We start from the raw sequence: 72,089 nt of genomic DNA on the forward strand, positions 1-72,089 counted from the left end.
TAATATATCACCTTTTCAGAATTTGCTTTTCTCGGTAAACTTTACTAACTAAAGTTTAAAGTTTATGAAAGATACTGTAAATCTTAATTTGATGTATATAGCAATTTCAGGTTTTATGAACTTTTACTATTTAATAAAAATTGCTTTTGGATCATAAAGGATACTTGTAGAGGTAGTGATTAAATACACCTGCCCCTCCTCCCAGTACATCTACCTTTTATGTATGTCCTCAGATACAAATCAAATGAAAATCAATCACAGGTTCAAAGTGATGTTAACTAAATTCAGGAATTTTATGATGTCCTTTACTTCCTTTGAAGCATCATTTGACGACACAAGTACAATTCCAGCATAGCTGTTGATTTTTAGGTGTAGTTTTTATTTTTTAATTCTTGTGAGAGAGAGATTTAATCTCTCAAACTTCATTGGTAAATTACATTGATGAATGCTTTCTGACAGGAAGCTTTACTGAAATGAAAAGGACTCATGTGTAAGGGTGGGAATAACTATTCTAAGAGCTTTTTCATGGTGCTCGTTGCTAGGGAAACCACTGCTTTGTCTGTACGTGTTTGGAATGGCTGCCTCATTAGAACTCAGTCTCCCAGACACTTTGTGATATTGATGAAATGAAAGGGATGAACCTATTTTAGTTGATTAACTCCACATTAAGAAAAATAGCATATGTATATATATATATAAAAGACAGATTTCTAAAAGCTAAACATATAGAATTATGGGGAAACTGTACATAATATTGATAAGGTCTTTTTGTGACTAGAAAACTATTTTTTCTTTCCCTTTGCCTATTTACATATTTATGGAAGGTTAAGCAACTGGAATATTATATATGAGAACCACCAAATAAATACTGGATATGATAGATCCTGATATCTGCACAAATACGCACATATTTCTCTTACCAACAATTCATTTTTTTTCCTTTAGTGACTGGACTTTGCCACTGCTACAATATTATCAAAGCAAGCTGAATTCATTGATTCAGGGCATAAAAGGTATTGAAAACCCATGTTGGGGTGGTTTTCATTTTTCTTGAAAGAACAAAGCAGTGGCATACTCAAATTATATGAGTCAATATTAACAACAAAGAAGGCAATATAACTTTTATTATTGCTCTAAACGTAACAAAAAATAGCAAGCAGGTATTAAAAACATCTAAAGTTCAAGGAAGCTCAGACCAACTCACTAGTAATACTACCGTGTTTCCCCCAAAATAAGACAGGGTTTTATATTAATTTTTGCTCCAAAAGACACATTAGGGCTTAGGTGCAGGGGATGTAATCCTGAAAAAAATCACACTAGGGCTTATTTTCCAGTTAGGTCTTATTTTCAGGGAAACACGGTACTTCTCCCTGCTTTTTCAAATGAGTGAAATTGCCTTTGGCAATTCATTGGCATTTAAAATTTCTGTTCTTGACTCATGACAAAGATGCGAAACAGCAAATTTATAAGATCTTTTCTTTCAAAAAAAGTTGCTATAAATTTCTTGTTCTGTCATTCTACATAAGTAAACTCAAAGTACTAGAATCTTAAAATATTATTATCTGATGATTTATCCTGAGGGGAGAAAGATACAAAATCCAAAGAAAACTTTTACCCCAGCAGATTTAAAAAAAAAAAAATCAATATTATTCAAATAAGTTATATTTAATTAAGTGGACAATATTAATTTTTTTAAATTATTATCTTTTTTACCTATAGTATTACTTCAGGAAAAGAAATGTCAAATGATCTTCTGGACTTTGCAAGCCTAGTTTTGGTTAGGAACATCAAAACTTTGATTTTATATATGTTAAGCTTAAAATGACTATTAGACATTTAAGCAGGAACTGTTAAGGAATCTTTTACAAAGGTAGAAGGCACAAGAATTGTTTTTTAATTGAGTGTGAAACAGAGGAAAGTGGGGATAAATTTAGGGTTTATCATGACTCCCAGGCCTGGATAAGTAAAAGTTATTAACTTTATATCATTCATTGAGATTGGAATTTCTAGAGTAATGGCTCCCAATTTTTGCTACATGTGAGCATCATCTGGGACCTTTAAAAAGCACGAATGCCTGAAATACAATCTCAGATATTTTACATTCCCTTGATAAGGGGTTGGGTTTAGAATAGTATTTTAAAAATGCTTATCTGGTAATTCTAATGTTAAGCCAGATTTGAGAACCTTGAACCTGGAACACATGTTGCTTCTTAACCCTGCTTGAACATTAGAGGCACATGAAACAGTTTTAAAATCCCAGCACCCAAGCAGTACACCAGATTAATTGAATCAACATCTGTGAAAGTGGGTTCCAGAATTTTAAATTTCCACAGGTGATTACCATGGGAGGCAGGGGTAAAAATCATGATATTAGAAGAAGAGTAGTTTAGGTGAAGGAGCTGCTGTTAGAAACATTAGATTTGAATTGGATCTACCCCACTCAGCTGGAAGCACTCTATAGACACTTGAAAAATAATCTGAAACTATAGAGCACAAGTCTAGATAAAAAAAAAGTGAATTATGGAAACATATTTATAATAATAGAATACATTTGGAGAGGAGGGAATCATTTGGGCCCTTATAAAGAAAGAAGAAAAACAGGGGCCAAGAGCAGAAGTTTCGGAAAAATGGCCTTTGAAAGAGGGAAAAGGGAAAAGAAACAGAACTGAAAACTGAGAAAAACAAAGGAAGGATTTGAAAGCTGAGACATCATGAATCCAGGTTATTCATATTCTCTCATTTTCCCTCCTCCCCCTTTCTCCCACATCGCCTCTCTTCATTCCTCTTCCTCTCTCACTCCCATCCTCTCCTCTCTTATTGGGCATTTACTCCTTTTTGTTTTCCACTCTAAATTTTGCTTTTACTGTGGATAATATCTAGTTTGATAAAAATAAATGATATAATTTCAAATCTTTGACTTAAATTTTTAATTTTCTTCCATATTTCACATGATAGGACCATACCATTATAGTGTTCATGACCATTCTTGGATATTACTTCATCCAAAACTGTTTCAAATTTGAAACTTCAACCTTTCCTCTAGTCAAATGATGGTCTATTTCAAGCAAGTTCATGTCAGTATTCTCAATGTTTAAATTTTGTGTCTAATATTTTGATAATGACAAGTTTCGGAACTCTCTAACCATTCTTTTTCTTCTCCTATATCTTGATACCAGAATACTATTAGATAAAAATCACATGTTTTTGCAGATTCCAATACTCTAAATAGCACCTGGTCAATATTTGACAGACCAATTGACTCAGAAAATTATCATGATCATTTACCTTTTCCCACATAATATTTCAAATTTTTATCAATATCTTCAAATCCCTCACATTACTATCACTACTATTACAGAAGGTGAATAAAACCTTAGGTAAATATATGGCTATCAAATTCCCTCAACTTTGTCTTAATCTCCCCATATAACAAATAAAAAAGAAAAACAAAGAATTACAATTTTACTCACTTTCACATCTTTTTTTTCCTCCTGTCAGAGAGAATAAGCTGCTCACCACTCTCTTTTTAGGGATGATTTCTCCACCAATGACTTTAATCTCTTTACTTTTATTTCTTCTGTAACCTGGTCCTAATCTCAAGTATTTTCAACTTCATTCAGACACAGTTGGCTGTGTCATAATTCCTATGATCAAGCCTTATTTTTCTCTCTTGGCTTCCTCTCTTTCTATTTACAATCAAGCTCCTGAAAAGAGTATTCTATGCAGAGGTGGCCAAACTTTTTTCAACGTTTTTTACCAAGGGCCATATGCGGTAAAATACACAAACAGCCAGGCCACTCACTGGAGGTGAAGTACTATTGCTTCACCTGGTTTATTTAAGTAAACTAAATATATTTTTGGAATATGCTGCAGGCCAATTAAAAATGGATTGTGGGCTGAAGTTGGCCCGCAGGCCGCAGTTTGGAGACCCCTGATCTAGGCCATGGTTTTCAAACCTGACTATATATTAGAAACACCTGGGGAATTTTGAGACCACATTGATACCCAACGCCACACCCCAGAAATTCTGATTCTATTGGTCTAGAGTAGAACACAGGTACTGGTACTTTTTTCTGTAACTCCCCATATGATTCCAATATATAGCCAGGTTTGAAAACCACTGTTCTACTAACTCAAACAACAGTTGCTTATTCCCCACTCTTTCATTCCAATTAGTTTCTACTTAAACATCTCCCATGAAGCTATTCTCTTAAAGGGCACCACTATCTCCTAGATTTCCAAGTCCAGTTTACCATTTTCAGTTTTCATATTAACTTTTCATACTGAGCCTCTGTCAAAACTGACCACTCTACTTTTCTTGAAAGCCTTTGCTTTCTATTCTTACTACTACTGAAGTGAAAACTGTGCCTATTACTTTAGCATTTCACTGCTTTCAGTATGGGTAATGTAACAACAAAACCAAAATGGTTACGCAGACTTGTGTTTTGCAAATATAAAAAATTACTGTTCTATATGTGTGTTTTATGCGGTAATGTAGTATTTCCTTAAAGTGAAGTTTCACTTAAGCAGATGGAGTAATTATTTAGAGTGATGATAAAATGGTAAGAAATAATATACATGTTGAAGAAAGCAACATAGCAGAACAGTAGGAGTCCAAATTTAATAAACTGTCTAAAAAAAGTGTCTCGAATATACCATATTTTATTATTTAAAATGACTGTCTTAAGTTTTTTGTTCAAAAAAAAATAAAAATTTGAATACAGTAAAAATATTGACAGAAATATTGGCGGTTTTATAAGATATGGATTTGAAGTCAAAATTTAGAAATAGGAAGACTAACTGGAAGACATTTCATTAATCAAAATGTAGGGGTAAGTTTTTGGATAAAGATCTTGTCTTGCGGGGAGGCCTGCAGGGCCTCTGGTCCCGCTCCCCACATAAGAACACAGGATATGGTGAGGCCAAAAAGGAACACCCACGGAGCCATAGATAGGGGAGTCATACCACTATAGTCTCACTGGAGGCTGGATTCACACGACGTGTGACCTGCTGTCCGCTTTCTGCCAACCGAACGACTCTCTCCTCGACTCCCTCGACTCCCTCGACTCCCTCGACTCCCTCGACTCCCTCGACTCCCTCGACTCCCTCGACTCCCTCGACCTCCTCGACTCCCCCTCAACTCCCCAACCAGCACAGCAGCCGCGGCAGCTATATCAGGGGCCAATTGTCTAACTGGCTACAGCTGACGGCCAACTAGCCACAATCCATGGCCGTCTACTACCTGAGTCAGCAATCCTCCCCCCCCCCCCACGTGAGGCCGAGAGCCTGGAAATTGCTCTCTGGGGCTCTGTCCCCACAGATCTTGTCCAAATAAAAGTGGACAAATGTGAACGAGATTAAACTGATAAATGGAAGAAGTCAATAATAGAATACATTTTATACATTTTATAATGCAGAATGATGTGGAAAAGATGATTTAAAAATATTTAGTCTGGCAATGGGAACAGTTATATAACAAGTGACATTATAGGATAGGTAAAACAACAAAACAAAACAAAACAAAACAAAAAAAGCACAATAATTTGGGATGGGAGAAATAATTTCCAGTTAAGACATATTTTTAACATAATGGCTGACCATTAGGTGACTATTAAAAGTCAGTGCTCTTTAAAACCTGGGATTGCAATGCATATGGGAAATGCGAGGACTGGAGATATAGCTTTAAGTGTCATTCACACAGAAGTGGACATTTGAATCACAAGAGCAGATGAGACTTTTCTAAAAGGGCAATTATAAACGATGACAGTAAGAAAACCAAAGACTGTTGAGAAACGCTAGCCTTAAAGGAAGATGCAGTATGGTATCATGAGAGAACATAGTCTCTAAAATCAGATTGAATTATTTGTGTTACAGCTTCAGTACACACTGATTTTGTGATCTCAGATTTCGCTCTTAACTAGTTAGGGTCATTTTATTCATCTATAAATTGATGATATTATCTTCCTCACAGGATTGTGGGAGTCTGTACATGCATGTAGGTGTGTGTGTGTGTGTGTGTGTGTGTGTGTGTGTGTGTGTGTTTGGATCGAGAGAAGCAGAGAATATAAATTATTACTCAATGAATGTTTCTATTCTATGGTAGATTACAAATATAAGGTAAATAAAAAGTTAAGTCAAAGTAGTGTGAAGCGTTAGAGGTATAAGAAAAATGCAGTGTTTTAGAAACTAAGGTAAGGTAGTTTTAATGAAAGTAGATAGTTTGACAAATCAACAAGAAAAATTATTTCTAGAAGAGAAGTGAATAAATGTATTCATTATAATGATAACAACTGCCTAATAACATATCTGCTAATTTGCTACTTCTCAAAATTGAAACATAAAGTACCCATATGCATATTATCATATTCACATCATTAATATGTAAAAAAAGGGAAACAATTCCCAGATTTTAAAAACATATTTTTTTAAATTAAAAATCCAAATTTTTATTAAAAAAGTGATGTATGAATGAGATAAAAAATAAAATAGTGCCAAATAATTTGCCAGTAAATGGATGGCTTTCTCTGACTACATGTACCAGATTTCTTTTCAGCACCAATTACTTTTGGTTTCTTGTATTAACTTCTCACATTTCCTTGTGCATGTACAAGCATATCTGAATACAGTCATTATTGTTTTTTTTAAAAAAATGGAGAGTATATATGTATGTGCATGTATGTGAGTGCATATATCTCTCCCCCCTCCTATGTATTTCTCCAAAAATTTGGGTATCATTCCCAGAGACACGTAAAGATTTTTTCCCCCCTCATCCTCTTCCTTCTTCAAATTGTCTATTATTTCATTCCATAGTATGACAAATTTTATTTGGCTAGTTCTTTATTGATGGACACTTATGATCCATCTGTTAAGCTTCTGTAAAATGTATTGAGTCTTATTACTTACAGAAATTTTTCATATTCTAACTGAAACTGTAAGAAAAATTACATTATATATGTTTTATATATATATATATATGTATATATATATGTATATATATATATATACACACACACACACACACACATGTTTAATTTTCTTTTTCCTGGCTGTGCTCACATGCTTAAAGCTAAACAGATTCTAGAACTATGAGGGCATTTCTGGGTATTGACTCTATGGAATTATAAAATGTAGAGGATTTTTAAAAATTAGGACATAATGAAACTTCCAAATTCAGTATAATAACACAGAAGTTGTATTGGGAGAGTTATTAAAATCTTTCTGGAGGGGATTGGTAGTGAAAAATCGTGGCGTATGGAACCTCTATGGCTGACCAAATTACACTTGTGTCGTTGGCATAGCAAATATTTTGATTGACCAATGCCCTGCGTACAGTGGATTGGCTTATCTAGCAATACAGGAAGGCACATGTACAGTAAAGTGTATTAAAGCAGATGAAGAAGACCCCTTAAGGTAGGTGGTCTGGCTTGTTTTTCAAGTTATAGTCCCTGTACCAAAAAATATATATAACTTCTTTATTTCTGGCCTGTACCTTTATGGATTTCAAATATGAAAAAAATAATTGCACATTCTTTGTCGTTTGTGACTTGAGACATAGAGGATCATAGGATTGGCAAACAATGATTTGATTTATATAATTTGTTGATGTGGTCTCCAAAATATTGGTAATTATTTGATTGTAGTCTTATCTTTCTATTGTCAGACAAAAGGGTTGTTATTATTTTTATGGGAAGTGGTAATTGCAAATGAGAATTAATTAAGCCGAATGAAGTTATAGAGAAAGCACAGCATCAAATTTCCTGCCAGAGAAGAATTATATTTGCACAAGTAGAAAGTTCTTTGCGATTCTCACTAATCTAAAAAGTATTTCTTGTTGTTTTTGTAGGTTTGCATCATTCTGAAAATAGCCACTTCCTATGTCCTCCTCATTTTCCATATAAAAATAGTGTTTACTGGGAGTAAATTTCTTTCTGAGATTCAATTTCTGAATATTTACAAGGTGAAAATTGTGTTCACCTCTATTCAAATGGAGATTCTTAGAACTGCATTTGGGTGGCTATTTCATAGAGTGAACCTCAGACAGAACATATCACTTTAAACGATATATTGTAAAAGGACCTGAAGTGTATGTGCATGTGTGTATTGTATATGTCAGTGTTGCATGGAAGCTATGAGAATAAATAGATACAAAATATGAAACAATATGCAGATACAACATGATTTTCAAATAATTAAAAATGAGATTGTGCCTTCAGTGGAAATAATACAAAGCAAATTTTATATCTTTATATCATAATTTTCATATTTGGTCATTTCTACTATTATCTGTGTGGTTTTTTTTTTAGGAGAGTTTCTAAAAACTGCAAGTAACTGACAATGTTAGAATTTTTATTTGCATTGATAATATTTGAATGTTGGCTATTTATATATTTCTCACTAAGGCTTATATTAATGTTTTTGTTTTTCACCGAGGAATATATTCTTAAAGATAACAAGGTTTAAATTATCATCATTATTTGTAATATAAACCCATTTTAAATAGCCTAACTGTGTTAAATTGAGAATAGTCAAATGGTGACATATCCATATTATGGACCACTCTGAAATCATTAAAAATATATATACTGAGGGTCCCAAAGAAAAAAATGTACACATTTTAAGAGATGTTATCTATGTATTACTTTTCGGAGTTGAATTGAATTCCGGTAGCAATGTGTAGTATGACGTTTGCTTAAAAGATGGCATTAATCAAATGAACGTCACTCATTGTATTACAATTTTAATACAGTTTTTTTTCTTTCTTAAAATGTGTGTACATTTTTTGGCACCATATATATATATGTATATATACATACGTACATATATGTATGTATATACACACACTCACACACATACATACATTGAAAGAGTTCCTGTTAAATTGAGAAATTATTTCTTTGAGTGAAAGTTATTCTATTTGTATAAATAAAATTATGTATCTGCAGGGCTGCAGGATTATGCAAATCTAACAGGTACATAACTCAACAGTGCTATTATTTATGCATTATAGATATTTTTGTATACAAATACACAGTGAAGAAAAATGATTAGCATTTTTAAAATGTACGTATGTTTATATTTATGTAGAAAAAGTGGTAGGAGTAAACACTGCAAAATATCAACAGGGGAAACACTTAACTTGTAAGATGGTTAAAAGGGCAGAGGTGAGGTTAATTTTGCTTTTCATTTTGCTTTGTACAACTTTGTATTACTTGAGTTTTTCAATTTAATTTGCATTACCTCCACAATATTTTTCTTTAAATATAACTATAATTACAATTCTAGTTTTTGAATTTCATGTCATTCTATTTTCTTTAAAGATTATTATTAAAATATAGCCAACATACAATATTACATTTGTTTCAGGTATACACCATAGTTATTCAACATTTATATACCCAAAGAAGTGATCACCATGATAAGTCTAGCAACCATCTGAAACCATGCCACACTATCACAATATTATTGACTATATTTCCTATGTTATATATTTGTATTCATCCCCAAGACTTATATTTGTTTCATACCTGGAAATCTGAGCCTCTTATATCCCTTAACCTCCCCAACCTTTTCATTTTTCAGTTACAATTGACATTCAATATTATTTTATATTAATTTTAGGTGTACAGCATAGTGGTTAAACAACTATATAATTTAAGAAGTGATCCCCCTGACTAATCTAGTACCCATATTGCACTACAGTTATTGACTATATTCCCTATGCTTTACTTTATATCCTCATGACCATTTTGTAACTGCAATTTTTTTAATCTCTTCATCTTTTTCAAATGCCCCCAACCCCTCTTCCATCTGTAAATGGAATACAATAAATATAGTACCCATCTGACACCATACATAGCTATTACAATAGTATTAATATTTACTATATTCCTTATGCTATACTCTACGTTCCCCATGACTAACTTTGTAATAACAAATTTGTACGTAATCCCTTCCCCTTTTTCACTCACCCACAAACCACCTCCCATCTGACAACCATTACAATGTTCCCTGTATCTATGATTTTGTTTCTGTTTCACTTGTTAATTTTGTTCTTTAGATTCTACATATAAGTGAAATCACATGACATTTGTCTTTTTCTGTCTGACTCCACTGAGCACAATACCCTCTAAGTCCATCCATGTTTTTGCAGGTGGTTACGATTTCATTCTTTTTTTATGGCTGAGTGGAGTTTATATATATATATATATATATATATACACACACACATATATATTTATATACATATATGTAAATATATATATAAATATACACACACATATATACATATATAGAAATATATATGTATATATATGTGTATATATATAATGGACTATTGCAAATATATATATATATATATGAAATATTGTATGCAAACATGCAAATATATATGGAATATATACATATATATATTTATATATATATATGCAAATATACATATGGAATATATAAATATATATTTGCAATAGCCAAGATATGAAGGCAACCCCTGTGTCCTTGAATGGATGAATAGAAAAAGAAGAGGTATATATATCACCTCTTCTTTATTCATCCATTCAGGGACACAGGGGTTGCCTTCATATCCTGTCTATTGTAAATAATAATGTAATGAACATATGAATACACTTGTCTCTTGGAAGTAGCATTTTGGATTTCTTCAAATACCAGGAAGTGGGATTACTGGGTCCTTCTTTGTTTCTTGTTATGACTTTTGTTTTAAAGTTTATTGTGTCTCATATAAGTATTGCTACCCCAGCTTTTTTGTTTTGTTTCTATTTTCATGAAAAATCTTTTTCCATCCCTTTTAGTCTGTGTGTGTTTTTCCATCTAAAGTGAGTCTCTTGTAGGCATTGTATGTAAGAGACTTGTTTTCTTATCCATTCAGCTACCCTATGTCTTTTGATAGGAGCGTTTAATCCATTTACATTTAAATTAATTGTTGATAGATATGTAGTTATTGCCATTTTATTATTCATATTTTTATCCTTTTTTCTCTTCCATCTTAAAAAAGTCCCTCTAACATTCCTTGTAGTACTGGTTTGGTAATGATTGATTAACTCCTTTAGCTTTTTCTTATCTAGGAAGCTCTTTATCTGTACTCTAAATGATAGCTTTGCTGGGTAGAGTAATCTTGGTTGTATGTCCTTTCTTTGCATCACTGAATATTTTGTGCCAGTCCCTTCTGGCCTTTAGTTTCTGTTGAGAAATCAGCTGACAGCCTTATTAGAGCTCCCTTGTAGATAACTAATTGCTTTTCTCTTGCTGCTTTTAAGATTCTTTCTTTGTCTTTATCTTCTGGCATTTTAAGTATGATGTGTCTTGGTTTGGATATCTTTGGGATCATCTTTTTCGGGACTCTGAGCTTTCTGGGCTTGAATATCTATTATGTTCACCAGGTTAGGGAAGTTTTCTGTTATTATTTCTTTAAATAGGTTTTCATTTCGTTGCTCTCTTTCTTCTCCTTCAGGTACCCCATTGATGTAAATGTTGGTACACATGATGTAGCCTCAGAGGACCCTTAAACTGTCCTCATTTACTTTTTTTGGATTCTTTTTTTCCTTTTGCTGTTCTGATTCAGTGTTTTCTGCTACCTCATCTTCTAAATTGCTGATTCTATCCTCTGCTTCATCTAAGCTACAATGATTCCCTCCAATGTATTCTTCATTTCAGTTATTGTATTCTTTATTTCTGACTGGTTCTTATTCATGTTTTCTATCTCCATTTTTAAGTTTCCTATTTCTTTGTTGAAGTTTTCCCTGAGATCACTGAGCATCCTCATAACCAGTGTTTTGAACTCTGCATTTGGCAGATTACTTGTCTCCATTTTATTTAGTTCTTTTTCTGGAGCTTTGTTCTTTTCTTTTATTTGGGACATGTTTCTTTGTCTCCCAAGTTTGGCTACCTCCCTGTGTTTGTTTCTACATCTTAACTAGGGCTGCTCTGGCTCCCAGTCTTAGTAGAGTGGCCTTATTAGTAGATGTTCTGTGGGGCCCAGTGATATAGTCTCCTTGGTCACCAGTGCCAGGTGCTCCAGGTATGAGTGGGTTGTATGTGTCCTCCTTTTGTAGCTGAGCCTTTATTGCTATGTGCATGTCTATGGGCAGGATGGACACTTGGGCTCATTGGTTGTGAGGAGGAACTTTTGTACAGAGGCTGACCCTACAGAGCAGGAGTCACTTTTGCAGGATTCTGGTGGCTTCCCGGTCTGCCCTTTGGCTCTGTTGTCCTTGGAGGTGGCTGAGTGATTCTCTGGCTCAGTCCAAAAATAATCACTGGGCATGCCAGCCTTGGAACCTCCTGAAAGAGGACCTGCTACAGGTCAAATTTAGCCTGTCCCCTGCTTAAGGACACCTGACATGAACCACAGAGCAGTCTTCAGATATCCTATGCCTAAATTGTGATTGAAGTTGCCTGAAGAGGCCAAATTGTGAACCAAGGACAATGTTGCTAGTGCCAGGCTTAGGGCTGCTCAGCCAGAGTTACAAGATCTGCCAAAACCAGATGCTGCTTGTTTGGGTTTTATAAACCTTTGTAAGATTTTAGGAAAGTCTTCAGCATGAGCCAAGGTAGGCCGTTTGTACGAAAAATTCACTGGAAGTGGCTTGGAGGTGCCTAAAATTTGGGTGGGGTGGGGGTCTTAGAATCATCATGGTGGGGTTAGTAAATGATGTTAGCCAGATTGATGGAGACTCAGATATGGCATCTGCCTGTGTCATTCTGGGAAGAGGGAGGGCTCAACAAAGAAATAATGGCTTCCACCAGCTCCTCTGTCTGGGAGAAAGCTGCCCCTCCAGCCCTCGCCCTGTTGCCAGACAATTCAGTTTTGTGTATGTCCCTGGGGCCTTTTGAGCTGCTGCGCCAGGGCTGGAGCTTAGAGCAAGTGAGTCCATCAGCAAGTAATTCCATGTGCAGGCCCTTTAAGAGGAATGCCTGGGACTACAGCCCCCATCCATCTCACTCAGCCACAATCTCCAGTAATTTTCACAACCAGAAGTTATGGGGACTTTTCTCTATGGCACTGAAACTCGGGTCAGGGGTTTGTTGGCAGGCTGCAACACCTTGCTTCTCTTTGGGGAAGAGGGGACTTCATAGCTGTGATATCCCTCCCAATTTTTAATGGTTACAGGCCTTTAAAAAATATTGGGGAACAGTGTGTTTTTCCAGGACCCATCAGTCATTGTCCTTCAATCTACTTGTGGAGGCTGCAGCTCATCTCTGAATCCAGTTTTAGTCTTAGTTGCAGGGGGTGCAGCCCACCATCCTATGTAGGAATTGAAGCAGCAACCTTGTTATTAAGAGCTTGCACTCTAACCAACTGAGCCATCTTGCCACCCCACTGGCAGCTCATTGTCTTCAATCTAGTTGTGGAGGGCACAGCCCACTGGCCTACATGGGAACTGAACCAGCAACCTTGTTGTTCAGAGCTCGCACTCTAGCTAACTGAGCCATCCAGCTGCCCCCACAGGCCCATTTTTAATGGACACGCCCATTCCACTTCTCTGCCCTTCCTAACAATCTCATGATGGTTTCTTCTGTATGTCCTTAGTTGTAGGATTGTGGTTCAACTAGATTTCAGGTGATTCTCAATGGTGGTTGTTCTGTAGTTTAGTTGTAATTTTGATGTAGTCATGAGAGGAGGTAACACAGCATTTACTGACTATGCCATCTTTACCAGAAATCACATGCATTTCTGTTTAATTATCAGTTTCTACACTGACTTCAAAAAAATAACAAAACCCAAATTTTAAAGAATCCCAAAATAAAAAGAAGTACAATAAAAAAGTAAGCTAAGTTAAGCTACACATTTCTCTTAGGGGCATCACTTTTTATATCAGGCCTTGAAATGAGATGGTATAATATTATACTAGCCTCTCTCCTGAAGATGTTTGACTTAAATATGGTCATGCACTGCCTAATGACATTTTGGTCAATGAAAAACCACATATATGATAATGGTCCCATAGAATTTTATTGGAGATGAAAATTTCCTATGGCTCAGTAACATCCTCGCTGTTATAATGTTATAGTGAAATTCATTACTCATGTGTTTGTGGTGATGCTGGTGTAAACAAATTTATGTCATTGCCAGTAGTGTAAAAGTATAGTATATACAACTATGTACAGTAAGCACATAATACTTGATAATCATAATAAATGACTATGTTATTGATTTATGTATTTACTATACTATACTTTTTAACATTTTAGTATGTACTGTTTCTACTTATAAAAAAAAGAAAGTTTCTATAAAAAAGTATGTCCTGTTATGCTGGCAGCAGCCTCATACATCTTGTGTGTACCACATCCCTTGATTGCAATATTTTCTCTTGTATTTGATTTAATCTTGTGTTGTTTTGTTTATCATGGCTCCTAAGAATACAATACCCACCATTAATGTTGCCAATAAGCAGTCAGGTCAAGTGATTGACCTGAAAACAAAATTAAAATTGATTAAGGACTATAAAGGTGGAAACCAATGATGGTTATTGGTCACCAATCAGGCTCCTACCATTCCACCACAGCCACAATATTGAAGAACAAAGACAAAGTGACAGAAGCTGTTAAAGAATCTGCTTCACTGAAGTCAACAAGACTAACAAAAATTTAAGAGCCTATTTCAGAGATGGAGAAACTTCTAATGACCAGGATTGAAGACAAGACACAGTAGTATGTAACTCTCATCACCAAGACGATCATGGCCAAAGTAAAAAATGTATTTGTTGTTGAAAGACAAGCCTGGACCTGACTATGATGTTGAATTTACTGCTAACTTTGGGTGGCTTAAATTATTTAAGAATTATTATTCATTACATAATGTAAAAGTGAGTGATGAATCTACAAGTGCTGATGTGAAAGCAGCTGAAGAAATTTTAAAATATTTAGATTAGCTAATAAGGAAAATTACTTGCCAGAGCAAATATTCAACAAGGATGAAAACTCCCTATTCTGGAAACAGATGCCCAAAAGGATTTTCATCCCTAAGGATGCCAAGTCAACACTAGGTGTCAAGGCTTTTAAGGACAGAATACAATCTTTCTTGGGGGGCAATGTAGCAGGCTACAAACTGGAACCCTTTGTGAACTGGTAGAGTGAGAACCCTACCCTTCAAGTATATCAGTGAACTGGCAGTACACACTGCCAGTGTAATGCAGAAGCAATAAGAAGACATCAATGACCCATCTCCTCTTCAAGATGCCCTCCTGAATTGCTATGCCAGTGAAATGAAGAAGTACTGTATGGAGAAAAACATACCTTTCAAGAGTTTGCTTATTGTTGATAATGATACCAGACATCTTCCTTTTATTGGGGATCTCGTTCCAATATCAAAGTGGTGTGTCTCCCTCCAAATACCACCTCTTTGATCCAACCAATGGATCAAGCAGTTACAGCAGCTTTTAAGGCTTACTACCTGGCCCTCACCATTACTACAACTGAGAAAGATACTGAGAAGACACTGGTGCAATTCTGGAGGGATTACAACATCTATGACTCCTCAAGAACCTTGCTTGGGATTGGAACAGTGTCACCAAGAAGTGTATAAGTGGAATCTGGAAGAAGACATTCATGAAGTTCATCCATGGCTTCAAAAGATTTGCCAAGATGAGGAGGTTGCAAAAATCAAGAAGGCTGCAGGTGAAAGGGGAGACACCTTTACCTGGAAGTAGATGAGAATGCCATTGGGGAGCTTCAAGAAGTGGTTCCCGAGGAAATGACTGATGAGAAGTTGTTGAAACTGGAATAGGAATTCACAGCTGAAGAAGAAACAAAAGGGAATGCAGGAGTAGAAAAAGAAGAAGAATCCCCAAGAAAATTAATAATGAAGTGTTTAGCAGACCTCAATGAAGTTTTTGCAGACCTCAACATGCTCCTTTAAAAATTTGAAAACATGGACCCCCTTAGACCAAAGGTTTTCAGTAATTGAAAGGAATGTTCATGATGTATTATCGCCTTACAAGCAAATCTGTGATAAACAGGAAACCAACCAAACAATCTACCATAAACATATTTCTGAAAAGAATGACACCCCCTCAAAAACAGCCTCAGGATACCTCCAGGAGGTATTCCAGAAGAAGGCATTGTTATCATAGATGAGAGCTCTATGTGCATTATTTCCCCTGAAGACCTTACAGTAGGACAAAATGTGGAAATGAAAGATAGTAATATTGATGATCCTGACCCTGTGTAAGGCTAGGATAAAGTGTGTGTTTATGTCTTAGTTTTTAACAAAAAGTTTAAAAATTAAAAAACAGAAAAATTTAAAACTAAAAAAACATATAGAATAGGACATAAAGGAAGAAAATATTTTTGTAAAGCTGTACAATGTATTTGTATTTTAAGCTAAGTTTTATTATTAAGAGTCAAAAAGTTTTTAAAATATTAAAGTTTATAAAGTAAAAAAATACAGTACACTAAGGTTAATTATTGAAATAAAAAATTTAAATAAATGTAGTGGAGCCTAAGTGTACAGTGTTTATGTAGTCTACAGTGCATAGTAATATCCTAGGCCTTTACATTCACTCTCCACTCACTCACTGACTCACCCAGAGCAACTTCCAGTTCTGCCAGCTCCCTTCATGGTAAGTGCCCTTCACAGGTGTACTATTTTTATTTTTTATACCATATGTTTACACTACATTTTCTATGTTTAAATATGATTAGATAGACAAATACCATTGTGTTACAACTGCCTACAGTATTCAGTACAGTAATATGCTGTACTGGTTTATAGCCTAGGAGTAATAGGTTATGGCACATGGCCTACGTGTGTAGTAGGAGATACCATCTAGGTTTGTGTAGGTGCACTCTGTGATGTTCACACAATGACACAATCACCTATTGACCCATTTCTCAGAATGTAATCTTGTCATTCAGGGAGGCATGATTGTAATCAATTCCAAACTCTGCAATGTCCCACAAAGATATCCTTCACATTCTTTCTAAAATACTAACCTGGTTTAGCCTAGTGTCATCTTTCTTGGATTATAGTTAGTAGCTTTTTCACTGGTTTTACTACCTCTAATTTCTTACCTTGGCACTCACCCCTATATGTTGCCATAAGGCTAACTTCCTAAAGCATAGATTAAATCATATTGCTATACTTATCAAAATATTTGTGGGCTCCACCATCCGCATAATAAGTTACAAATTTCCAGGCATAACATCTAGGACCCTTCATGTCCTGGTGCCAGATCACCTATTAGCGTCACATTAAACTGCATCCTTCCAATCATCCCTAAACCTTCATAAATATAATATACCGTTTCATGCCTGTACGTGCTTATAATATATTGTTTATTTCTCTTATGCTGTTATTCTCCTCATCCTCGAGGTTCACCACAGAAGTTCTAGGAAACTTTATTTTATCTGGCAATGGAAATAAATATTCCTGTTCTAGAACTCTATGCTTGACAAATATTAGAAATCTTATCTCATCTGCATTTAATTTATTTGGGTCTTAATTTGTTTCACTCCACTAAATAATGTATTTCTTGAAATCAAAACCTTCAATTGATCTATGAATGCTCAGGATTCCTAATAAGATTGTGTTCAATGAATTTGTTTGCCTTGCTTTTAGCCAAATATATTTAGAACTCCTTTAGCCATACACTTATTAAGAAACACTGTTGATCAAGTTGTTATATATGGACATAGCTAGCATGTCACCATAGCAAATATGTCACCTTAGTTTTATTCCAAAATAAGTATAGGTCTCACCCATTTGTTTCTTTAGAATTAGTATACTATATTTTCACCTATTTGTGGATTTGAATCTGTGTCTTACTGACGTTCTAAAGATGTGCTGTCCAGTATGGTAGCCAATAGACACACACATCTATTTACATTTATATTTAAGTTAATAAAAATTAAATAAAATAAAGATGTACTTTTACAGCTAAGCTAGCCATATGTAAAAGGTTGTTTTTATATTATAGAAATTTCCATCATCACAGAATTTTCTATTGGTTGCACTGCTCTAAAGTTTAAACTCAAAATTCAAGTTATATCTATGCTTAATTGGTGACATCCTGATACAGAAACACAATGCTTTATAGTTGAATCTTAGCATTGCTTTTACCTCAGTTGTATATATCTGTACTATTCTTTATTTGCAACTGATAAAGGGACTGATATCAATTCTTCAAAACTACAAAATCTATTCTCAATAATACAGTTGATTGCATATACATATGCTTTTCTACATCTGGCTCATATTGATCATACACATTAGCTACTTTGGGAAGACAGCGTGAGGGTTTGACTGTGCTGACTTGTGGAATGCATATTATTAAATGAAAGTTCCAACTCCCTGTGATAGATCTGACCATCCTGAATTTCCTGTTGGCCAATTCAGTGAAAGAATATCAGAGCAAGGACCAAGAGAGAATGGATGTTTAGGGCTCAGAATATAAAAGTCCACTCATTCTTACCTTTAGCGTGGAAATGTCCCTCCTTACACCAAGGTCACACACAATGTCATGCTTTTAAGCCTTTATAATGGCATTTACTTCACTCTCCTTATCCTTCAAGGTTTACCTTGAACTTTTGTCCCACTTTTCTCCATGCTGGTTAGGAAGTCTGCAATTGTAGAATGAAATGAAAAAAGGAAATTCCTCTACTGGGATAAGGACTGGGCTCCTTTGATACAGTATGTTGGATCCTGTCATAAAGGCATTTTTTAAATTCAGACTTGATATATATTTTATCATCTAACACAGAAGTTGAAACTTTGGAATCTACTTAGGAACCACTACTTTGCTGCCTCCATTTTACATTTATATGGGAACTTGCTGCCCTTTTTATTAACCGGATGAACTATATTTTCCACTTTGAAAAGACATACCCCTTATGCTTTGTTGGTGAGAAACTGACTCATGACATTCTTTCTCTGTTATTATGGTACTATACTTGTGGTTTCAGAATATTCAGCAGGGATTCACTTGACAATGGAGTGAACAAAAATCTAACAAAGGATCAAACTGTTATTACTGAGGACTTAATAACCTCTGCTAAGTGACCTTCAGTAATGGAGAGACTCCTCGGTGGGAAGAGGCTTTCATGTTGACACTTTCCTGATAGAGAACTCTTTGCACACACAATCAGTGAAGTATGTGTATAGCTTTATATTAGATATGAAGAGTAAAAAAAAATTGAGAAAGCTATAGAACTCAGTAGTACTATTAGCTTTTTAAAAAGCAGAAATGAAAATCATATAAGGGGAGATAATCCCCTCAAAATTTTAGTCTAATCAGTTTCCTCAAGAATATTTGAAAAATATTCATCCAAAAAAATTAACATTCACTAATTACATTTACCAATTTCCCCTCTGCAATTGTCTTCTTTACGGGAACAACGTTTCCTTTAGCACATTATATAAAACATCAGGTATATGTAAATTACTGTTGAATAGCTTTGAGAATAAGGTACTAATTCAATATACATGTATGAACAATAACCACAGCAAAAATCGAAAAAAACAGTCTTTTCTCTACCTAGACATACTAATTTCTTATGCCTTATATTTTCTTTTATCATAAATATATTCAAATATATTTATATTCTGCATAATTGTAAACCTTAATTTTAATCTGGAAATTAAATGAACAAATACCCCCATCATTTTAAACCTCTTTGTTTTCCTATCATTTTCTCCCCCCTGCATTCATGATTTTGTATGTTACCATAATGTGAAACCTCAGAAGGTTTCTCTGGGCAGTCTAAAGATCACTAGGAGAGGATTGCTAAACAAACGTATTCAAACGCATTTTCATGACTAAATCTTTATTAAGCAAGTCTGCTGTTTACCTCTTCCTTGATTGGATGAAAACTGTTATAGAATTTTTCTGAAAATAAAATCATCCAGATAAAAATGTTGAAAATATCCCAAAACATATAGGACTCATAAAGAGTGAGGGAAGAAAGCATGCCAGCTAATCTAGTTCACTCTTCTCATAAAGGGCAATGGTGGCACTTTAGAGCCAGTACATCTATTCATTTTCATGATAATAAAACCATTCCTGAAAGTGACTTTGTCCTGAGTAAATGGCTCTGTGTTATAACAAGATGTACTTCAGAGGTGAGTTGTTATAGATCACCAAATAATGTGACCATCTTATATATTCATAAAAAGTCTTCTGTTCCTTCAAGTATCTTTTCACAAACTGAGTCTGTATTACCACCTTTCCAAAAGTTATCCCACTGTTCCAGTGGAAAGAGGTTTAAAATAAATGCTATCATAGCCAACAGATGGAAAGGGATGCAGATGAAATAAGTAGGTGTGTCCCTGTCTCATAAAGAACATAAAATTTTGCATTTAAACAGAAACAAAAAGATGGCTATATTATAAAAGATAAAATTCTAATGTAAAGATTGGTTAACAGTGGAAATTATGAAAGCAATAGTTATGTGTATTCAGTGTATAAGACTTGCTCTTTTTAGAAGTGTTTCTTAAAAAGCATATTGAATTATAATAACTTTAAAAATGTATTTATTTTGTTAACTACATAATCCTTATTAAGCTGAGTCTCTGAAGTATAAAAAATTGGATTTCCTATTTAATATGTTTATAAAAGAATTCTTGATATGGATAAGAATGTTATACAGACTGATGTTTAACATAAATATATTAAAGAATTGCATTTTCTGATTATAATTATATAGGACACTTATATATTTGCATTCTCAATATTTTATTATAAATCATAATGAACTATTCCATCAAAAATGAATGAGAAATTGTAAATAGCTATAAAGAGAAAAGACCAGAGAAGAGAGACAGAAAAGGAAAGGCAGTAGAAATACTTCTAGTTTTTGAATTAAAATCTTAATTCTGCTCTTACTGCTCATTTAAAACACTATGAGTCTATACATCTGCAGTCTGAGTTCAGTGTTATCCTATCTTAGGATCAAAAAAGAGACAAAGAAAGAAAAAAAAAATCATTCACTGGCAAGAGAATGCTTCTGAGGGGGGTCATAGTTTATTATGATGTTTTCAATAAATAATTCTCACTGCTAATTGAAACACAGTGTTAACTGTGCTTAGTATTGATGGATGATGGTTCAGAGACTAGACTAGTATGGTTCTTGGAGAACTGACTCTGGGTGGTAAACACACAATGTGATATATAGATGACGTATTACAGATTGTACACTTGAAACCCATGTAATTTTACTAACCATTGTCACCCCAATACATTAAAAAGAAAAAGAAAAAGAATAGCCACTCCTCTTCCACTTTCCACCAGGATGCATGGAGGAGCCCAGCAGAAGGCACTTACCCTATTCCTCAATCACATTTCTCCTGGTGCGTAAATTATCTGGGGCAGAGGCTAGTGGCCTCTATAGACTCACACTGAAAGTCTTTCTCTGTCTAAAAGTGATGTATATTAAAGAGTTAGAAATGAAGTTTGTGTTGATTTGGTTGAAATGCTCATACATTTCAAAACTTCTTTAATATAAAGAATTCTTCACAAACTGACACAATAATATTCTCCAATTCTATTCAGTGCTGTAAAGGTGCCTAAAGTTTTACTGTTGGAGAGTTCAAATGATTGTATAAGTCTAATATATTCATTGCAAATCTTAAACATTGTTTCAGGTTTGCCTTCTAAAGTAATATTGAGGAATTTGCTTCTATTTTTGACAAGTTAAATAATCTTGCAGACATTTGAAGACTATTAAGTTCTGTGTTTGATCATAGTAGCTATAGTTTTGCTACCCCTCTTGCTTCTTCCTCTTATATTTCTTTTAATATTTCCCTTAGAAATCATATCCAAATGCCACTTGATTTCTTAGGATAGGAAAAACAAAAGTATATGGGACTGCTAGTCTTTAGTTACAATCATATCTAAATTAGACCAGGTTTTCTCAACCTCAGCCTACTGACATTTCAGACCAAAAATTACTTGTTGGAGGATGTTCTGTGTATTATAGAAGGTTTAGCACCATCCCTGGCCTCTGTCCACTAGATTCTAGTGGCACCTCCCCCCGCCGCCCCACACACATACACATTGGTGACAACCAAACATTTTTTTAGATAATGCCAAATGTTCCCTGACACATTAATCAAAAGAGATTCTTCCCCACATTTATGTAAAAAGAATTTCCTGTCATCAAGGAAATTCATGAAGAAACCTATTTGGGTTGATAATGACTTTGAAAGATATCATTGGTTGCCTCCCCAATCAACTTTAATTTTCTATCTATTAAGAAAAGCCTGATTGTGTTTGAGGTGATATGTAAATGTTGAAAAGACACTTCCCAATCTCCTAGGTAGTTAGAAGAAGCTACTTGCTACAGCCATGACAAATGAAAAACAAATGCTTTTATGAAAACTTTTTGAAAGGAAATGACCAAAGTGCTCTTCAATAGATGATTGGATAAAGATGATGTAGTATCTATATACAATGGACTACTACACTGCCATAAGAAAAGATGAAATACTGCCATTTGCAATAACATGGATGGATCTTAAGATTTATGCTAACAAAATAAGTCAGACAGAAAATTACAAGAACCATATGACTTTACTCATTTGTGGGATATACAACTGAAAACAACAAAGGAATAATAAAAACAAATAAAGAAACAAAAACTCATAGACACAGACAACAGTTTAGTGGTTATGAGAGAGTAAGGGGGGAAGGGGTAGTAGATGAGGGTAAAAAGGATCAAATGTATGGTGATGGAAGGAGAACTAAATCTGGGTGGTAAACACATCATGTAATATACGGATGATGTATTACAGAATTGTATACGTGAAACCTTCCAGTATGTAATTTTATTAATCAATGCCACCCTAATACGTTTAACTTTTTTAAAAAAAAGGAAATACAATTATCCAGCATCGTTTGTCCTGTGTCCCTCTATCTTCTTATTGCCTAGGCTATAGATGAAATGTTGAGTAATATTAGCCATGAGAAGTAAGCAAGACTTTAAGAATACTGGAGAGAGAAGATTTCAAGAATTTAGGTCCTCTATCATCCTTGTGCATCCTTATACCAGTCCTGGACTAGATATTACAGACATCTTACTGGGGGGGAAAATGGTGACAAGAGCAGGGGGGCTATTTTTTTTTAAATCTACTAGTTTTATTTTACCTTCTATAAAATAATTTAACACAACCTCTAACTAATAGTAATAGCTTTGCTTTATGAAAAAAATAAAGCAGATGTCTATATTATAAATATTCCTAGCCTCTTCTCCTGTTCAAACTATTTTCATATATCTTTTTTAGTGTTTTCACATTTATCATGTTTCAACTACAATGAGCAAGGTATTCCACTCTGTCCCAGGTACAAAAATATAAAAGAAACAATATATTCCCTCAGTGAGTTTCTTTGGATAGGGAAAAAAAAATATATGGGGCTGCTAGTGTTTTGTTATACTCATATCTAAATTATCAGGAGAAGAAAAGGAAAATATTAGACAAGATAGATGAACTTCAATAAGAAAGAGGAAAAATAGTCATAATACAATGTCATTGTTGACTCATTCAAAATGTATGATAAAAGGAGAATGACTATTTCTGAAAAATTCATTTTTTAATCCATTATCTCACCATTATATATAATAGAACATAAAACAAAATCTGAGTTTTAAATTTCCCAAACTGTCTGTTGGCTATCCATTTGATTTGTCTTTAACTGTATGTCAAGACCAGCACATGTTCAATTGCCATTAGGCTCATTGTTTTGTTTTGTTTAGTTGTACGATGTATATTATCTTTTCACTCCAAAGATCTTTGCTGAGAACCAAATTGTTTCCCACAGATGCACCATTAGGAAAAGGCTCTCTGCTAAAGAATCCCCAGCACACATGTGGATGTGCTCCTGTATTCCTCGAGCATATGTATCTCTGGGCTTACTGATTGCATTGTTCTCACTCCCATCAGAAAATCTGCTTCACTAGCACTAGACTGTGTCATTAGTTATGACTCATCAGTTGTGGCATAATCATATCAATTCCTGCCCAATGTCTCTGTCCTCATTTAAATACAAATTTTTCTTCTATTGCCAAGCTATCAAATATGTTTTATTCACTGAGTCTTGTAATAAAATGTGAAACAGCACAGTCTGCACTCAGCAGCAAGATGAAAAAAAATTGTAACATTTAAATTACTGCATGCATTTTTAAATGTACTTCATTTTTGAAAAACCTAATAACTATGAAATCATATATGTGTGCATATATGCTAATTACTGTTAGTAATCTGAATGCTTATTAAAAACTAGGATATTTTCAATTATATCAAGTTGTTTTTTTAACCATTGCCCAGCCATCTCAGAATTGACAGAGAAGGTAAAGGTCCTGATAATTCTCTTAATCAGTAATGCATGAATACCAACCTTCTAAAATAACAAAAAAAAAAAAAAAAAAAAAATCCCCTGAAAATCCAATACACTCAGTATTGTAAATGGAATTTCATTTTTTTGTAATGAAATATAATGAAAGGTAAACACACATTTAATAGTGATGATAACAATCCTTTTTCAGTTTTACCCATTTAAGCACCACCATTTGGGTTATTGTCTTTTCTGTTCACTTTTTAAAAGAGTTTGTTTGTACCATATCCCTGTTGTTATTTTAGTGAGTAACTCCAATTGCTCAGGTTATGTGATATATACATAAAGAATACTTCTGTATTACATGACCTCAGTTACTATTCAAACCTGCAGTAGTGATAGAAAATAAGAAAAAATGAATATCACACTTTCCCAAATTATTTTAACACATATAATTTTAAAATTCCCATTTATTTAGTTTCTGCTTAGTGACAGATTGGAGTTCTACTATAATCAATTTTAAAAGTCAGAAATACAGGTGAGTTATAATATTGTTTAGTTACAATACCATATTAAAATTATATTTTGATATTTCTCAATGCCATTATTAAAAATTATCTGATATCTTAGCTATGTATCAGAAACTTATTTCAATATAACAGAAATGGAAAGAATTCAGGAAATTAAAACTTAATAAAAATTACAGAGCAATGATCCAGTTTTTTGGATGACAAACCAGTGATTGTAATGTCATTCAATACAACTTCATTTTTGTCTTTCATGGTTCTATAGAATTTTTTCAGGAAAAGTTCTGTAATCTACAAGATGAAAATACTAGCAGTTCTATAATTTCAATTCTGTTTTTTTTTTAAATTTATATCCTCTTTATTTTTGTTGTTCTTGTTTTTTTCTCTCTTATCAATCAAAAGCTAACAGAATTCAACTCTCCCCTAGAGATAAATTATTAAAAATATGTAAGGAGGTGTCAAAAATATATCAAGCCATTAAAGATAGCAGTACTAAAATAATAAAGAAAAGAACATTTCAGAGAGGAGAGAGCACTATTTATAATTCTTACCCCTAGAAGGATTTTTACATCTATAAATATCTATTGATAGATTGAGAAGCTAAGCAGAAATGCTAATAATCTTATAGTGCTTAGGGAGATAAAAAAAATATGGTTCAGGACTCACAAGTACAAAGGCCCCTTTTAAACACCCAAAGCTTTCATCTGAAACCCCAAATGCCTAAGACCAGATAGAAATGAAATAGATTATCATTCACAAGACTTGCAGCCCAACCGTAAACCAGCTTACTTGCTGCTCGAAAGTGATCTCCACCGACCTTTAGATCACCCCCCCAAAAAAAAATTAGTCTTCTGTGGATAAAGATAACATAAACCAGCTTTTTTTACATTACCAAATTTTTTTTTGCATAAGCAATGAATATCATTTAAATATGTGTGTATATGTGTATTTACATATATGTATATTTTATACAATAAAAATAATAAAAGATAAGTTTGACTAAAAAACTACAAGAAAAAAATATTGACAATGGAAACAAGCCCAGATCCAAATACTGGAATCATCAGATGTATATAGACTTTAAATACTTGTTATTCAATAAAGAGATATATGGAAATTCCAAGCATAAAATAATCGAAATTAACATTTTCACTGCAATGTTCGCCTATAGTTGAATGATATTTCCATATTGCTGACTGCGGTGTTCAACTTTACCCCATGAGCTCAGTGTTCCAGAAAATAGATTTACATTTTTCTATATTTCTTGTGTTTTTTTCAAAAATGAATCATAATAGGAATTTTTTGTACTTTATAGTAAACGTTTATTTTAATAATATGTAGCACCTTAACTCTATTTACTTAAAAATATAAATACTTTAATTATTTCCTGTGGAAATGTGTGGATTTTTGACACATTTTGGAGAACAAACTTGAAATCAATTAGCGCCGTGAAAAGGTTAAGAAATGTACAGATAGGCCTAATAACACTGATATGCAGTAACATATGTTTAGAATTAACCAGAATTAACTAGTAAGTCATATTCCAGAAAGAGATAAGAGATATAATGAACAAAAGCCACATTTAAATAGGCTGAGAGTTTCCCAAAATGATGAAAAAATTTAAGTCACAGATTCAAGAAGTGCTATAATGAAGCAGGATAACCAGATAGCTCTTATTGTAAAATTAAGGAAAAATAGTAACAAGAAAAGTACGTTAAAAGTAATTACAAAAAAGGCATATTGCTTTCAATAGAGTGACAAAGTGACTTAGACATGACTTCAGAAATGGAAGCCAACTGTCAACTGGAATTCTACACACAATGAATATATCCTTTACTATAAAGAAAAAAAAAGACATTTCAGAAAAGCAAAGAATGAGGTATTTTTCTATATCAGATATATACTAAAGGAAATAATGATATTCTTCAGGCAAAAGAAAACTTATTCTATACGTACAGACACAGAAATTCAGAAACAAACATCATTTTAGGGAAGGATAAAAATATGTGAATAAACCTAAATGAATATTGACTATATAAACAAACAAACAAAAAATGCTGTAATGTAAAACTTAAAATAAAAATCAACAAAAACTACCTAATAATATATATATCAAAAGTATTCTAAGATCTTCATAGTTTAAGAAAAGTGATTAAAATATTACTTTATATGAGACATTAATAAGTCAAGAAATCATGTAATAATTTTAGGGGTAAAATGAAAATATGCCAAAACCAATAGGACAACAATGGGGCAAATGAAAGAACAAAATGCTTAATTGAAAAGAAGGCAAGTAAAAAGAACACAAAGTACATATATAACACATGGAAAAAATAGCAAGATGGTATATTAAAATGTAAATATCTTTAGCGAAGTGTAAATGATTTTAATATTGCAATTAAGGAAAATGTGCAAAATGAATTTTAAAAATATTTAAGTACTCTTAACAAAAAAATATGTAAGGATACAGAAAGTCTAAAAAAAAAAGAAAAATCTCTATTATGCAACACAACCCAAAGAAAGCTAGTGTAGCTATACCAATATGAGATAAACACATTTTATGCAAGAATGAGTACTAGGGATAAAGAAATACTTTCCATAATGAAAAGGGAGCACCATACAAGGCATATATGGCATTTTTAAATTTGTATGATATAATAGGAAGAAATATTAAAGAAATACATGAATCCATAATCATTTAGGAATTTTACCCACTTCTCATATTAATTATTGAGAGAAATAGAAAAAATAAGTAAAAATTTAGAAGATTTAAATTCCTCTATTAGAATTTTTGACCTAATATATACAGAGCATTGCATTTAATAACTTCTTTTGATGTGTAAATTTAATATTTATTCAAATGAGCCATATGTTGTCCCATAAAGCAAGTCTTGACAAATTTTAAAGGATTGAAATAATACATTTTCTGACACAAGTTGAATTAAGCTATAAATCAATTAGAAATGACAACTTAAAAATCCCTTGATGTTTTAAAGTCAGGCAATCTATTTCTAAATAATTCATAAGTCACAAAATAAATTTCAATGAAAATTAGAACACATTTTTAAATGAATAAGAATAAAAATATGACATATTGAAAATCAAGAAAATTTATAACCTTAATGGTACATATTAAAAAGGAAAAAGAAAGGCTAAATTTAATAATCTAAATACCTGAATCAACAATTCAAAACAGAATAAGGTGAAGAAACTTAACAAAAAGAAGTTGGAAACCAAACAGTAAACCAAATACAATAAAAATAGAAGCCATGTGAAAAATTAAGATATTAACAGGAAGGGTACATTATGAAAGAATCAGACAATCAAGGAGATTTTTAAAAAGTTGTCTCCTGTTAAGGAAAATAAAATCACTAATTTGAAAACCTTAGGGGTGGGGAGGGGATAGAGGGGGAGAGGACAGAGAAATATGAATGGGGGGAAAATCCGTAATTTATTTAAGGCTATCTCCAAGTAGCTGTAGAAAACATCGTTGTAATAGTAACATATTGGACATTTCCCTTTAGATACTGGGAAAATATTATATCTTCTGTTATCAATTTTGTTCAACATTATATATGAAAATATAGCTAGTGAAAAGGCAAAGAAGGAAAAGAAAGTAACAACTTGAAGTGAATTCCAGTAAAGATGGTGAGTAGGCAAATGCTGGGCTTGCCTCCTCTCATCACTACCTCAAAATTATAAACTACAGAACAACCATCATTAAGAATCACCTAGAGTCTAGCTGAACAGAAGTCCTATAACTAAGGAGATACTTAAGAAGAAACCACCTCAAGACTGGTAGAAGAGGCAGAGACATGGAATAGGAATAATCCTTACCCATGTGTGGAAAATCAGGAGGCATATCTCAGATGTGGAGGTCCCCTTTGATGAGTGAGATGTTCCAGCCCCACACAAGGCTCACTGGCCCAGGTTCCAGTGCTGGAAAAAGAAGTCCCTATAGTTTCTGGCTATGAAAACCAGCAGAGATTGAAGCCGAGTGAGACAGAAGGTGGCTGGAGTCCCAGATGTTTTTCTTAAAAAGAATTGTGCACAGACTTAGTTAATGATGGAGTCACTCTAAGCTCCAGTGCTGGGGCAGCAGCTTGAAAAATGCCAGGGACACATGAGGAGGAACTGAATTGTCTGGCTACAGGGCTTGGGCTAGCAGGGCAGCTTTTCTCCGAGAGAGAAGTGCAGGCAGAAGCCATTGTTCCTTTGTTGTGCCCTCTCTCCACCCAGCCTGCACACTCAGGCGAGTGCCATATCTGAGTCTCCATCAACCCGGCAACATTCTTCACCACACCCCAGTGATTCCATGAGATCCAGCCCCTCCCCATTTGTGGCCACCCAAGCTGCTTCCAGTGGCTTCTTCATGCTAATGGCCTGTGTTGACTCATGCTATGGACTTTTCAAAAATCTCTCAAAGGTTCACAAACCACAAACAAGCAACTGATGAACTCTGTGTGCCCCATACCTCTTGCTAAGCAGCCCCAAGATCAGCAGTAGCAGTAGTTGGTGTTGGTTTGCAGTTCATTCTTTCCCAGGCACCTCCAAGCACAGCCAAGTGGCAACCATCTGCAGATCACTTTGTATGTAATCCCAAGTGGTCCTGGGAAGGGCACAGACAATGGCTGAACTTAGCTTGCAACAGAGGCTCCCCAACAGGCCCCAGAAACGACATGCCTGGTGGTCAACTTCATACCATACCAGACTACCACGGAACCACCTCCACAAATGACATACCCAAAGGGCAGACTGGGCAGACACCACAGCACCACTAAAGAGAACCCTACACTGTAGGGTCAGCCCCTGAACAACAGCTCCTCCAATGTAGACACAGCAAGTCCTCACAATCAATCTGCCTGAGGGTCAATCCCGCCCATTGATGTTCAAACAGTAATCAAAGCTCATCTACAACAGAAGGGCACACACAACCCACAAAAGGGATACACCCGGAGCTCCTGACTCAAGTGACGTGGGAAACTGTGCCACTAGGCTCCACAGGGCACTAACTACATAAGGACACTCTACTAAGCTGGAGAAACACAGCAGCCCTACCTACTACAAATGAAAGAAGAAAACCAAGCTCCAGGAAAAGAACTAACAAAATGGAGACAAGCAATCTACTGGACACAGAAGTCAAAAGACTGATTATAAGGATACTCACTGATCTCAGGGAGAACTTCAAAAAAGAGATAGGAAACATAAGGTAGAGAGAGAATATATAAAAAAGAACCCAGTCAGAAACAAAGAATGCAATAACTAAAATAAATAATATATTAGAAGGAATCAACAATAGATTAGAGAAAGCAGAGGATCGAATCAGAAATTTGGAAGACAAGGTAGCAGAAAACCTCAATCAGAAAAGAAAAAAAAAAGAATATTTTAGAGGCCTCAAGTGTACTGCTATTCACATCACAGGGGTACCAGAGGGAGAAGAGAGTAAGCGAGGGACTAAAAACTTAGTTTAAGAAATAATGATGAAAAACTCTCCTGAACTGGTGAAGGGAATAGACATACAAGCTCAGAATAGACAGTCCCAAACAAGATGAACCCAAAGAGGCCCACACCAAGACACATCATAATTTAAATGCCAAAGTTAAAGACAAAGAGAGAATATTAAAAGCAAGAGAAGAGCCGTTAGTAGCCTGCAAGGGAGCCCCCATAAAACTGTCAGCTTTTTGCTCAAGAGAAACTCTGCAGGCCAGAAGGGATTGGCATGAAATAGTCAGTGATGAAAATCAAGGACCAAGATTACCCAGAAAAGCTATCATTTAGAATCGAAGTACAGTTAAAGAGATTCCCAGAGAAGAAAAAGCTAAAGGAGTTCATCACCACCAAAACTGTATTACAAGAAATGTTAAAGAGACTTCATTAAGATAAAGAAGGAAAAAAAAAATTAAAAAAATATGAATAATGAAATGGCAATAACTATATATCTACCAACAATTTATTTATTTTCTTTTAATAAAAATGTTTTCTTTGTCACAGCAAAAAAGTATGTATTTATAAGATTGTCAGAAGGGATAAGCTATTTCCAACATTATACACTTTATGGAGCCCCCAAAAGACAAATTATCACTCAAGATAATAAAATCCACTGAAAAGTTCACAAGCAAAATGTTTCACCTACATAGTTAGTTTCTGGCAGACTTTTCTAGAAGTGCTTGCTGGCTGACCCAAGGTGTTTGAATAAAGACAATGCCATCTTACTGTAACTTTCATACAGGTACTCTTGGAAACAGCTTACCCCCTACCCCTCGCCTTGGGGTAAAAGTGGCTTCTTAGATATGCAAGAATTCAAGCTGTATTCAGGCCACTTTCCAGAATTCTTTAGTGTGGACCTTAGGGCACTGCATCTCACACAAGCTGATGGGAACCATTTGGACACTTGATTTGTTGTGGGTCACCACCACTCCTAGCTCATTTTCAGCAGTGGTCAGGAGGTAGTTGGACTGTGCATCACCTAGGGAGATCACTTTGGCCAAGACAATGTCACCTGGGTGGAAACTCTTATAAATTTCAACCTTGTCTTTGTCAGTAGCTCGGGCATCTTCCTTGTGAATAGTTCCTTGGAAAAAGTTATTAAGTGGTGTGGACCCCAAATACAGGATGTGTACTTTGGCAAAGCATAAATTGATGCTAGACACCTTACAGGTTACAATAGCCTCCATATCTGGCAGTAACTGGGACTGCTTCTTTCATCACAGACAGGGCAGGAAGTGCACCATTCTCGCTGCTCTTCATCATGCAGCCAGTATAGCCATGCTGGGTGTAGGAGCTGCTGCCCCAGCTGGCCTCCTCCAAATTACACAGATGTTTGTTGGGGATGCAGTACCTCATGGGTGGTGCCACGACTGCCTCTATCAACAATTATTTTAAACATAAATGGATTAAATGGAATAGATAAGAACACAAGTCCCTTACATAAGCTGCCTACAAGATATTCACTTCAGATTGAAAGACACATACAGACTGAAAGTAAAGAGACAGAAAAAATATATTTTATGAAAATGAAGACAACAACAACAACAACAATACTGGGGTAGCAATACTCATACCAGACAAAATAGACTTTAAAACAAAGGTTATAACAAGAGACTAAGAAGGACCCAGTAATCCCACTTCTGGGTATTTATCCAAGGAAACCTAAAGCACTACTTCCAAGAGACATGTGTATCTATACGTTCATTGCAGCATTATTTATAATTGCCAAGATATGGAGGTGACCTGGATGTCCATCAATGGATGAATCAATAAAGAAGAGCTGGTACATATACACAACAGAATATTACTCAGCAATGAAAAAGAATGAAGTGTTGTCATCTCTAACAACGTGGATTAACCTAGAGGGTATTGTGGTGACTGGAATAAGTCAGAGAAAGACAAATGTCATATTTTACTTATATGTGGAATCTAAAGAACAAAATAAATGAACAAACAAAACAGAAACAAACTCATAGATACAGAGAACATGTTGATGGTTGACAGAGGGAGGGGGTTTGGTGTGAGGGTGAAAAAGGGAAGGGTTTAAGAAGCACCGATTGCATAAGGAATATAGTCAATAATATAACTAAGCCTGATATCAGACGGGTATGAGATTTACTGGGATAGTCGCTTCATATTATAAGTTATATAACTGTCTAATCACTATATTGTACATATGAAACTAATATATTATTGTATGTCAACAGTAATTGAAAAATAAAAGTATTATTAAAAATATTTTTAATGAAACTCATTTTAAGAGAAAATATTAAAAATTTACAGATAAATTATTTTATATATAAATAGATTTACAAGGTAGCTATCTATAAGATAATAGAAATTGATTGTATTTCCATTTACCAGGAAAAGGTAGCTTAAAAAATAAAATTTGAGAAAAGATGCCACTAACAATAAAATCAGAAATAACAATTATACAGGAATTAATGTACTAGATAGAGTACAAAACCTCAAAACATAAACCTATCAAGCGTTATGTAGTAATTTTTGAAAATTAGGATATTAATTACTTGGAAAGGTAGAAGAAAATTCTCCTGAGAAGGAGTTGAGAGGGATTCTTGGTTGATAGTAACTTTTAATTTTCTGACCTGGGTGGTTGTTACTTATGTTTACTGCAACTTATAGTCCACTTTTCTTTTTATTTTTGATATCCACTAAAATGTTTATTGTGTGATGTCATTAAGATATATATTTATAATTTGTCTTTTTATATGCATGTGAACTACTAATAAGACATTTATTAAAAAGAAAATTAATAAGTAATGATAAATTTTATTAAAACGTTTTATGATTTGTATATCCTATATCTCTTGACATGCCGTCTATATTTGATTTTCTTACTTGAATACTTTCTTTAAAAATTTTTCACTATATGTTTTCTATACCAAGTCAGTTGAGGCTGAGTGTGCCTACAAGTATTTTTTTAATATTCTCAATGTTCAATAGCATTTTAGTTGATGTGAAATTCTACATCAGAGTTGTTTTCCTTCAATACTTCAATAACATCCCATTATCTTCTTGCAACCAGGTTGCAGGTATTAAAATTTGATATAAAGCTTATTTTCAGTTTTCTGTAGGTGATCTGCTCTTGTTCTTCTGTTGTTAGCATTTTGTTTTGACTTAACCTAATTTACGTAACTACGAAGAGCACGTTATTTTCAGAGCACACAGGATGTTGTATACAATAAAATGACCATATGCTGGTCATATGGCAAGTCGAAATAAATTTCAAGATATTTAAATCATTCACATATGTCTTTTAGCCAAAATACCTGAAGTAACCACCATATTTTATTTCTTTGTTTCAAATTCTGCAGAGTATAAATATATAATTTCTGATAAATGTCAAGTAGTGTTAAATTGGTCTATTACTCTTTTTTGTCCTTTTTGTATAATAGCCCTTATTGCTTTTGTTTTGTTTTCTACTGTTTTTTTTTGTTGTTGTTTTGTTTTTGATTTTTTTCTTTTGTTTTTTTAGCAAGCATATTTATACTTGTTTCTAAAGTACTAATTGATCAAACTAATATATTTAATGATTGTGTCCATTTTTCATCATTTCCTCAATCTAGTTGACATTGATAGTTCATTTTTTCTGGTAGTTACATTTACCCTGTTTTAGAGAGTAATGAAGAAAAAGAGTAAAGAACAGACGAGAATTTTGCAATACAGGAATCAAATAATGAAGTTAGAAAAAGATGGTGACTACAGAAATGTAGACAAGCATGATGATTGTCAACACAGTGCTGATATTTTACAATTTAGTCATTAATCAAAAAGAAGTTATGAAAGGAGCAATAAAAATAAATTAAGAAAATATTAATGTAATCTTAAATTTGACATTGGATTTCTAAACCAATGAGGATAACATTTTTTTATAATGAGAAGTGAAGAAGAGATGAATTTGGGTGGATAAAGTGACTTTACAGGGGACTTGGAAAGACGGAGCTGTATGGAATGTCATCCAGATACAATTAGAGAAATAAAATGAGCTAGTGAATGAACATAATAAAAACTTCAAAAACTGTAAGCTGTCCACTGCAAAGAAAAGTCAACTAGATATCCTGTCACCAAAAAAGCTGCATTTGAGAAAAAGAAAGGACTGCAATCTGGACATGCAGCATGATGAAGCCACATGGAAGTTCTGCCAGGACAAAGATGAAGGAAGTATTTTATAGAGGGGAAAAGGATGTTAAGGGATGGGCTTGTTGCAACCATAGTTGTCCATTGTAAATATAGAGTTCTTCTCTGAGGGCTCTCGGGAGAACATATGGTATAAAAGCTCCTCTTGCAAGCCCTCCCAATTCCTGTCTAGGTTAAGTTCTCTGTCATAATGACAATTTTCACAAAACAAAACTGGAAAGCTGTAATGTCACAGAACACAAAACAATATTTCAATGAATGTTGACTATAGCAAAAAAGTTATGAACATACAGAAAAAAATGATTTTGTACAATAATAGTTATTTTCTAGTTTATTGATTATTTCTGATCAAGAACAATAATTTGGATACGTTGTTACATTTTGGTAAATACTTTTCCTTGTAAGTAATTTTTTTTCCTTTTCTTTTTTTTACATTTTAATCAAGGTGAGATAACTATAATAATTCTTAAATCACCTCCTCTTAATTTTGGTCTACTCAATTATTTTTAAAGTCAAACTTCTTTTGAGTTCTACATATATCATCTAATTATTACTGGGGGGCGTCCATATACTATTGATAACCCTATTATAAATTATCTCTTTTGAAAGTTTGCTAGAACACATTCATGGATGTTATTTCTTTTGTTACCACATCACACCTCTGAAATTATATACCAAGAGATAGAGTTGTACACATGTAAATAAGAAAACAATGTATAAGTATTAGTCTGAGAAGGAAATTTGCAAGGAACTATATCTATCTGTTATTGTTTATTAAACAAGAAAATTAAAAGGTAAAATAAATTTAATGAAATCATTGTTTACATATTACTAGGAGACAATTGGGAATGGGGAAAAATACTTGAAAAATAAAGACTCAAAATTTTGAGCTGGTCTATATTATGAGATTGGGAAAATGTCATTACCAAGAATATTTTAGGTGGATTTTCAATAACTGAAATGAGGTACCACCAGAAAAAAGTGAAGAAAGCAGACAAAATATAGGTAATGAATAAAAATTACATGATTCAAAGTTAAATGTAACTTGGATAATGATATTAGACAAGTGGAACTGAATTATAGAACTTGTAAAATAGAATGCAAGGAAAAACAGATAAAACAGGCACAAATAACTTACTGTAACATTTTAATATTAAATGAAAGGAATAAAGAATAAGAAAAGTTAAAGAAAGAAATATTCTTATGAGACTTCATTTCAGGACACATAGAGACTAAACACGTCAGAGAAATGTTTACCATATGATTGCTCTTACCTGTAAGTCTCATCGATCAGCAAGTACAGTAAAGGAATATTTGCAGAAGAAATTGCACAAGTCATTTAACAGAAAAATTAAACTTGTAGCTACTGATGGGTTTATAGAAAAGGAAGTCTTGAGTAATATAAAGTTACTGTGGAATGCACATGTAAATGTATATGTGTTGGTAAAATTTGAAAGGAGTGAATCATATTTGATAATTTTAATAACTGCTTTGGGAAGACTGTTTTATGTAGGAAAATAAAATATAAGATAAAGGACTAACACGGTAAAATGTGAAACACAAAAAACAAAATTGCATATAAATAATTATAAAAAGAAAACAATGAATTCATCTAGGAAGTAGGGAGGAAGGCAATTTGAGAGGGATATTTTAAAAAATAGAGAATACATGGACTGGGAGAGAGAGAAACCAGGTTAGACAGAACCTAAATAAATTTGGAAACCAGAGAGTAAAAAACTGAGACATATATGAAAGAAAATATCATACAACAACTGAAAACTATACCTTATATGATAAAATACACAATCATTTTATTCAAAATGTAAGAATATCCACATTAATCAGAAAAGAAAAAGAAATAAAAGGCATGCAAATCAGAAATGAAGAAGTAAAACTTTCATTATTGGTAGATGACATAATATTCTCTACATAAAACCCTAAAGACTCCACCAAACTATTAGAACAAATGAATGAATTCAGTAAAGTGGCAGGATAGGGAGCACAGAAATATGTTGAATATCTGTACACCAATAATGGACAATCAGAAGGAGAAACTAAGAAAACAATCCCATTTGCAGTTGCCTCAAAAACGCCTAAAATATGGAGGAATAAATTTTACTAAAGACATGAGAGACCTGTACTTTGAAGACTATAAAAGACATTGAAGAAAGAAAGCCAAGAAACAAATAAAGGGAAAGATACACCTTGGTCATGGATTGGAAAGCTTAATATTGTTAAAATGCTCTTATTTCCTCAAGCAACATACAAATTCAATGCAGTCCCTATTAAAATACCGATGTCATTCTTCTCTGAGTTAGAAAATTTATATGGAACAAAAAGTCCTGAATAGCCAAAGTAACCTTGAGAAAGAACTAAGTGGGAGGTATCATGCTCCCTGATATCAACCTATACCATATAAAGCTACCATAATCAAAACAAAATGGTACTAGTATAAAAACAGATATATAGATCAATGGAATAGAATAGAGAACCCAAATAAATCCTTGCTTATATGGGAAGTTAACCTATGACAAAAGAGTCAAGGATTTATAATGGCAGTAAAGACAGTGTCTTCAGAATGTGGTGTTGAGAAAACTGGACAGATACAGGCAAAAAATTAAGTTGGACCACTTTCTAACACCATATACAAAAATAAACTAACAATTTATTAAAGATTTAGATGTAAGACTGAAAGCCATAAAACTAGAAGAAAATGTAGGCAGTAAACTCTTTGACATCATTCTTAGCAATATATGTTTGGAAATGTCTCCTTGGGCAAGGGAAACAAAAGAAAAATTAAACAAGTGGAACTATCAAATTAAAGAGGTTTTGTGCAGTGAACAAAACCATCAACAAAAGGAAAAGACAACCTACTGAATGTGAGAAGATATTTGCAAATGATACATCTAATAAGGGGTAAATAACCCCTTATTAAATATATAAAGACCTCATACAACTCAAATTAAATATATAAGGACCTTATTAATAATATAAAATATATAAGGACCTCATACAGCTCAACACCAAAAAAAGAACACATACAATTCAATTAAAAAATGGGCAGAGACCTGAATAGATATTTCTCCAGAGAGGACATATAGATGGCCAACATACATATGACAAGGTGTATACACACACACACACACACACACACACACACACACACACGAATGTTATTCAGCAATAAAAAAGAAGGAAATCTTGTCATTCGTGACAACATGGATGAACCTAGAGGGTATTATGAAATAAGTCACACAGAGAAAGACAAAGACTGTATGATTGCACTTATATATTTGTGGAATCTTAAAAATGAATAACAAAATAGAAACATACCCATAGATACAGAGAACAAGCGAATGGTTGCTAAAGGGGAGGGGCGTAAGGGCATGGAAATTAAAAAAAAAGATAATAATAAAATAAAAGTTGGACACTAATCCACTGGTCACTGCTGATTGAACCAGTATAGACAATTGAACAGACTAAGTCAATTATATAGTCTTTCTCACCTGGGAATTCTAGTTTAGTTTGGGCTGATAGCCTGCATGCAAGGAATGTAAAAATTCCAATACTGTGCTAGGCTATTATTCTCTGGGTGGACTGAAGAGCAGAGAATGCCAGTCTGCAGAGAGAGGAGAAGGAGGCACAGAGGTGGAGAAGCAGAAGTAAGAGACAGAAACAGTATTACCAGGAGCATTCCGTTGCACATTCTCGTCACTTTCTGCCTTCCTTTCTTTTCATTGTGTGAAACATTCCAGTATCCTTACAGCAGCTTGTATTTTAACCTTAAGCTGACTTGGGTAGATTTCAATTATTTATATCTAAAAGTTTATCATAGCTTTACAGATAAGGGACGTTAGAGTAAATAAATATATATTATGTGAAGAGCCAATTATCAAACTGCATTAAATATAGTTTAAATAACTATTTAATGTTACATAAAATGTTCAGTGCACGATGAGTACAATAAGTCAAAGCATCAGGATATACCATTCTGGGCAGGAAGAAAAAAAAAAGAGAGATTGCAGGGGAAGAAATAAATTTTGTGGAGATTTCAGTAGGTTTGAATTTTCCCTAAGGAGTTGTTTTTTATTAAGTTTATAAGTTCTATAAGACTGTCACTTTTGTAGGTCAAAAATGGTTAAACATAAGCAATTTCATGAGATTTTATCCCACCGGTAGAAAAAAAATTATGTTAAAATAAATTTAGGCATCGTTGTCTTTGTTCATTTAGGTCATATTTTTAAAGTGTATCTTTGTAAGTCTATTCTTATGCTACCATCTTTCTCTGAAATCCATGAATTTTTCTTAATTAGATTTCCTAGCAAGCTCCTTTTTTTTTGGGGGGGGGGGAACAAAATAAAACAAAACAAAAAAACAACCTTGCCAGAACAGAATAATTAAGTTAACCTTTCTTTGCTCAAAAGTTCACTTGTAAAAGTCATGGTGATTTATAATAACATCAGTGTACCCTCTCAATGTTGAACAATTAAATCTAATTTTTTTCTTCTCTTCACTTTAAATGGAAAATTAATCATTTTCATTATTTCAAATACAATCATTTTAATTATTTCATAATTTAGTGTATGGAATAAATTATTTCCATAATATAATAATTCAGTCACTTGAAAGTAAACATCCTCAATATAAATACACTTTAATCCTAATAACAAAAGATCTTTTTTTGAAGAGCTCCTGGGAACATGGCAACCTGAGTGTACCTTCTTTACCCTCAAATCCCTACTAATATCTACTTCCCTCTGCTTAGCCAGGATTCTGCTAAAACTGGAAAAATACTTGAAGTGGCAATACTCTGTTACATTTTCAAAAGGTTCCCTCCTCAGTAGTCTTGGAAAAAAAGGAGTCGAAAGCAGGAGCGAAATAAGTGAGAGCAAGGTGGGAATGGGAAGGAACATCCCAAGAAGAGCTTAGCAGTCAAAGGTCTGAGTCTAAACAGAACCTGTATGAGTATGTTGGTGTCTTTGACATGAAAAGGGTCAGAAGAGAGCCAAATGGATGGACTTTGTTAACTACCTAAGTGAGATAATGCATTATATTTAAGACAAAAGATTATTTCTTCACATGTTGCATGAGGTATTTGACGCCCTCCTCTTAGTCCACAGGAACACATAAGAGATCCATTAGGTTTTTTGCCTTTCACCAAATGAGAAATTTTACCCTTGTGTTTGTTACATGCCGTGGAGTTGGCTCTGAGTGACCCTACACATGAGTGATGTCCTCAATGTCCTGTCCTCAACAGCCCCTTCAGCTTCTGTAGACTGATGCCTATGGCTTCTTTTATGAAGCCAGTCCATCTCATATTTCCTTTTTTCCTGTTGCTTTATACTTTTCCAAGCCTTACTGTCATTTCCAAAGAACACCGCCTTTTCACGATGTGCCTAAAGTAGGACAGGTTCAGTTTTGTCATTTTTTCCTTCAGGGACGTTTCAGGCTGAATTTGCTCTAGAACCTACTTGGTCATCTTTCTGGCGCTCCAGGGTATCCGTAGGGCTCTCATACAACACCACATTTCAAATGAATCAATTTTTTTCCCTATCAGCCTTCTTCATTGTCCAACTTCACATCTGTATAAAGTAATTGGGAATACGAGGGTGTGGGTGACCTTAACTTTGGTCTCTAATGACGCGACTTTTCTCTTGGTGATCTTTCCTAATACCATACCTGTCATGGAGTGGGGGGAGGAAGATATATGAGGCAATTTTAAAATTGAGAAAACTTTTACTCTCATACTTGAGAAAACGCATCACCTGAAATAATGAAGAAACTGAAACAGTGAGCTCAACAGAGGAAAGATTAATAGCAGAGAAAATAGTGGTAAGAAGTTAACCTTGATTTATGGGTACTTAATTTACAATGATAACCTCTTTAGAAATATGTAATATCAATATTAAGGAAAGTTTCCTGAATCAGAAGAGTCATTGATTATTTCTATTAGGTATTAATGATCAGGAAAGAAAAAGAAAGCTATAAGATAATGATTAAGAAGGAGGAAGTTAAGTAAATGTATTCTAAAGGTATCATGGAAAAGGATAGGAAAACTAGTGGGTGGGAGGAGAGAAAGCAAAATTATTATAAAGATTATATCCCTCTTTTGAGATGGGAAATAAATTAAAGTTCCATAGTTGAGGAAAAATACATCTCAGTGATAAAGAAAAAAAAGATATCTTAAAAATAACTTAGACATTCATATCTGATTAGAAGAATAGGTAAAAAGATAATCATGATTTAAAGGAATAGAAAAATTGGAGTCGACACAAAATAACAGTAAACAAAACTCGACACTCGCATGAAGCTTACATTTTAGTGGGAGGAGGTAAAAATAGATTCATACTTAATGTTTCAGGAGGTGATATTCCTATTCAGAAAAATGAAACTGGGTAAGTGATTGAGAATTACTGTGTGGTCAAGGAAAAGTGTCTCACAAGGTATGGAAATGCCTTAATTTGGAAACATGCAAGGCTTATTTGGGAAATAAAAAGGAGTCAAAATAGCTAAAAAGAAATGGTGAGGGGATTCAGACTTAGAAGGTCAGAGAAATAGTGAGGGCCAAAATCATGGAGGGACTTAAGAGCTATGGTGAAGATAGCTTTTATTCTGAATGAGATGGGAGTCACTGGAGGTTTACAGGGAGATAAATGATATGATTTACCTTATGTTTTAATACGAATACTCACTTGTGTTGAAAATAAGATGTAGAGCGTACGGAGGGAAAAAAGACAGTGTCAACTCCCTTATAAGATTGTGTTTTTTTTTTTTTTAATTTGGGTAGTGTATTGAAATAAGGTGGTATTAAATCTCTTATCTGTCTAACAATGGCTTTTGCCAGAGAATTTTTTCTCCCAATATCAAGTGTTCAAATTCTTTAGAAATACAGCCCTACATTTTAGGATACATTTCATTTAGCCTAAAGAGTACATTTACTCCTGTACTTTGCAACTACACTCAGGCCAGTGGGAGGTAAATATAACTGTTATGCTTCTTGCTCATGAAATTCATATGTGATGTCAGAGCTGGAACTACCACCTTGGACCATGAAATGACCCTAGAAATTAAATACATGCACAGCCAAGCACAGATAAAAGAAGCCTAAATAACTACCACCACAGAAAACTGCACCAGCTCTGGACCATCTACCTTGGGCCTTTTAGTTGAGAAAGAAATAAATTTTTCTGTCTTCTTTTCATCACAGTTATTTTGCATTTCTCTCGTCATAGCTGAATATAATCCTAATTGGTTTAATTTAGCAAACAAATTTAAGCATCTGCGTGAAACGTTTGAGAAAGTTTCTTCCAATACATATGAGCTAAGTAGATGGAACTCTATTACAAATATTTTGGTCAAACATTTTGTAAACAATCATAACAGCAAGTGTGTATTCATAACTACAAACTAACATTTTGAAAAGGAGAATTTCCATTTGTTAATAATCTTTAGGCAAGTGAACTTGACTACCAAGGTTCCAATTAAGACCTCACAAAAGTCTTTACAATTTCCCATCTACCAATCAATGCTAGCCACTAGCTAACTAGATTTTTCAACTCAGGAACACTGGAACAAAGGAAAATGTACTTTTTCTTAAAAAACTATAATGAGCATATAATTGATATCCAGTAAAAAAACAAAATCAAAACAACAAAACAAAAAACAACAACATCAAATCACTGATTCTAGTTTGTTTATTTTGGTAATGTTTAATTCCTTTATTTATTTATTTTTATTATTAGTTTTAGGTGTACAAAGCAACGTAGTAATTAGAAATTTGCACACCTCACAAAATGATAACCCCAACAAATCTACTAACCATCTGACTCCGTACACAGCTATTACAATACCACTGACTATATTCCCTGTGCTGTGCTTTACATCCCATGACTACATACAGAGGGTGCTAAAAAAAGGTATATACTTTTTAAGACAGGAAAACTGTATTAAAATTGTAATACTCAATATGTACCGATAACAAAAGATGAATACAAGTCACGTTTGACTTCTGCAATTACAAGAAGTGCTCAAAGTGATTACCATCAGCGTCCAGACACTTCTGATTATGGAGAACTATTGCTTGAGCAACGTTGACCAAAGTGTTACTTGTATACATTTTTTTGCACCCTTGGTTATTTTTTAAAATTATAGTTGACATTCAATATTATTTTATGCTAGTTTCAGCTGTACAGTGTAGTGGTTAGACATTTACATAATTTATGAAGTGATCCCCCTGGTAAGTCTAGTATCCATCTGACACGATACATAGTTTTAACAATATTGACTATAGTCCCTATATTCTGTATTTCACATCCCCATGACTATTTTGTAACTACCAATTTGCAATTCCTAATCTCTTCACCTTTCTCACCCCCCCCCCAACACTCCTCCCATCTGGCAACCATCAGTTTGTTCTCTGTATCTATGAGTCTATTTCTGTTTTGTTTGTTTATTCTGTTCTTTAGATTCCACAAAAAAGTGAGATCATATAGTATTTGATTCTAGCTTATTTTTAAACATTCAAATAGTTGTAGACTGAGCTGCTGATTTCTATGGAAACATAACAAAAAGGGAATTAGAAAACACTAGTTTATTTCATTTCATTTTGACTAATTGCCTAATTTTTTTGACTTAGATATAAGGTTTAGTGAGCCAGTGCTTAATTTCATGCCTGTTAAAAAATTGACTGTTTTCAATAGGCAAAATGTTGCCAAACATTATAAATAACCATAGTTTTTCAAAGATAATTCCTGAATATAAGCTTTGTATTTTCCAATTATAAATAAAATGCACACTTATTTAAAAAATTCGGAAAATGCAAGATATTATAAAATCACCATCAAAATCATTTGAATAGATATAGGTGCACAATCACTAGTAACTTCTTAGCTAAATAACTATTTTTCATTTTGCCATGTTATGCCATGTTATGCATGTTTTTCACCCATTTGAAATAATTTACTCAGAATAAATTGATTATTTACTTTTAAAAGGTTGTAAGATATTTAGTTTCTATACTTATTTATAAATTTAAATTTTAAAATTAGAAGCATGTATAATTAGAAATGCTATTTTCATCCTAGTAAAAATGTCCATGATGCAAACAAAATACCAGAATTATAAAACACCAGAATTATTTGTTTAGATAGCTATCATTACTTTGTTTAGTCACATTTGAACTACAGCAAAACTCTTCTCTGGTATAAGAAAACAAACTTTAGAAAAGCAAGTTGTTCTTAACCTACCAAACAGCTCATTTACCTATAAAACTTTAATATATAAGTGCACAGTAAGACTTATCCTTGTAAAGTTACTAAACTTCAAAAAAACCAAACCAACACCTACAAAGGTCTAGGCAGAAAACTAGGTCACCCACAAAGAAAAAACAAAAAACTGAAGTTATTTTATAGTTCTCAACATCAACTCAACAACTCCAGAAACCAGAATCAAATAGATCAACTTTAACAAGCATGTATTGGAAAAAAGACACATGCTGATGAATCTTTACCTGATTAAGTATATTTTTATGTGAAAAGGAATTGAAAATATTTTTAAACTATTTAATAATTCAACAATGTAATCGCTTATGGAAAAGTTTATTTAAAGACATAATTTTGCCAAATAAAAGATGGTTTAATTCATTCATACAGGGGGAAGTCATTAAAAAAAAAAAAAACCTGATATTTAATTATCTAAAAACAGAGTTGATCTAAAAGATTCTAAAAGATTGCAATTGGTTGTTATACACAATTGTCAACATAATGTTTTCACTTAATTACAAAAATAATAAGTGTGAAAATAAACAATTTTTAAATCATCTAAATGTATGGTGAGGTATTAGAAATTACATAAAATATGATAATTCTTTCAACTTTGGTCTTAAGATTCAAAGTCTTGGTTAGACCAACCAATTGACTTATTCATGCCAAACTGATGATGACCATACTTCTAATCATTTTTTTTGTATTAATATATATTGGAAAATGATTACCACAATAAGGCTACTTAATATATCCATCACATCACATAACCACATACTTACCACTTTTTGTGTGGTGAGAACATTTAAGCTCTGTTCTCCTAGTAACTTTCAAGTATACAATGCCACATTGTTAACTATAATGTACAGCTTCTAATCTTACATATCCAACCCCAGCCATTCCCCTGCCCAATCCAATAATGGGCAACAGATTTAAATTTTGAAATCCTAAATTAGATAATGTAATTCCTTAGATTAAAATTATCCAAGGACTTCTGATTTCACAGAGAGTAAAATTCAAATTCATTACTAGAAATTATGAATCTCTATCATTTTGCACTCATCTGCCTTGCCAACCTCAGTTCACATTGCTAGCTTTTATTCAGTGAGCTCCAGTTCCATTTTACGGACTGCATATTCCACCTCAAGGCTCTTCATGTAAAGATTCATTGATTTAGAAGTCTCTTCCATAGATTCTTTGATGATTTTTTTCTCGTCCTTCAGTTCTCAGCTATTATAGTATTCAGCCTGCTCAGAAAGTCTTTAACTGATCATATAATCTAAAACACTTTTCAGTGTATCATTCTCTAGAAGCACCCTATCTACTTTAATCATAGCAATAATATTTGTACTATTTTAGTTTTTTCATAAAGTAATATTTCTTATGTTTTATTGCTATTTTAATTTAGGCTTTTAAATTGTAAATGCTCACATAAATATGGAGGTCACATATTTGGTTTTAAGCTATATCAGATATGTCACTCCTTTCATTATGAAGAATGATTTAGAGAGAAATAATATACATGACAGAGAGATGTAGAAATAAAAAAATATGATCAAGATGATAAACCCTATATTAAAAGCAAATAAATGTTGCAATGGAAATGTTGAAAGGCTTTTGTTTGAGTAGTTTACCGATCTGGACATTTAGAGTGTTTTAGCAGTAATATTATTTCTACATTCATCTTTCCTGCCTCATCTCAATGAAAGCTTTTACTTTGAAATCACATTTGGGATTATAAACCTTTGGATAATATTTTTAAACACTGCCTTCATGTTCAGTGCAAAACTCTTACTGATCATCATACCTTTAATTGTATTTTGCATTCACAATCACTTATAAATATTATAAAATGCATTTAAATTGCGAAAAACAAAAGTCAAGTTGACCTTTGAATAATTAAAGTACACATTAATAAACATTTCTTCCAACTGATAGCATCTGAAAAATAATTTTGATAACAAAAAGTTATTTTTGGTGTTCAATGTTTTGAAAATGAATAGATTTAAAACTAATTTAGCATAAAATTATAATGTAAATGTTAATAATATTTATTATTGATGAGATTACGATTGTTTTAAATGTTTTACTATGCTTTGTATATATTCTATTTTTTTAGAATGAGCATTTATTTGTATAATAAATTTTAGTAATGTAATCATTCACTCAAAAAATATTTATTGAGCAACTATATGCAATTGAGTCTCTTCCAGGCTCTTGGATGTATCAGTGAATAAAACAGAAAAGATCTTTTGCCCTCATGGAGTTTATATTTTAGAGAGGAGAGAGAGACAATGAGCAATACACATAATAAGTAACTAAATTTTAGAATACATTAAAAAGGTTAAAATGTTATGGAAAAAAGGAAAAAAAAAATCAGAGTAACATAGGGAGACCAGAAGTGCTGGGAAGGGGGTGGTTACACTGGTTACACTTTCATTTATTTTTCTCCTCAAGAGAATTAACAAGCAATGTATTGAATAGAATATTGCAGATCAGTTAGCTATGCCCTCTGATAACAAGTATCATTTTAAACACCAGTGCTCCCCTGCTGGGTAGTTAACTAGGAAGCACATGGGCTCTGATGTTTCAGTACTTGGAATAAAATCTCAGTGTCATTACTGGTTACAATTTAATGAAATTGTCAAGAAAGACCCCTTGAGAAGTGACATTTGAGCAAAACTTTGAAAGAGATCGAAAGACAGCCACATAAACATCCAGAGGGAGAAAGAGCAACACGTACATCTCAGGCAGAGGGAACAACCATTATAGTGGCCCTAAGGTACCTGCCATATTTGGGAAGAACAAGGCAGCAGAAGAGAAGGTGGAAGTCCAAAGTACTCCAAATGACTTTTTGTCTCTTCCCACTCCGATATTCGCATATATCTATTTGAAATATAGATACGAGATCTGACAATTAAGTTCGCAAGCTTGTTGCAACGAAGTTGCTAACTTTTTTTCATATAGAGGGATTATTCATTATGAATTTGTACCAACCGTGCAAAACAGTTGACGAAGTTTGCTATTTGGAAATGCTCAAAAGATTGCTTGAAAAAGTTAGAAAACCTGAACTTTTCGCCAACAATTCATGGCTCTTGCATCACAACAATACAGTAGCTCACACAGCACTGTCTGTGAGGGAGTTTTTAGCCAGTAAACAACTGTATTGGAACATCCTCCCTACTCACCTGATCTGACCCACAATGACTTCTTCCTTTATCTGAAGATAAAGGAAATATTGAAAGGGAGACATTTTGATGACATTCAGGAAATCAAGGGTAATATAGCGACAGCTCTGATGGCCATTCCAGAAAAAGAGTTCCAAAATTGCTTTGAAGGGTGGACTAGGTGCTAGTGTTGGTGCATAGCTTCCCAAGAGGAGTACTTCGAAGGTGACCATAGTGATATTCAGCAATGAGGTATGTAGTACTTTTTCTAGGATGAGTTCGCAAACTTAATTGTCCGACCTCGTATATCCGTCTGAGGCATATCTGAGATGTATATGTCTATATATCTATCTGTCTATCTGACAACTTAATCCTCTTAAATAATTTTCTTTTCTTCTGTGTCCTCAGGACCTCTCTCCTTAAGTTGTTTCTCTGATAGTGAAGAGAAACTTTGCTAAATGAAAAGGCTTTAACATCAGAGGACTCTGTATTCAAACCCTGGCTTCACCTCTAAGGAAACTTGTTCTTATGCAAGTGTTTACTTTTTCTAAGCCTCCATTTCCTTATACATAAGATTTAGACAATCACTACCCGCTCTATGATTTTGTTCCGAGGTTTAAACTAGAGGCTATTTACAATATAGGGTTTAGCTCATAGTATCACACACACTTTAGCTATTTTAATATCATTATTATTGTTACTATAATTATGGTTACCCGTCATCACTGTTGTTTCATTACTTCCTCCTATTATCTCCCATTGTTCTCGCACACAGACCATCTGCAGCAGATAAACTGGAATAGATGCCAATTCTATTCAATGTTTATACCTCTTGATTTTATCTAAATTCTAAGCTTCTTTATGCCTTACCGAACCTGTGGAGTCTCTTTATGTGAATTTTCTGTATACTTGCTCTCTCCTTGAAAATTCTGTAGCACATGATATCTGTAACCATTAATTTGGCACTGGTCAATTGCTCACATCTATTGTAGTTTTATGTCATAGTTTATAGCCTACTTCCCCAAATGTCTTTAAGATCCTCAAAGACAGGAAAACTACTTCTAAATAGTTATTATAAAAATGTCTCATTTATGGTAGGCTCTCCATCAATTTTCTTGATTTAGTGTTTCAGCAAAAGACAATACATCCTTTTTGTTATAAAACAAAGTAGAGTTTGCAGTTATGGCTGGGGTCACTTTGTTATTAAAAGAACTGCTGGCAAGATGTTTAAATTATGGTTATGCTTCTAACATATACTGCACAATGAAGTACTACAATTTTGTGCATTACTTCTTCATCTGGCCTGGAGAGAAACGTAGTAATAAAGCTGTTGGGGGTGATATAAAACTTTTTGAAACCTGCTGGAAAACTGCAGAAAACAAAGTGGGAACCAGGACTGGAGTGGCAGGAACATAGGTCTAGTTGCCAGAACTATTGCAAAGTAATAAAAGTCTTTTCACTAACCTCATTTAGAACAACTAACACCTGCCCCAGCTGCCTAGGAAGCTCTAAGTTGACTGTTGGCATGCCCTAAACCCAGCTGCTGCTGTGATTATATTATTTACTAAACTTTCACTATAGGTTTGCCAATGCATATCAAATCCTGAAGCAATCCCTACACTAGTAGTCTAAATTAAAAGATTGACGAAAAGGTCATGTGTTTGCCCCCTATACATACTTACAATTTATCTGGACATGAAGAATGAGATCATAAATATTGGTGCCAGGACTGGTTTAGCCTGTCACTGGGTTTGGAATGGAAAGTAGAGGACTTCAATCTTTGATAAAAGCAAGGTAGACAGTTTTGGGCCCATAATTTTTAGAATACTCTCAGGAGTTCTTAATTGTAAAATGGTTTATTAAAAATATTCAGCATAAGAAAGTTCACTTTAAAGTTTTTGATAACAAAAATTATAATGTATCATAATTATTTAATTATTTTATAATATTATTTGGCAAAATGATATATCATTTATAAATATAATGTGTCAATTAGTCTTACTTTTAAATGGAGGTCAAACCTTTCTAATACATCATTATTGTGGGACCAATTAAAAAGGACTGTAAATACTTAATGTGACTATATTTTGTAAACTAATGATACAATAAATTGTTTAGAGAACTGACAAATAATTGCAGCAGCAAAATACTGATGAAGACTTTCATTTCTTTTTCTCCCCTAAGAGAATTAACAAGCAATGTACTGAAAAACTGATCACAGATCAGTTAGGCATGCCTTCTGATATCAATAGCATTTTAAACACCAATTCTCCATGCTGGGTGGTTTAGTTAAGAGCACACGGGCCCTGGTGTTTCAGTACTTGGGATGAAATCTCAGCTTCACCACTTGTGACCTTCATACACAGTCATGAGGTAGGACCATTTCATGTCCCAGTAAAACAGGGATGATTATAGTAGTAACTAATTGTAGCTTGTTGAAAGTATGCATAAGATTATCTACTTAAACATTATACTTAAGTGTGTAATATCAGCAATTATTGTAAAATTAAATGAACGCCGTGAATTGTGGCACCTAGCATACAATTTCACTCATTTGTATTTAGGTTTCAAGAATTTCGTATACCTTCTAGATTCTTGGAAATCAAATTAAAATGAAATGCTCTAAACAAAAGGCACATAAAGATAGGATCGATTTATAATCTAAAGCCAGAGCAAGAACTGTAAGATTTAGTAGAACTGGAAAGAGACTCAGAGGAATCGCTAGTTTACATAAAATCCAAAGTGTTTGTGCTGTTCAGAATAAGAAAAAAATAGTGAGGAATAAACAATAGGGCCTTTAATTAATATACTTTTTCTCCAGGAAAATAGACACATCTTAACTTAAGGAATCAGAATTTCAGTAGGTTTTTTCTCCATGTCAAGGAAGGAAGAATACCTCATCATTTTAACACCTCTGTGTTTACAAGGTGATAATTTTTTCTTTTTTCTAAGCAAATGAGTTTCAAACTAGTTTCAGAATTAGGTAGTTATAGAAAACTTTAATATTATGTGACTCATTTTTTAAATGATGCACTGCATTATGTAGATGTGTTTGTAAAATGCATGGATGGTCTATTTAGCTTTTAAAATACATTGATAGAAAAAATTGTTTGCTGTATATTGGTTTAATGCATGTACATTTGTTATGGCTTTTGAAATTGACTGAAAACTGGAAAGTGAACCATGGTAAAAAAAAATATCTGCATAAATCATATGCAGGAAATTACATAAAATGGAAATGAAGTGAAATTGTATTTCCTATTGCTCTTGTGTGGAAAAATTGGAGAGAAGACTATAAGGAAGATTGGAATAAGTGTGCTGAGTACTCTCAGTATTAATGGGAGCTAAATATGCTCCATTGTTTGAGTGGAGAAAGTCTAAAACACAGCTAAGAAATTTGTAGGAAGCAATTTTGTGGAAGGTGGCAACGATAAAACTGGAAGTGAAAAACATTTTGGCGATGATAGCTATGCAAGGACTATGTGCCTGTATTTTCAATTTTGTTTCATTTTAAAATGAACCACACATAAAAATCTGAAAACAAATAAAACAGAAAGTTTCCATATAAAGAAATATTTGAGACTATTTTTAATCTGATACCAGTGTCTTTTATATATAAAATTATCTGTGTATTTTAAACTCCCAAACACGTTATAATTTAAAATACAAATACTAAGTTAGGTGATATGGGCAGAATGACCCCATTTTGAACAAGAAACATCAAATTAAAAATGTTTTTTGAAACTAGAAAGGTTTAGGATTAAGTAAATGCAGATGTAGTATATTTAGAAGTAAACTCTGATCATTATATGGGAGAGAATGCATTTGGTGGGAACAAAAGCAACAGCAATAATGACGAAGTCCTATCTCAAAGGTGAATTAGCAATTGGAACTACCTGGGCACAGAAACAGAAGAACAATGCATACAATGTGAGAAGTAATTCTCCTAGCATAATCACAGAGCTGTGTACAGGCCTGGACTCACTAAGTTAAAAAGACCTTGGGAAACTTGAAGAAGGTTTAAGGACAAGCAATAAACATGATTAATAGCTTGGAAAATAGAATCTCAGAGGAAAGGTTAAGGGAACTAATATTATTTAAGTTGGAAAATAGGCTGGGGAAACAAGTTGGTTTTCAATTATGTGAAGGATTATTACATAGAAAGTACTGATTGGTACTCTGATGCCACAGAGGGCAGAACAAGAATAAGTGAGCTTGAAATGCTGTGTAAAGCTTTTAGGTCCCCTAAAAGAAAAACAAAACAAAACAAAACAAAACAAAAACTTCCACCAGGACTGCAAGCCATTAAAATGGAAAGCACTAAATTTCTTTCTGTATAGACCTTTCAAAATGCACTTGAAACTCATTTGTCTAGGAAAGTTTCCATGAGGCGCAGCCTAACAAAAGGAGAGGAAAGAAACACTTCAAGTTTTTACAAGGACTGTCGCCCCTAAGTTTCCCTCCACTCTCCAAATTGTGAATGTTTGTGTTATGGATTGGTTGTGGTGCTCAGCAAGGAGAAGAATGCTCACAAATTAAAATATTTGAAATTATTGTAAGTGTGCACATGCCTTTGTTTAATATGACAACCTTAAAAGTGTTGTAACTTCAAAACTCATTGTAGCTGTTCAAGCAATTTTAGCTTGTTTACTAATTTAAATTCATTAGATTACTAGCAACAAATTGCATTTCGGTTTCTTGATTTCTCATCACCTTCTTTGTAATACATTTTTTTTTTCGTTTAGAAATGAATCAAACAAATTGAATATTCTTTTATAAGGTAATAAAAACAATATATTTTCTTCCAAAAGGTTTTATTTACTTAGAAAAATAGGCTATTCTCTGAACACCTGCACACTTAATTCTCTTAGAGTTAAATTATACAAGAATTCCATATCACTGATTTCTGAGGCATGTGCTAACACAGATAAATGAAAGCAGGAATTTTCAATAAAATTTTACAAACAATTCTGTTAGACCTTGTCAAATACGCACAAGATGAGTTCTAACTCCTTTCATTTATATGTCAATGTTATGAAAATTGCTGAATGAAAGTATGGACTACTGCAGATGGTACACAAAGGGATAAAAAATGAAAACTCTAGCTGGAAGCTTTTAACTATTTCTTTGGTGACGATATTTAATTTTTTCCCTGTAAAATATTTCATTTTCTTTAAAATATATCATAAATAAATGAACATGTCTACCAAATGCAAATAGGCAGTGTAAACTGTATTATGAAAAAGACTTTGTATATTAAAGAACATCTAGTGCTTTATGTTTGGGAAGTGTTTTATAGTCATTAATAATTAATTCTTTACAATGTCAGTAAGAATGGAGATGAATGACAGTTATTATTTCCTCTTCTAAGATGAGAAAGGGAGTCATGAAGAAATGAACTGTCAAATTTACATAACAAGTTATTGAAAAGAGGGAATTGTAACTCTGAGATCATGACTCAAAGGCTTTTGTGTTTTGATTCTACAAAAAGACTCAGAAAAGTTGACATAAACAAGCAGGGAACGGTTTAAAACTTGTACCAATGAACAAACCAAAAGAGAGTTTATCTTCTACCTTGTCTAATACCTAGTTTATGCTAAAAGTTCCCATCTAGGGGAGAACAAGTATTTCTACAATGTAATACTGTACTCTGTGCAGAGCAAGGCCAACCAACAAAGTCTCTTCCCCCTCGTAACTAAGGTAATATATGAGTAATAGAAAGATAACCCTGAATGAGTAGGCATGCATGTCCTGCCCTCGGGTAAAGGTGGCTGTTATTATAACTGGCTATTTGTCACATTTGTACAAACCATCTGAAAATAAATGACATTTTCATGTTAGCTCCAATCTAATACTTGTGTCATTTTTCCTTAATCAAATCTAATAGGAAACCCATCCAGGAGTTTAGAAATTCCTACAACCATAAGCTCATCAGTTTCTGCTCAGCATCTACAAAAATTTAGAATGAGTAATACTTATTAAAAGTCATATTGGGTTGCTCAGTCACAACTGTTTGGTGCCTGCATGCCTTCTGCGATGTCTTCATTAAGTCTCCCATCCAACTCTCCACCTCCTTTTATTATTTTGTTAATATGCTCACTACTCCAGCATTCTTCTAGAATTGGGGCCATATCAATGACTTGGATATTCACAAACTAGAGAGTCATCGTCACAATCTTTCTACCTCAGTCTATTTTTCATGTTAACATGATCTAAAAAGAGGGATACACAAATAATACAGTTATATTTGCCATTTAGGACAAGGAATACAAGTCTGCCATTTAGAAGAAGGAATAGAAGTCTATCATTTTGTGACGTATGATACAGTTTTGATATTCATAGTTTTTTTCTTGATTTGCAACAAAAATCTACCTATATTTTTGGCTTCCTTTTTATAGGCTATAGATATTATTATTTTTGTAAAACATTTTGTGAAATATTTGTGATGTCACATCAAGTCATCTTTTTAATGTCAAAGGGAACAACGCTCCTGAGGTTTTTTTATGACATGGATGTCTTTCCTTTTTGTTACCATGAGACCATAAAGAGTTTATGATTACTAAGAGGAGGGGAATATCACTTTACTGGAAGCGTCCTGAACTAAGGTTTATGTGGACAAACTTTTGGACCCTATATATTGAGCTTCCTGGCAATATGCCTTAAGCTTACATCTGCAGCTAATTATTAAATCTTTTCCCACTCACCTAGGAAATTAATCTCTTCTTGTGTCTGACGTCTTATTGCTCATTTGTCAACAGATTGCTAACTTCTCAAGAACTCATCTCAGAATCTAAGAAGTATTATAACATATTAACATCATCAGATCATTGCTTAACAAAAAAATCAGGGCTTCTTGGTTTTACTTCAAAACATCATATGATAGGATGTTCAAATTTCTTAAACTCAAAGGAATTCATCTTCATCACCAAGTGATGGGACTGAGAAGAAAAGAAACATCTCTCTTAATGTACAATTCTAGGTTCTTAAGAGTTCTTTTCCACTGTGACATAATATAAAATATATAGTGAGTTGGACTTACTTATTCACTCCAAATTGGTCAGTAGCGAAATCATTTTAATTATTACTGAACAAAATCATTAGAAACATATACCTAAGTCTTGAATTATAGGCACTGAAAAGTACAGTAGGTAAAGTATTTTCTATCACTAACCAAAGTTCCCATTGCATAATAAGTACATCCTTAACATAGGGCCTTAGAGTTCTATACAAGGGACAAGCGGAAAAGGCCAGAGGCCAATGAGAAAAACTGCAACTGTCCAAGTCATATTCTTCTGAGGAGAAGAAATCCATGCTCAAAAGTACAAAATTCATAGGAATTTTAAAATGGCAGGAAGTTGAAAAGGCTTCTGGTCAAGATGGTGGAGCACGTAAATGCTATACACACCACACCCCAGGACCACATCACAATTACAACTAAATTATAGAACAAGTTTCACTGAGAATCGCCTGAAGTCTAGCTGAACAGAAGTTTTATAACTAAGGTTATACAGAAGCAGCCACATCCAGACTGGAAAGTGTTACTGAAACTCAAGGGGTCGATTTGCCTACACACATTCAGGCCTTAAAGACACGAACAGGAGACTGAAGCAAAGAAAGTAAAGGTTTATTTAAAGAATTGGCACCAAGCCTAGTGACACAGGTGAGCTAGTGCTGCCAAGAACCTGGCTCCCCGATGGCCTCTAGTGGATAGGTTATATAGGGGGAAAATAATTCATCATGGTTACTATTGGAGTTGGGGTTGTGGGCTTTACTGATTGGTCTGGGCTAAGGTAGGGGAAAATTGATCATAGCAGTAGGTCCTAATGTCAGTCATGGTGTCTTTCTGTCTGGTTTCAAGGGGATGTGGTCCGTGGGCCATTCTGCTTTCATGAGTCCAGAGCCAAAACATAACTGAGGCCAAGACATTATCTTTATTTGACTAAAACCTTATTCTAGTTTGATATTTAGTTATTGTATGTTAGTCATCATTGGTAGACATGAAACTTTATTTATAAGTGAGTTTGACATTGACTAGAACCTAATGTCCTAAGGGCTTAATGATTTAAGAAAGTGGACATGCAGTATGCATACAGGTAAAAGGATCTGGTAGAAAAAATGCAAGTGTGAATCTATTGTATTAGAATCTATTATCTATTAGTATCTAGAATCTAGAGTCTATTAGTATCAATCTACTGTGAATATATTGTAAAGTATGCTTATGTGAATTAAAGCAAACTGATGCTAAAGAAATGAAGTTCTTGTGCACTTACAGTAGGAGGAGTGGAAACATAGAATGGGCTGATCCCACACCCACATGTGGCAATTAAAAAGTAGGAGGGATATCTCAGCTGTGGAGGTACCCCATGAAGAGCGAGGAGTCCTAGTCCTACACAAGGTTCCTCAGCTCAGGGTTCCAATTCCAGGAAGAGGAGTACCCATAACTTCTGGCTGTGAAAACCAGTGGAGATTATGGTTGAGTGAGATGAAGAGAGGCTGGAGTCCCAGGAGTTTCTCTTAAAGAATCTGTGCCTTCACTTACTTGCTGCAAAACTCACTTACTCTGAGCTCCAGTGCTGGGGAAGCAGCTGGAAAGGTGCCAGGAACATATGGGGGGAACTGAATTATCTGGCTTCAAGCAAGGGCAGGAGGGGTAGCTCTTTCCCAAACAGAAATGCTAGCAGAAGCCATTGTTCTTTTGTTGAGCCCTCCCCCACCCAGATTGCATACTGAGGCAGATGACAAATCTGACTCTACATTAACCTGGCTAACACCATTTGCCCTGCCCTGGTGATTCCCTGATACTCTACTGTACCCAACATGTTGGCCCACCCAAGCCACTTCTAGTGGTTTTTATGTACAAATGGCCAGTCTTGGCTTGTGCTGTGGAATTTACAAAAATCTCTCAAAGGTTCACAAACAGCATACAAGGAACAGCTGGCCTCGGCATGCCCCGTACCACTTGCTAAGCATCCCCAAGACATGCACTATTGACAGCTGCCCTCAGTTCAAAGCTTAGCCTCTCCCAGGTACCTCCAGGCCCAGCACAAGTGACAACCATCTGCAAATCACTTTGTAGGTAATCCCCAGTTGCCCTGGGCAGGGCACAGGCAGCAAATGACCTTGGCCTACAACAGAGCCTCTCCCAAGAGGCCCCAGAATCAATACACCTTATGGTCATCTTCAAACAATATCAGAGTACCACCCAACCACTTCTACAAATGACACACCCAAAGAAAAGACTGAACAGGCACTAGAACCCCATTAAAGAAAATCCTGCTCCATAGGGTCAACCACAGGTCCTCCACAGGCCAGTCATCACAATCAGCCCAAGGGCCAATCTCTCTCTGACATGCAAACAGCAACCAACAGGAGGGCACACACAACCCACACAAAGGATACACCTGGAGCACCCAGCACAGGTGACCAGGGAGACTGCACCACTGGGCCCCACAGGACACCTACTACATAAGACCACTCTAGTAAGACCAGGAGATATAGGAGCCCTACCTAATGCATAGTAAAAAACACAGGGAGGCAGCCAAGATGGAGAGACAAAGAAACATGTCACAAATGAAAGAACAGAACAAAGCTCTAGAAAAAGAACTAAACAAAATAGAGACAAGCAATCTACTAGACACAGAGTTCAAAGTACTGGTTAAAAGGATGCTCAGTGATCTCAGGGAGAACTTCAACATAAAAATAGGAAACATAAAAATGAAGATAGAAAACATAAAAAATAACCAGTCAGAAATAAAGAATACAATCACTGAAATGAAGACTATATTAGTGGGAATCAACAGTACATAAAGCAGAGAATCGAATCAGAGATTTGGAAGAGAAGGTATCAAAAAACACCTAATCAAAACAGCAGAAAGAAAAAAAAAATGAGCACATTTTAAGGGACTTCTGGAACAACATCAAATGTAATAACATTTGTATAATATGAGTACCAGAAGGAGAAGAAAGGGAGCAAGGGATTGAGAACGTCTTTGAACAAATGATGGAAAACTTTCCTAACCTAGTGACGGAAATATACATACAAGTCCAGGAAGTGCAGCGAGCCCCAAGCAAAGATGAACCCAAAGAGGCCCACACCAAGACACATCATAATTAAAATGCTAAAGGTTAAAGACAAAGAGAGAATCTTAAAAGGAGCAAAAGAAAAGCTGTTACCTGAAACTATAATAATATAATATTGTATGTCAACTGCAAAATAAAAATAAAAATAATATTAATATTAAAAATAAATATGAAAAATAAAAATAATATTAAAAAGGGGAAAATGTCAGCAAGTTGCCATTTTTTCTCTTTGTGTTTCTCTAGCTGTAAATCGATGGAATGCGCATACGAAATTTATAACTCTGTTAGGAAAGGGGTCGTTCAATACTGACAAGAGCAGGCTTTGATTTTTATAAGAAAGCATAACCAAACTTGTGGCAAATTGTCAGAAAAATATTCTCAGAATTACCAATCCTCTTCTTTTAGAACCACCCCCATTTTTTCTTTTTTTCTAGCTTTTGACATTGACTAGGTTTCCTTCCTTGTTACTGAGCCAGGCTTGGGCATACTGTCATGTTCTCATTTTATTCCCCATCTTTCCTCATCTGGCTTAGCAAGATAGTCAGCACAACAAAATGCATATCCTTACAGCTCTCTCAGTCTTTATCAAGTTCTCCCTTTGAGGAGTTTGCCAGGAAGTTGATCCCTTCTTTATACACTGACATAAACTCATTTCTCTATTAAGTACTATAAATATATGTAAAAAAATATTAAAAGCTAAAATACCAAACATCAGCACAAAAACTCTGATGGGAATAGTTTCTTACATTTCAGCCAGTGGTGCTGACAGCCTTCAGACTTTTGACCTCTGAGTACTTTTCTAGTTTACATTGTTTTAATGCTTGTTTTAAAGGAAAAGCATTTAAGTGTTTGGGAGGAAGACTATTAACAGCTAGCGCATGAAAAGAGGTTTAAATATTGTCATCTTCTATCAATTTTATAATTTATTTTTTTCCTAAGATATACCTCTAATGTCTTCCTTTTCAGTTTATATAATCAGATCTAGATTCAAGTGAGGAAATACAAATTGTATGCTTTAATCTTCATGTCCCCTTTGCCTATAGTGTTATCTAACGTGTCTGAAGGTTTGCTTTACTTGTATTATCTCACGAAATGTTTATAAAAACACCGGGAAGATCTTATTTTCTGCATTTTAAAGATGAAGAAAATTGGATAGAGAAATATGAAATAATTTGCTCAAGGTTACAAATTTTATTAGTGCTGGAACAAAAGGAAATATAGAGTCTGATATGTGAAAACCCACTCATAACTACTGTGTACTACTGAAGTAGTGCTATGTACGTGTACTTTAAATACAGTTTGATTATACACATGGACACACACGTACACACACATATTGGCATACATGCTTGCAAATGTATCTTGCAAGTGGCTGATAAACAGTTCTACTTGCTACCTATTTGGAAAGGTATGTTACCTTTTGGAAAGTCTTTCAAAATACAATTCCACCTCAGAAACCCAGATATATATTTTAACCCTCTGGAGTTTGTGATTCCATAGAATTTTTTTGTAGAATGCAGTGGAACTCAATCCACAATAACTTTTTAACAAGAAAGTTTTCTGATTAGACTGTCACAGTGTCTGAGGGACAGCAGAAACTTATAACATCTCACTTTGAGGTAAAAATCAATCATCAAGATACAGCAAGAAATGTTTCTAAATAATGAACTATAGTCCATGATTTACTGTAAACTACATTTCTAAATGCTAGTCAATGTTTTTACAAGAGCAATATCACCAGAGATGAAGACTATAAGTGTGTGTGTGTGTGTGTGAGTGTGTGTGTGTGTGTGTGTGTGTGTGTGTGTGTGTGTGTGTACACATTGTTTAGGCCTTTCTCCAGTTTTTCAAGGAGAACCTTGTACGGCTCAATCATGTAGAATGCATTATCACTCAGTACCTAATTTGAGAATCATCCTCCTAAGATATGAAGCGGATTAACAAACAAGAAAGATAAAGCAAAGAAATAATTTTGCAAGGTTCTGCTAGAAGTTAATGACAATGCATGAGTTAGTCATGTCTGCATTGCTCTACATTTTTTCTCATCAGATTATCATATGACGTCACCATATAAGATTAATAGGTTATATTTGAATAAAGCATAAAATGGATTGATTATTTTTACAGGCATAACAATAAATGGAAACAAATTATGATATTTAGGCAATGCCAAATTTAGAAATGAATAGGTTATAAAAAGATTAAAATCCATACAGAAACATAATGAATGGTTATGCAGTGGTGAAAATAAAGTACTGAGGAAACAGTAAAAAATGAGGCAGCTTGTTGAAAAGTGTTAATTCAAACTTTGTAATGGAAAAATACCTACATGACTTAGTTCATTTTTCATAGGTTAAAAAAATTAGTGCTGAGGAAAAAAAGATGATGATAAAACAGTGCAGTTGTGAAGTACACAGCTGCTAAAGAAAAAGAGACAACCAAATATTATTTAGCTAATGATGGACTCAGAGTATAATCAATTATTAAAAATCAGAAGCTTTCTCCATAACACATAATTATTGTGTCTGTGGCAAAAAGAAAAGAGAAAGCATCTATAATTTGAGAAATGTATTATTTGTTCACATTTAGTGTGAATTATTGTACCAAAACTAGATGACTTTTTGTATGTAGCATTTTTATTTGTAAATATATTTGGCAAAATAGTGCAATCATGTTTAAGTGAATGATGGATTTGAATAAGTTTATGATAATATTCATTTTATACATATGTTTTATCTCTACTTTCTGTAAAGATACATATGCTAGAATAAATGTGTGGGGTATAGAGAAATAATTGAGATGTAATCTCTTCATTTTAGTACACAGTTAATAAAAAATAGAAGAAGTGAACATTATATAGAAGCACTGATGACGGAAAAAATACAGTATGAAGTGGATAATGAAGTTAAAACATTTTAACTTCTTTAATAAAGAGTAGGAGTTTCATGGACACATAAAAAGGGAGGGGAATTTAAAACAGAGGAAACTGTGGGCCAGTTCAGGGAGATGTGAAACACACATCATTTTCAGATTGGAAATGTAAGTTGCATGATGTGTTCAAGTTTATTTTTACCATGAGGAAACATAAGATCAGTGACCATAAGGCACTTATAAAAATATAACATTTTAGTTGAAAAATCAATGACAGAATTACCCAAAGATAGACTTTTTAGACTGAAGTTATCTAAGAAACTCTAGATTGCTCATACTACCAGTCAAAATGGATACCAATAATGTCACAAATGTTCAGCAGAGTTAATTGATCAAAAAAATTAAGCTCTTGTCAAGGTGTGTTTAAATGTCATAGCTAGCTAGATGATAGATGATGACAATGAAGAAAAATAGAAAAATAGATAGATAGATGATAGATAGATAGATACATGATAGATAGATAGATAGATAGATAGATAGATAGATAGATAGATGATAGATAGATAGATAGATAGATAGATAGATAGATAGATAGATAGATAGATAGACATTTGTATACAGTCATTCCACACTTAACAATGGGGATGTATTCTGAGAAATGCATCATTAGACAATTTTGTCATTATGTGAACATCATAGAGTGCACTTACAAAAACCTAGATGGTATAGCCTACTACTATAACTGTACGTGCTATACTTTTATATGACTGGCAGCACAGTAGGTTTGTTTACACCAGCATCACCAGAAACACAGGAGCAATGCATTATGCTACAACTTTAGACACCACTATAGTTGTAAAGGCTACCTCATCACTAGGGGATGGGAATTTTTCAACTCCATTATAATCTTATGGGGCCACGACTGAATATGCAGTCTGTTGTTGACTGAAATGTCGTTATGTGGAGCATGACGGTACAATACACATAGAGTAAGTATTTCAAGCTATACTAAGTGGTGAAAGAAACAGAGCCTATTTTCTCTAGCACATGCTTCCCAAACCTGACTCTGGATCTCTTACGTGAGATAAAGTGAAAAGAAAGTGGTAGGGAAGTGGGGATATGGACAGGGAGATTATATTTATAAAGCTTATGAGCAGCTTAAAACATATTTCTGCAAATCCAAAGTTACAAATTTATTCAAAAAGAACGATTATCCCCCATCTGCCTGGCATTTGGCTGCTGAAATTATGTGTAATAGTAACTTATTCTCAGAAAAGTATACTAATAGAAACAAAGACTATAGGGTTTGGAATCAGAGTGCCCTGAATTCAGAATCATGATCTCTCATTTAATTGAGAAAGTTTAACTTCTTTGGATCTCCGATCCCTCCACTATTCTTGGGGATAACAATACCTGACTCATGAAACACCTGGATGGTAAAACGAGACCATCCAGGTTAACTGCTTAATATATTATCAAACATGTTGCACGTCTGCTATAAGAATGCTAATTATGGTGTTTGGAGACAGATCTTCTAATCTCCAGGGTTCCTTGTGAATTCAAGAAGAGAAGATCTGAATTCTTTCCTTATCCCTCACTATATTGGTAAGCATGAATGAAGAAACTCAGCTTCTTTGCCTTTTCTAGATTCTCTCTCTTGTGAATCAGCCTACCTATGTTGAATGAAGAAATGCATTCTGGCCTGATAATTCCTATATTCTAAGATTAATGGTGGCTCCTGTCTATTTCTCATTAGGTTTCTGAACTTCAGTGAGAAAAATGAGAGTGTATTATCTCCATAAAGCCCAACAATGCAATAGCTAATATTTTATTAACAGCAAGCAACCATTTTGCATTACCTCTTATGAGTTAGAATTTAGAAACACTTTCTGTAATTGTCTTTTAAACATCTGTTTAAATCATAAATTTTAATTTTAATTATACTTAATAATTATAACTTTAAAAAGTATAAACTGGTTCCAGGACCATGCTAAGTCTGCACTACATGAAAAAAAGAATGCATCATCAAAAATATCATCCTAGAAACAGTATTATTTGAATAGTAAAACTTAGAAATTTATAACATTAACAGACATCATGGGGTGATAATGACAAGAATATTAGTTATTTCTATGACATTGTGTAACAGAGATGGTTTACTCAATTAGATCCTGGTGGTTTTAAAGTCAAGGTCACATATTTAATTTCCATATGAGCCAGTATATTCTAACTGGGAAAACTCTGTTCTCTATGCACAGACTGCACCCCTAACCCCAATCTGTTATTTCTCAATTATGTGCCATTAATTGATGCAATATCCTACTGATAGTGGGTCATCTGTGCCGTCTGCATAAATGAAGGACAGCATGTCTATGAGGCAGCCGACAGAGAACAACTTGAGGCCAATAGCACCAGAAAATTCACTAATAACCTATAGTTCTCTTCAAGAAAAACATAGCTCCAAATTTTCCAAGGGAAAATTATTGCAAACATTATTCAAAAATGGGTTGGAATCAACTCACAGCCCCTTTCTGTAAAAATGAGTCAAACAGAAGCTCAATAGATCTAGTATGTCTCTTCAGATTTTTTTGAAGTTACATTCAACACATGTATATATAATAAGATATTCTCACATGTAGCATGTTTCTTAACAAAGAAGACATTTTTAGTTTGCTACTACTGTTTATTTCCTCTGTGCTCCCTTGTATTAGTTCTGAATCCTATTGGGAATTTGTAATATATCCCTGTGTTATCCATTAATAAATGTAATGTCCTACAGCATGTGTGATTAACAGGAACACTGTAACATACACAGGGTGTAGTTGGATATTTCTCTTTCCCACTTGCTAATGAGGGGGCTAAGTTCTATATTCCAGCAAAGAACTGATCCAATGTACTATCATAATGTAAAAGCTATAAACCAAGTCTGTAGTTTGAATAGAGGCAGGCAAAGACTTCTAAGCCCTAATTTCCATTCTTTAATTATTTTATGTCTTCCTTCACATTCAGGAATTCTCCAAATAAGCGCCTTTGCAAAAACTTCTTCAAGTCGGAGATTGATGGAAATCATTTAAAATCTTGTTAATTTATGCTAAAAATATTTCATCTATGAGAATAAGGATTTGAGGTGCTATCTATCTAGGACATAGAAGCATCTGTTTTCTATTAATATATTTCAAGTAGCAGTCACCAGATGGAACAGAATTTTATGTGTATGTGTTGAGGGATAGTGAGACATTAGGACACCAGAGACAAATATTTGTTCAAAACGTCTATGTTAGAGGCATTGGACTAGTGACAGAAGATTTAACAGAATATTAAACTTAAAAAGTCCCTACTTTCAAAGATTTGGCATCCTAATGGATCAGAGAATTATATATATATATATATATATATAGAGAGAGAGAGAGAGAGAGAGAGAGAGAGAGAGACTGACTATTATTGAGATGAGAATCAATATCTATAAGAATCACAAGGCATTTGATTTAAAATGTGTTGAGATAGCCCTAAGCAGGTCCCATAAAGGAAAGCAATATGATTTTGATTCCACCATGATTAACAAATTTCAAACTTTTAAAGTTCAGATCTCTGCCTTATATCTGTCTCTTTTTGTGAATACCTTTCTCTTTCTGTTTTCAATTACACAAAATTCTACTTCATTATCAGGCTCAACTTCTGCATCATACCTGGAACCTTTTCCCCAACTACAAAAGAGAGAGCTCTCTCACTACTCTGATTTCATATGAGATCTGGAGTCTGTCTCTCCTGCTAGGCTCATGAGAATCTATGCTTACACCTATGTGCTTTATGCTTCTGGCTGCCTGAGATGGCAATACCCAGGTTAACTGTGGACAGCTGATACTGAAAACATCACACACAGCCTCTGTCAAACTGGGTGTCTAAATGAATGTGTAGAATTAAATCCATTCACCACTTTGGAATCAACTTGAACTCTTATGAGAGCTAGAGGTAAATTATTATGCTGAAATAGCTATACAGCTTATATATATAATATATAATATATAATATGTAATATGTAATATGTAATATGTAACATATAATATATAATATATAATATATAATATGTAATATATACACATATATAATATATATACACATATATAATATATATACACATATATAATATATATACACATATATAATATGTATATATGTGTATATATATATATATGTGTGTGTGTGTGTGTGTGTATGAGGTCAGAAAATTAAGTTCATGAACTCATTCTAGAAAATGTGCTACATACCTCACTGCTGAATATCACTATTGTCACCTTCGAAGTACTTCTCTTGGGAAGCTATGCACTGATGCCAGCACCTAGTCCACCCTTCAAAGCAATTTTGGAACTCTTACTGGAATGGCCATCAGAGCTGTCATCGTATTACTATTGATGTCCTGAATGTTATCAAAATGTCTTCCTTTCAGTATTTCCTTCATCTTCAGATAAAGAAAGAAGTCATTGGGGGCCAGATCAGGTGAGTAGAGAGGGTGTTCCAATACAGTTATTTGTTTACTGGCTAAAAACTCCCTCACAGGCAGTGCTGTGTGAGATGGTGCATTGTCGTGATGCAAGAGCCATGAATTGTTGGTGAAAAGTTCAGGTCATCTATCTTTTCAATGTAGCCTTTTTACTACTTCCAAATAGTAAACTTGGTTAACTGTTTGTCCAGTTGCTACCAATTCATAATGAATAATCCCTCTGATATCAAAAAGGTTAGCAACATCATTGCAACAAGTTCGTGAACTTAATTGTCAGACATTTATATAATTGTAACCTGGGCTTCCCTAATTAATATACCCCATAACCATCTTGAATATATCCTATAAATAACTTACATTTTACCTATGCCATTCTTAGGGAATGTGTTAGTTTGTGTCCTCCAGAAAAACAGAGCCAAAAGGATAGGCAGATGAATGGATGGCTGGATGGATAGATGATAGATAGATAGATAGATAGATAGATAGATAGATAGATAGATAGATAGAGATTTAGGGGAAGGAATTGGTTCATGCAGTTCTGAGAATTTCCAAGATCTACACCAGCTGGAGACCGAGGAAAGCCAATGGTATAGTTTTGAGAAAGACAAAAGACTGATGTTTCAGCTTACAGATGGACAGAGAGATCAAATTCTCCCTTACTCTGTCCCCTTTTTTTTTTATATTCAGGCCTTGGATGGATTAGATGAGGTCCACCCACATTGGGGAGGGCAATCTGCTTTACTCAGTTTACTGATTCAAATACTAATCTCATTTAGAAACACTTTCACAGACACCCCCAGAATACTGTTTAATCAAATACCTAGGCATCCCGTGCCCTCATCAAGTTGACACAGACAGTTAAACATTACAGAGAGTATTCTCTAAAACTGAACATAATACTACAATGGTAACCTGGCCAGTGAACAGTAGAGCTGAATTATTACCTTCTGTACTCTAAAGACTATATTTCCACTAATATAACCTAACTCCAAATTTTAATTTTTGGAAGCCACATTATCACTACATTATGCTTTCTCAGGGCCACATGTTTCAGATATTTGATCAGCATGTCACTCACGATCTTATTTTCATAGTTTAAAACTATAAGGTTAAATCAGAATATTATAGAAGATAAGTAGATACTTTCTTTTTTTATTTTAATCCTGATAAAATTTTAATCACTAAGGTGATTTAGGACATCATTTTGTATGGGACTAAAGGACAACACCCCTTTTTCCTGTTGCACGAATAGTGTTTTGGCTGAAATGGAAAATATAGATGGTTACATAAAAAACATTGCCTGTGCTTACATTCTGCAGGCTAAAAAATTCTGTGACCATCAGGTCATAACTTCCGCTCTAAAATGCCTCAGGCCTTGCAACTCAATTGTTTCCCTTTTCAAAAATCAAACAAACAAGCAAACAAACCAAACATCTTATTTTTCTCATAGAATGGATGGAGTATTTAGCCATATTCAAGTAGTCTTTGGTTAAAGCAGTAAGGCATGAATGAAAGGAGTAACTATCATAAACAGAACAGTCCTAAGGTAAACTCTCTCTCTGCTTTTTGGAGCCCTCTTCAGTATGATATCTGTTCTTTGGGTAACACTTGTTTTTCTACTCCTGTGGAAAATGATGAATTGCCTACGGATTCTTAAATCTTGGAAAATCAAACAGAAATCATCATGCCAGACTATGTTCATTTTCTTTTAATGCAAAGATGACTAGAATGGTAAAAAAGAAGCTAATTCAGCATACCAGGGAACATAAAATTAGATTTGACAATCCAAGAAATGCTCACAACTCATACAATAAGAAACTGTTCATTCCTTTACCTTTACAATGAGGTGATAATCTAATAAACCAATTCAATCTATGGTCTAGGCTACAGTCATTATGTGACATGTGAAGACAGTTCATTGTGTTATAATTTAACTCTTAGTACACTTTTGAGTGTTGGAAGCGATGCTAGAAATATTTGTTCTTTAATCCCAGTTATTTTGCTATTAAATATCATAATTTACTCTTCCTTCTTTAATATTTTATTTTTTCCTTCTTCAATACTTTAAATAATTTAAAGTTTACAGAGATAGAAATTTTTTCCTGATTGTCTTCACTGATGTATGTCAAACACCTAGAGCAATCAGTGGCATACAGTAGATATTTTAGAAATATCTATTGAGTTATACGAAATATTGAATGAATTATTTGTTTAGTTATCACACGCAGTCATACTCATTTTCTTTCTGTTTTTAATATGCCAAACTACTTCTTCTTTCAGGGGCTTTACACCATTCTTCCATCTCTTTGAAACTCTTTTCATACAACAACTTCTTACTCACTGTGTAGGTCTCAGATCTAATAGCACTTTCTCACGGAGGCCTTCCTGGAGCACTGAAGTAAAAGCAGAAGCTTCTCCTCTGGTCTCTCTTTAATATAGTACTCTATGTTCTTTGTAACATAGATCTTTACTACACTGGAACATCTGTACTGAGGTTAAGATTGCATTTGTTTTCATCACCATACTGCATTACTTGTAAGAGTGCTAGGAAAAATTAGGTGTTCAAAATATACTTGCTGGTTGTTTTAAAAACTACTATGTGCCTAACCCTCTGCTCACTACTGTTGAACATGCACTAGTAAATAATTTTCCTCATAGAACTGATTGATAGAAAGAAAATAAGTACAAAGTCATTTCCCCCCAAATTATAAAATTGTGAAAGAATTGAATGTGGTATTACTCATATGATAGGGAATAAAAAAGGAACCTAGGTAGACTTTTTTTTTTTTTAATCTAAGACTTCTCAGGTGGTGACATTGACAAAGACCTTAAAGACGAGGCAGCAGTCATATAAACCCCTGGGGGAAGCCCTGTATGGGAAGAAGGAATCATATGTGTTAAGGCCTGACACAGAAAAGAGCAAGATGTGTTTGAAACTGTAAGAAGACAGGGGCCTAGTGTGAGGCAAAAGCCAGGTCCAACAGGGACTCAGAGTAAGAACTTTAGGTTTCCATTGTAATAGCAATGGAAGTAACTAAAAATTGGTTTTTGCTTTGCTTTAAGAAGATAACTCTATCTATTGTTTAGACAAAAGTTTTGAAGGAGGGAAAGGGTGAACATGCAGATAGAAACTGTTTCAGGAGTCTGGTAACTGATCTAGAATGATGGTGGTAGAGATGGAGAGAAGAGGCTGGAATCCATATACATTTTAAAGATGAAATTGATAGGATATAATGGTTAGCTCTGTGATAATCATAGATGATTATGTTGCCACACAGTTTGTCATCAAAATGAAACACTTTTGAAAGGAAAATGAGTATTAATAATTATGCCTGGACAACGGGGATTGTCCAAGGCAAATCAGGAGGTATGACTACCCTTCTATTTTTTTACTATCTGGTGAATGATAATGTTATTATTAAAATAGAGATCATTCAGGAAGGAAAAAGGTAATGAGGAGTTGGGCTAAAAGGTATTGTTTTGGCAATCAAAACAGAAAAAGATCTGAATGTGCAAAAACTCTGAGATGGAGATGGCATGTCAGGCTTTGGACCTCTCAAATAGTTCAGATAAGACCTAAATTTGACCAGCAAATGAAAGATATGGACTACGGCTTATAATTTGCATTAATTATTCATTTTAGGGGTGCCGGTTTATTATATATTTGTCTAGCATATTCTACGTCTAAAAATAACACATTAAAAATCTAGTACAATTTTCTAGTTGCTGGAATTAACATTTTAAACTCCAATAGTTAATCTCCCAATAGTTCTAAAATAAATCATGATTCCTTAATTATAAATACTTATAAATACTTTAAAGAAAATTGGAGACTTATTTTATTCTTTAAAAATAATTTATTTTGTTGCGTTCTTCTTGAAAAAATGAAAGGACTGATGGCAAACCTATCCACACACTTATACCTATTAGAATAGAACATATTGATGTAACTAGAATTTAAATGTCTATAGAGACTCAGAAATCCCTACTTCAACTTCCTCCAGATTGGATCTGAAAATCTATTTTCATTCATTTTTTTAGCATTATTAGTAGTGAAATATAAAGCTCAGATTACTGAACTAAGTGGGCCACAGGATTTAGATAAAAACCTATATATCACATAAGTTTGAGTACAGATTACCAGACAAGTAACTATATTTTGAGTTCAGTCCAGTTTGATAGGGTTTTTATGACTGGTCCAAAAAAAGGAATTACTAAAGTTCATCTTTACAGAGAATCTGTTCATGAAAACCTTAACAAGAAAGTAAGATTAAAAATTTATTTACATAGCAGGTACAGTAAATGAAATTTTGCCATAGATTAGAAAATGCAATTATTTTTAAGAACTGTTTCCATTCAAAAATTGTTTTAATGTCAGACCCCTGAGATGACAACCCTTACCTATTTACTTCTGCTTTACCTTCCTATGTTTTAATCATTGTTTAAATGCATAATAACATGCACATCTGCTGTACTGATAGATGGGCTTGCTGCAGATCTGATATGGTACAGCTATTTAAAAGATGGTATAAAGACTTTAAAAATTACATAAAGATAATGAATAAATAAGAAAGCCTGAAATGCTAAGTTCAAAAAAAAAAGGTAGTGGGCTAATTTGAGACAAATATTTCCATTTAGTTTCACTACATGAATTGAAAATTAGTATTATGCTTATAGGATTGTGGTGCGAAATGTTTCCACTTTTCCTTTTCTCTTTGGAACCTTCTAGTACTTCTACATGACTAAACAGATAAATGCAGAGAATATTTTCAGAAATTATCCTGGGCTAGATCTCTGTCTTAAAGTGAGTGCATGTTTATAGTGATCTGATTCTATACTCTTTATTATTTACTATTGGTATTTCTTCCATTATATATGACAGAAGAAGGAGTTACAGAATTTTTAATATTTGTTGTTCAGTTTTTTTCAACTGGAATTTAAGACTGGATAGTTAGAAAATAATTTTCTCACATGTTACTTCAGTTACAAAAATTAAGTTTCCAAAATTCAAAGGCAACATAAACATGGCTAAATAGATTTCATATTTTATATTTTTACCAGACTTATTTTGATTTTTCTCTATAGTAGTTAAAATAAAGTGCTATGATATTGCATAAATTGATTTCAATTCATTTAGAGAAAAAGGTAACTATATTTTGGATACTTTTTATTTTATGTAAATGTTTTATTATGATTTGATATATAGCCTAAATGAAAGTTTTCTTAAAAAAATAAATTTACTATGGTAACATTGGTTAATAACATTATATAAATTTCAGGTGTACAATTCTATAATACATCACCTGTATATTGCACTGTGTGCTCACCACCCAAAGTAACTGAATGTTTTTCAAACAAAACAAAATGATTTGAATGAGGTTAAATTCCTTGTGCATTCTTTTTCAATGTTTTCTTATTGGCTACTGTGTTTGCTGCCTTGGTTGAGAAACTATAACTCACATTAAATAACTCTATGGACAGTATAATAGAGGTTGATACTTCTCTTCCAGAAGGATAGCAAGTTATGCCTCTATGTTTTTATTGCATAAGCTATCCTTCCTTTCTGAACTGAAAGCATAACTTTCATCATATATTTAAGTCTCAGGTATACTTATAATTATTTCCAGTCCACTGTTCTACTAATGTACTTAATTCCTATGCAGTGATATGATTTTCCTTACTGTAGCTTTGTATCCAGTTTTGATAACCGATAATTCTTACCTCACTTCCCTCCTTTTACATTTTTTCATTACTTTCAAACTTAAATTGAATATAAAGCTATTGTATAGTAAAAGTATTTCCCATCTCCTAAAATGATTCAAATAAAATTCTGAGTGGAAATATTTCAAATTATATTTAAATTCTCAAATTTGACATTTATAAGATATTAAACCTTCTTCTGGAGCATAATATGATGATATACTTGAACGAATCTCATTTATATCTTTTATAATAGTTTCATTATTTGTCATATAGATCCTGTAACTTTTGTGTAAAATAGATTCCTAGTTGGTTTCACAAATTTTATAGTTATTGTGACTTATATAGGTTTTTAATTAATTTACAGTGTTAATGCCAGTGTACAGAAAACCTAGGTTTGAATCTATATCTTATTTTTAGGAAAATGACCAAAATTTTGAAATTAATTCTGTAATAGGTATTGTTAAAACCTGTATTTTCTGAGAAACCCATCGTATCTGCAAATAAAACCCATCATAACTGCAAATAAAAACATTTTCCTTTTCATTTTTTATATTTATTGGTATATTTCTTCTCAAATATTTTCTTGAGCCTTTATAATAATATTAAATGTTTCTGTGTATCCATGGCATATTCTTTTATTTTAATGAAAATGATGCCAGGTTTTAATATTTTTTTAGGTTACTTGTGACCAAATGCACAAAGTTCATAAAGTATAATATGGTATAAGGCTAAAAGTACATTTCATTTCTAGTCCTGTCCCTCAGTTCTCAAGTTCACTTTCCTAGAGGCAATTACAGTTACCAATTTTGTGTATGTCACGCCATTTATTTTCCATACTAATTCAAACATATCAATGCAGATAACTACTTTTGCACAAATGTTAGCATAATAGATACATTTTTTTTTATCTCTTTTTTCCCCACATGGTAATAAAGCCTGATGCTTATTTCCTCATCAGCTCAGTGTCAGAGACAGATGCTCAGGAAGCGTTCTGACCATTGTCTCCCACTCCCCGGGCCCTTGCTGTTAGGCAGGGTTATGTAATTATCTATGTCCAATTGGATATGGACAGAATGATATATTTCATTTTGTAGCCAACGTTTAAAGAGGCTGGATCATGATCCCACAACCACCTCTTTGTTAAGTCTGTGATTGAGTGAGACATTTTTCTAGATGGTACAATTTGGAGATGTTATACACTAAAAAGTGAAAACAACAACAAAAAAAAATGTTAAAAGAAATTACCTAAGTAAATAGAAAGACAGCCTGTGTTCATGGATCAGAAGATGTAATATTGTTAAAAAGGGAATAATCCCCAAATTGAGCTACAGACTCAATACAATCGCTCTCAAAATCCCAGCTGATTTTTTTTTTAAACAGGAATTGATAAGTTGAACCTAAAATCCATATGTAATTGCAAGGAACCCAGAATAGCAAAAACAATCTTAATAAAGAAGAACAAAGAACATTCATACTCCCCAATTTCAAAACTTACTGCAAAGCCACAGTAATAAAGGCAATGTGGTACTGGCATAAAGAGACATATAGATTAGTGGAATAGAAATGAGTTTACAAATAATTACCTGCATGTATGCTCAATTGCTTTTTAACAAGTGTGTCAAAACAATTCAATAGAGAAAGAAGTCTCTTCCACAAATCATACGGGGACAACCAAATATCCCCAAGCAAATAAATGAAGTTGGATTCCTACTTCACATTCAAAAATCAACTCAAAATGCATCATAGACATAAACATCAGAGCTAAAAGTATAAAACTCTGTAAGAAAACAGAAGTTTCTGACCTGCTTAGGCAATGGTGTCTTAGATATGACAGCATAAGCACAAGCAACAGAACAACAACAGGAAATAAATGGGATTTCATCAAAACTAAACTTTGTGCTTCAAGAGACATCATGAAAAAAGTGAAAAGCAATCTACTGAATGAGAGAAAATATTTCCAAGTCACATATCTGATAAGAATTTTGTATCCAAAACATATAAACAATGCTCACAACTCAGTATAAAAAGACAAGTAACCCCATTTAAAAATGGGGAGAGGA

General features: G+C 33.7%; 1 protein-coding gene across 2 annotated transcripts; it reads right to left on the reverse strand.

Moving 5' to 3' along the window:
- Window positions 1-31,116: 31,116 nt before the first annotated feature.
- LOC308497711 (exosome complex component CSL4-like) lies at window positions 31,117-31,648 on the reverse strand (the record flags this gene model as incomplete). 2 transcript variants are annotated; one of them, XM_081048701.1, is made up of 2 exons in its annotated part: window positions 31,117-31,337; window positions 31,534-31,648. In XM_081048701.1, the coding sequence occupies 2 exons, from the start codon at window positions 31,646-31,648 to the stop codon at window positions 31,117-31,119; spliced, it is 336 nt and encodes a 111-aa protein (XP_080904827.1). The 2 variants fall into 2 exon arrangements, with proteins under 2 accessions (XP_080904827.1, XP_080904826.1); XM_081048700.1 differs by having other exon boundaries at window positions 31,117-31,455; window positions 31,529-31,648.
- Window positions 31,649-72,089: the final 40,441 nt, after the last annotated feature.

The sequence above is a fragment of the Rhinolophus hipposideros genome (assembly GCF_964194185.1).
Source record: "Rhinolophus hipposideros genome assembly, chromosome: 5".
NCBI lineage: Eukaryota > Metazoa > Chordata > Mammalia > Chiroptera > Rhinolophidae > Rhinolophus > Rhinolophus hipposideros.